The sequence below is a fragment of the Pinus tabuliformis genome, chromosome 3_2 (genome assembly GCF_031772625.1).
Source record: "Pinus tabuliformis cultivar Carrire ecotype Pingquan chromosome 3_2, CPIR1, whole genome shotgun sequence".
In the NCBI taxonomy this organism is placed as follows: domain Eukaryota; kingdom Viridiplantae; phylum Streptophyta; class Pinopsida; order Pinales; family Pinaceae; genus Pinus; species Pinus tabuliformis.
In genome coordinates this window covers 270,997,010-271,069,098 of record NC_142302.1, presented here as the reverse complement: position 1 = coordinate 271,069,098, position 72,089 = coordinate 270,997,010, and the positions used below count along the sequence as shown (strand labels likewise).

Sequence of the window (72,089 nt, the reverse complement as noted above, 5' to 3'; positions counted from 1 at the left end):
TGGCACAAACTAAGGTCTTGAAAGAGGTTTATCTAGACAAATTTGCAGATGGATTGGTCTCTCACAGTGATTGTTATGCCATGTCTTGAAGCTAGGTGTTCAAGCAAAATTTAAGATAGATCTGGAGGTTATATGTGCTACTTCTTCTTGTGACTTTCTCTAAGATGTTCTGTGATTAATTGAAGGACTTTGTGACCAATTTAAGGCTTACTTTTGGGATAATTTGAAACTCAAACAAATATTCTTAAACCCTAACCAGAGACCCAACACACTAATCAAAGACTACAGGCCAAAGTTAGGACTTTATTTGGGGTCTAATAATCATTTGGATTTTGTATTTAAGGATCATTCATCTATTGCACACACTCACCCTTCTCTGAACCTTTCAGACCTCTACATAGGGCTCGATCTAGACCTAGTAAAAGATTGCAACCAAGGCCTTGATCTAAGATGTTGGCTCACATTATTTTTCCTCAATTCATAGAGGATTTTGGAGCGAACTCCTAAGAATTTTTGTGGCTCCTATTGACAACAAAAGGCACCCATATTTGAAGTATCTTACATTGTATTTTTTGAGACAATTTGTGAAGTTATAACCCGAGAACATGCTACAAATGTGTTGAAGTGTCACTGTTCAGGACATCACATTGTGAAATTAGTTCTGCTCATGGTTTAAAGGTTTAATCACTTCTATAGTACCTTATTTGGATCTTGAATCAAAGGTTGTTCGTGAATAGGCTTAATGAGGTTTCCTATTTGAAGACAAGAAAACTGTGATGAATATTCACTGTGCTTGAGGATGGTTCATATAACATCTGTTAATCCTGGATACTTGAGATAGAAACATCAAATTCATCTTCAATGAATAAAGTCAAAGGCATCAATCATCTCCAGGTTTTTCTACAACAAGTTAAAGGAAGCATTGGTTCAGGTATTTGAGTTGTTTACAAAATTACATCATCTTGTAGAAGGTTTAAGGATATGAGGTATATATTGATCTATTTCATGGTCACATCATCTAGCAACAATGTTTGAAGAAGTTTGGGTTTATTATTCATCTGAAGTGTATAGCAACACTAAGGGTTTTATTGAAGATCATTGTAGGTGGGTCATTGTCCTTGGTACAAGGGCTCACATCTCATTCTTAATTATCATTTTCAAGGTGGTTGGGTGGTGCGAGGCAGGAGAGTGAAGTCCCCTTCATGTTGTAGCCTGAAAACACTTCAGGGTGGCAGGGTTGTGTTAGGGCAAGTTAGAACTTGCAGGGCGTTGGAGCGTCATTCTAGTTGGAGCTACTAAATTGAACACTTTTCTAGATTACTAGGGAGTTGGGATTTCCCTTTTCAGTTGGAGTTAAAGCATATTTTGTACTCGTAAAAATTATTAGAAAAGCATTCATTGGTTTTTCTCCCGGAAGGGTTTCCACCTAAAAAAATTTTGTGCATTGTTCTCTTAATGTGTTGATGTTTACTTGTTTCTAATGCTTTGAAAATTAATAAATTTACTAATTGATAAGAAATAATGATTCACCCCCTTCGAGTATCTCCAACATCATTTGCTTAATATTTATTGTAGTAAGCTATATTAATGAAGAGTATTGATATTTGGACATTTAAGCTTACTTGTGTGTTGATTGTACAAACACATGTGTCAGTGTTGGTGTTGTGTTGACCCATCACCCATAGGTCAACCAAGGTGGTGAGTTGATCTATAGGTTGATAGGTCAACTAAACACAAACACATTTGTGTGTGTATACAATCCACACATAAGTAGGTCTAAATGTCCACATAATGATAATATTCATCAATGTAGTTAATTTTAATATTTATTAACCAAATAAAATATTAAAATAAACCATAACAAAATTTTAATTTTTGAAAATCAAAATGTAAGAGAGTGACAATAAAACGACACTTGAGAGATAGAAGATAATGAAACCTTGATTAGTTTATTTTTCACCAACTATATAGAAGACGATGATTCATTTTGGTGATTATAGGTGGGAACCATACCACCAATATTCTTTTGGTCATTATTTTGTCTCTTCCCACACATTGTACCATTTTCATATGAGCGAGTGGTTAGATAAGGGATCCTCAACTTGAAGGATATGGACTTACCCACCTAATGAAATAGCTTCCCCAATATTCAATTACATATATAGCATAAGATATTTTGTATAAGGAATTAAGCCAATATAATTAATGCTACAACATATTGAAAAAGAGGAAGAGATGGAAGGTGGATGATGGATGTAGTGGTGACTAGGTGTTCAAAGTTGGTTGTGACCCTAATTGGGATCCTGATAGTTGTTTGGTGGCCAAATACTTTTTTATAAGCCACCATGAGTAGATTTTCTTGTCTTTCTTAAATACACTTGCCTAATTCATTCTAATAAACATGGTGGGATGATCATGATTATTGAATTTTTCTTGTCTTTCTTAAATACACTTGCCTAATTCATTCTAATAAACATGGTGCGATGATCATGATTATTGAATTATTTTGATTTTTTAGTAAAGAAAAATGGATTATGCATTTGGTTGATTTACCATAATGCATGCTTAAATGTTAACATATAGGAAATAGGAACGATGCATTAGCATTAGTGATTTTATTATTATTAGTATATGCATGAGATATGTCTATGTTAGTTACAAATACATATTCCACATGCATACACTAATGCAATTACTTGATATATTAATTATGAAACTAGGTTATTTACTACTTAATTAATAATCTATTAATCATGGGAATTTTATTGCATACACATAAAAATATATACTCCATCTTTCATTATTGGTTAATATGATGAATTAAATGGGTATGGAATTGGCCATATTTTTTTTTTGGGAAAAATGTCAATTTCCATTAATGAGTTAAGGAAGCCTTTGCATTATATTTGTATTATTTTATTTTAATTCAAATATTCTTGAAAACTTGAAGGGGCATTGATGGCCTATTAATGAGGATGGTTAAGAAGACTTAAGGGATTTATATGGAGTTTCGATAAATAGAGAGAAGAAAGGAGTGTTGAGGGGGCTTCGAGGTTGGAGCTTATTGATAAATTGGAGAAGTATTCAAAGAATTATTTTCTTGTTACAATATTCTTAAGAATCATATCATGTACTGTTGATCTTGGAGTCTCGGACATAGAGGGGTAGGAATCCAAAAGGTTTCGTGGACTCACGAAATTGGTTGTGCTCCTAGCTTGCAGGGAGACTTAGTTCCACTCTAGGCATCTACCAAGGCCCCACCTTGTCCTTACTTTAGTCTACTTGGAAGTTAGTTAATATGGCCATCCTCTTTAAATAAAACTCATTGGATAGTGGTGGATAATTAGTTAATGCAAAAGGTTCCACTTTAAAATTCCTACTAGGTAATTGGTACCCATTAGTGATAAGACCACAAGTAGTTGTGGCTTTCACGATTGAAAGACTATTTAAAGAGATAGGAGGATATGTTTGCCTTGCATTGTTGTGTTTGGAGCTCTTCATAATGAAATATTGCCCCACCTAAAGAGGCAAGCGAACATTATTTCCGTCTTCAAATTATATTAATAAAATGGTATATTTTACACATTTCATATTATTGCCTCTTGTATTTCACTATTGAAATTATATTATTTATATACTTGGTTGTGTTACAAGATGAAAGGTTAAGAAAAACTACAAGTGGTATTGGAGCTCTTTCCCAAGTCAACATGACTTGAATTTTTTTTTACTAGAGATGTAATTCAACATATTTAAATAACATAATATACTATCATTCAATGAGTGCAATATTGGTTGGGGAATAATACATGTAGGAAATACACACAGAATCACTTTGTTGGAAACCCATGTAGCCCATATTGGTACCCCTTCAAGTAGTATCACATCGCCTGTATACAAAGTCTCACTTCCACGTACTTTTGGGTATATTGGAAATACCATAGGTATGCCTGAAACCAAATCTAGGTCAATCTATCGATCATTTTGTTGCTATAGTATACCAAGAACAATAATCAGGGAGATCACTCTCAATTACATGAGTAACTGGTTATGTAACTAAGGGTATGATCAAACCTCTTGAGTTAGTTCCATAGGATATTTGATAGAGTACTATTATTAGACCCCACTATTATATTATAGATTTATAGTGCCTAACATTCCTCTATCTATAGGACCCTACAAGACCTAGTTAATTTTGTAATCAACTAGTGAAGTTCATATATCTTTACACCTAGATTGAATTTTGAGATGATGTCGCCACATTAATAATAATATAGGAGTAAGAATCCTAGATGAGAAATATTCAAGAAATGAAACATTCCCTACACCATGTTGATCACAAGGATGGGCCTCTTACGTAACCCTTTTCAAGTGGACCTAAGCATATAATGATTTTGGGCATGTCTAGACAATTTACTTTCAAGTCATTAATGGCAATGAGATACATTGAGAATAAAACTTCCATAAAACCTTGGGTTGCCCCATGGTTCAAACTCGCAAGGCAACCAACTTAGAGAGCTAAAAACACGCCCAACCTACTCAAGGCCGACCTCTACAAGACGAAGTTCATGAAATTGAGTCTGCACTCAACATTATGAAAAATAATAATGGAATCCTAATATGGAACCTCGAGATTGTTTTATATTCCCACTTTAATGCTGACATGCCAATTCCAAATATTGATTCAATCAAGGAATTCTTATCCCACGAAGTGTAGGGAACACACATGTTTTTTTGGATAACCCTTTCGTAGATTTTCACGATCAAAATTCATGTCATTGGTTTCCAAAATTCAACATGAATAAATTTGATGGTTATAATCCCTTGCCATGGGTTACCCAAACGGAACACTATTTCTATCTCCATTTCATTACTTGTGGCTTACAAAAACAAAAAGTCAAGATCTTATATTTGGATGTCGTAATAGTGGTGGAAATGGTATAAGAAGGTTTATAAGCATACATTGCCTAAACCTAGTTTGTGAAATCCTTTATGCTCATCTTGAACATAACACTTACCATTTAGGACTCTTGAAAAATTTATTCCAAACCAGCATAGTTATGGACTATATTACCACCTTTGAGTAATTGAAAATATATATTAAGGGCCCATTTGATTCATTAAAAAAAATCGTCAATGGTATGAAAGAAAAAAATCAAGTACACATCATGATGTCGTGCCCAATAACATTGTTTCTAACTTGTAATAGACCTAAAAAAGTTGACATGGTGATCTTTTCACAAACTGAGAGACCTTTATTCACCACTCGTCCTGGCCCCCTATGTTGAATACCCCCAACTCCTCCAATTCATATTTTCTCACATGTTTTCTATTGAAATGGGTGGTTGTGATATAGTTCTTAAGGAAGAATGATTATGATCTTTAGGAATGATCACCATGGATTTCAAGGGTTTATTCATGAGCTTCAATCAACAAGGAAACAAAAATACCCTTTAGGGGATTATATTTAGTTCCCTTGAAATTATCACCTCGCATCATATGGAGAAGTTATTAAATAAAGGCCACTAAAGTATTATTGCACTGTTTAATGCCATACAAGTAGTAGACATCCTACCTGTAAGATATTCAACCCGATTTGCAACTAGTCCTCTCTAATCAATAATAGGTATTTGAAACACCATAAGGTTTACCACCTTCATGTAGGGAGCATGAATGTGGTATTCCCCTTATTTCAAGTATCAACCACCCGATGTGAGTCCTTATTGTCTCCCTTTCTCATAGAAGAATGGAATTGAAAAGATCATTTAGGACTTGTTGGAGGTGGGAGTCTGTTATGAAACTAGCTCACAGAAAGATAGAAAAGATAGATCAACGACTTAGAAACGAGCCTCTTCAAGGGGGCAACCTCCTTTACATTACAGAAATGAACAATTCTTGGATGATACAAATGAAAAAACCTCCTTTCTATATATAGGAGTCTAAGGGGTCACACTATAACCAAAGCCGACCTAACAATAATAATATAAGGGCACAAAAATAACAATAGTGGGCTTCTATGGGGCACAATAATAATAATATGGGGATAATAGGGGCACAACAATAACAATAAGGGATACAATGACAATAGTAATGGGGGAATTACTAGTATTATAGGGACCTAACATGTCCCTCTCCTTCAAAAAACTATTGTCCTCAACGCTTGAGTAGTTCTGAATGCTTCTATATAAAATTATCACCCTCCCATGTGGAATATTCAACGGGTAAGTTCTTCCACTTGATGAGATACTCTGAAATTGATTGATTTCATAGTTGTCAAGTTCTTGTTTCTTTGACTGCTTCAGGTTCCAATATGATTTTTCCTTCCTCATTAAGTTCTGGCAATATTGTTTGAACTAGGAGCTTGTCACCTGTAACCTTCTTTAAGCATGACACATGGAAAATTGGGTGCACTTGGGAAGCTGTAGGAAGCTCCAATTTGTATGCCATAGTACCTATCTTTTGCAACACCTTGTACGAACCATAATAATTTGTTGATAATTTATTATCCTTCTTAGCTTGCTTGAGGGAAATTGTTTATATGGTTGTAGCTGTAGGAATACCCAATCACCTACATCAAAACTTCTTTCGTTGTGACATTGATCTGCTTGTTGTTTCATTCTATTCTGTGCCAAAGTGAGGTTATCCTTTAAGGGTTGGAGAACTTGTTTTTGATGCTCGATGTGATCTTCTATTGAACCTTAGAATTTTCTCTTAAATATGGTGTGATGGATGGTGGATGATATCCATAAAGTGCCATAAATGGGGTCATTTTTGTTGCAGTATGGAAGGAAGCATTATACCACCATTCAGCCAAAGGCAACCATTTGACCCATTGTGTCTATTTATCAGATACAAAGCAACGAATATATCCTTCCAAACATTTGTTTACAATCTTAGTTTTCCCATCAGATTGAGGATGATTAGGTGAGCTATGAGCTAACTAAGTACCAAGACAAGAAAATAATTCTGTCCAAAAAATTCCAGTGAAAATGGGATCTCTGTTGCTTACAATAATCTTTGGGTTTCCATGTAGCTTTTGAATTGTTTCCACAAATGCAGTAGAAATGGCACTCGCTTTAAATGGACGAGATAATACACAAAAGTTTGCATACTTGGTACGTCTGTCAACTACCACCATGATAACACTCTTTCCTTTGGACTTGGGTAAACCTATGATAAAATCCATTGAAACCTCCTCCTAATGTTGGCTTGGAATGGATAAATGTTGTAATAGACCTGGGGTCTTAATTCTTTCAACTTTATTTTGTTGGAAAACCAAACATTCCACCACAAACTTTTGAATATCCATTTTAAGGCCATCCCAAAAAAAATTCCTTCTTAACCCTGTGGTAAGTTTTTAGAAATCCAGAATGCCCTCCTAAGGGAGAGTTGTGCAATTCCCTAAGAATCTTTTGTTTTAGTTGGGAATTCTTATATAGGTATAACCGATCTTTGTACCATAACAAATCATTTTTCCAGCTAAATGTATCAGATGTACTGGGATCTTGTTGTACCTTTTGAATGAGGGCCCACACTTCTTCTTCATTCTTCCATTCATCCCTTGATTCGTTTATCCAATCTGGTTGGATAATAGAAATGGCGCAAAGAAATGCTTCCACATCCTCATCCTCTCTTAAGAGTGCATCTGCCACAACATTTTGCTTCCCTTTTTTGTAGATGATTTCAAAGTCATAACCCAACATCTTTGTGACCCATTTTTTATGCTCTTCTGAAGATAATATTTGTTCTAAAAAGTATTTAAGGCTATCATGATCTGTTTTTACCTTGAAGTGTCTTCCCATTAGGTAGGGTTTCCATTTCTTAAGTGTAGTATTGCTAACATTTCCTTCTCATAAATAGCTTTGTGTAAATACTTTCCTTTGATTGGACGACTTTCGAAAGTAATGGGTCTTTCTTCTTGCATTAAAACAACACCAATTCCATTTCCTGAGGCATCACATTCCACAATAAAGGTTTTTGTGAAGTCCGGTGTAGCTAAGACCGATGCTTGGCACATTGCCTCTTTAATATGTTCAAAGGCCTTCGTTGCTTCCGGAGTCCATGAAAATGCATCTTTCTTCAATAATGTTGTTAGAGGTGTTGCTATTCTCCCATAATTCTTAACAAACTTGCAACAATACCCTATCAACCCGAGAAATCCTCGTAGATGCTTTATGGATGTGGGGATTTTCCATTCCTTAATGGTTTTAATTTTGATAGGGTCTACCTTAACAACTTCATGAGATACAATATGATCTAGATATTCCACCTCTTGTACTCCAAGGAAACATTCGGAGCTTTTTGCATATAATTGTTTCTCCTCCAATAGTTTGAGCACCCTGCCAACATGTTGAACATGATCCTTCCAAGACTTGTTGTAGAGTAGTATGTCATCAAAAAATACTAACACAACTTTTCTAAGGAAGGGTTTGAAAATGGAATTCATCAAACCTTGAAATGTAGAAGGTGCATTGGTAAGGCCAAAAGGCATATCCAAAAATTCATAATGACCCTCATGAGTTCTAAATGTTGTTTTTGGAATGTCTTCAGTCTTCATTCTAATTTGATGATATCCTGAACAAAGATCCAACTTGGTGAAGTAAATTGATCCATGCAATTCATCCAATAATTAATCAATGACAAGAATGGGAAATGTATCTTTAATAGTGAGCTTGTTGAGTTCCCTATAATCTAGACACATGCACCATGATCCATCCTTCTTGTGAACCCATAATACTAGAGTAGAGAAAAAACTTTGACTAGGTTGAATTATACCAGCGTCTAGCATTTCTACAACCATACATTCAATTTCACTCTTTTGGGTATAGGGATATCTGTAAGGCCTGATGTTTGAAGGAACACTTCCTGGAATCAAATGAATAGCATGATCATGATCACGAATAGGTGGGAGGCCTTTGGGAGTCTCAAATACCTTGGAATGATTGTTAAAGACTTTTTGGAGATCTGGAGAAATAGATGATTTCGATGTGGGAACTTGTAGTGAACATAATTGTGTAATTATGCCCTGTTGTTCTTTCTTTAGAAGCTTTGTCATTCTGTTAGAGCTGATTATCCTTCCCAGTTTCCTTGCGATACCCCTTAATTCAACTTCCTTTCCTTTTGAAGAAAATTTCATGAAATGTTCTTAAAAATTAAAAGCTATTGTACCCAAGGATTGTAGCCATTGTACTCCTAGTACAACATCAGAACCACCCATTGGAATGGAAAGCATTGGGCTATTCAATACATATTCTCCCATAGATAGCTTGATATTATGACACTTTCCGGAGAAATTTATGGTTCCTCCACTTGCAACCATCACTTGACACTCTTGTGTTGGATATAGGAAGCAATTCAATTCCTTGGCTATCTTACAGTGAATAAAATTATGGGTACTGCCCAAATCAATCAACACTATTACCTTTTTCTTCTTGATATGCCCTTCTATCTTGATAGTTTGAGGAGTGGTAATTCCAACCAATGCATTAAAAGATATGGTCAGATTCATTTCTTCTTTCTCTAGGGTTTTTTCTTGGTGTATATCCTCTTCTTTTGACGTTTCTTATTCCTTTTCTTCCTCCTCTTCACAATCTATGTAAAATAATTTCTTCTCAGCACACTTATGACCTTTAGTGTATTTGCTATCACAACTGTAACAAATCCCTTTTGCTCCTTTTTCTTCCAATTGTTGTGGTGTCAAACTTGTAGGTTGTGGATGGCTAGGGGCAACAACACTTCCATATTTATGATTGTGAGTGGTAGGCTTCCTTGTTGCCATAATTTTGCTTTCCATTTTTCTTGCCAACCTAAACGCCTTCTCCAATGAATCAGGTTCCCAAAGGCAAACCTCATGTTGGATGTTATCCTTTACAGTCCCTATGAGCATATCAATCCTATGCTCCTCCGGAATATATTTTACCCTTATATTCAATTTTTGGAAGTCCTCAATGTGCTCCATCATTGAACCCTTTTGTTTGAGATTTATCAGTTGGCTAAAAAAAGTGTTTCTTTTTGTATCCTCATAATGTGCTATCATTTCATCTGTATAAATAACACAAGTGACAATTTGTTTACGAGACAAAAGCCATCGATACCATACAAACTGATTTGGTTCCAAATATAAAGTTGCAATGTGTACCTTTTGTGTGTTTTAGACATAATGGAGATCGAAAAATTACTCCGTAGTATCCATGTTGCGGGATCCTTGCCATCAAACTTCCTCATATCGATCTTTGGAACATGGTGGTTCTTCAATCCAACATTAGAGTCTACGAAATCTCGATTAACGTTTATTTGTTCTCATCATGAGTTTCCTTTACTACTTTTTTTCCATTAGTAAGAATTTCTTGTAGAATTTTTGTCAAATCTTCCATATTAGCTTCCACACCATTCATCTTAGATTCTACGCCATCCATCTTAGCTTCCACGTCATTCATCTTAGCTTCTATGCATTTCTTTAAACCATCCATCTTCGCTTGCACACCATACATCTTAGCTTCTACTTCTTTCTTTAAACCATCCATCTTAGCTTCTGTCACTTTTTGTGCGAGTGAAATTTGTTGCATTTTTTCTCGTAATTTTGATATATCATGTTGCATTTGTTCCTCTTCTTCATGAGTCATGCTAGATCTTTCAGGTTGCTTACTAGGTGTTTCCATTTTCTTTCTTCAGGGCATCAATTACTGATAATAATGCTTCACTATGCCCTTTGAATTCCTTCAAACTAATTTTTCAAACGAAACTTATGCAAAAATTAAAAAAACAAACTACACACCTTTTTTCACTTTGTAGGAGCTCGATACTGAACGACTGTAACTCTGTAATTTCAGATCTCCAAGGTCTGAAATTATGACCTGCAGTATCCCTGAGTGCCCTATTTCTAATGCCACCAATCTTATCAAAATTGGATTCTCCAAGAAAGAGTTATGCCCCACCTCCCAAAATGACTTGCTTATATACCTGTTCAGTAGAACGAACTTATACGAAGTGGTATGTGTTACTGTTTCGACCTTCGGACCTAAAAACAATACACATAAAGGTACAATCCATCCTCTTTCTATAGCTTCTTACAAAATTTCAATCTAATGCTTAGAGAGAAAGTTATGATGATTTTCCCAAGGTCACCTGTTTAGAATGTAATTCAGGAGACTGCAAAAATCCTAACTTACTCACCTTATATCTCTGAAACTATAGCGAGACAAGATCTAAAATTTGGACCTAAGCATCACCAAGACTTTGAATCAAGTAGGTTTTAATTTCATAGTTCGAGCCTTTGAAGAAAAAAATTATAGCGATACTTCCACGATGACCTCTTTGAGGTGAAATGCTAGAGTTTTCAAAAACCCTAACTTCCTCAGATCAACTAGTGAAGTTCATATATCTTTACACCTAGATTGAATTTGGAGATGATGTCACCACATTAATAATAATATAGGAGTAAGAATCTTAGATGAGAAATATTCAAGAAATGAAATATTCCCTGCACCATGTTGATCACATGGATGGGCCTCTTACGTAACCCTTTTCAAGTGGACCTAAGAATACAATGATTTTGGGCATGTCTAGACAATTTACTTTCAAGTCATTAATGGCAATGAGATACATTGAGAATAAAACTTCCATAAAACCTTTGGTGGCCCCATGGTTCAAACTCGCAAGGCAACCAACTTAGAGAGCTAACAACACGCCCAACCTACTCAAGGCCAACCTCTAAAAGACGAAGTTCATGAAATTGAGTCTGCACTCAACATTATGAAAAATAATAATGGAATCCTAATATGGAACCTCGGGATTGTTTTATATTCCCACTTTAATGCGGACATGCCAATTCCAAATATTGATTCAATCAAGGAATTCTTATCCCACGAAGTGTAGGGAACACACATGTTTTTTTTTGGATAATCCTTCCGTAGATTTTCACGATCAAAATTCATGTCATTGGTTTCCAAAATTCAACATGAATAAATTTGATGGTTATAATCCCTTGCCATGGGTTACCCAAATGGAACACTATTTCTATCTCCATTTCATTACTTGTGACTTACAAAAATGAGAAGTCAAGATCTTATATTTGGATGTTGTAATAGTGGTGGAAATGGTATAAGAAGGTTTATAAGCATACATTGCCTAAACCTAGTTTGTGAAATCCTTTATGCTCATATTGAACATAACACTTACCATTTAGGACTCTTGAAAAATTTATTCCAAACTAGCATAGTTATGGACCATATTACCACCTTTGAGTAATTGAAAATATATATTAAGGGCCTATTTGATTCATTAAAAAAAATCGTCAATGGTATGAAAGAAAAAAATCAAGTACACATCATGATGTTGTGCCCAATAACATTGTTTCTAACTTGTAATAGAACTAAAAAAGTTGACATGGTGATCTTTTCACAAACTGAGAGACCTTTATTCACCACTCGTCCTAGCCCCCTATGTTGAATACCCCCAACTCCTCCAATTCATATTTTCTCACATGTTTTCTATTAAAATGGGTGGTTGTGATACAGTTCTTAGGGAAGAATGATTATGCTCTTTAGGAATGATCACCATGGATTTCAAGGGTTTATTCATGAGCTTCAATCAACAAGGAAACAAAAATACCCTTTAGGGGATTATATTTAGTTCCCTTGAAATTATCACCTCGCATCATATGGAGAAGTTATTAAAGAAAGGCCACTAAAGTATTATTGCACTGTTTAACGCCATACAAGTAGTAGACATCCTACCTGTAAGATATTCAACCTGATTTGCAACTAGTCCTCTCTAATCAATAATAGGCATTTGAAACACCATAAGGTTTACCACCTTCATGTAGGGAGCATGAATGTGGTATTCCCCTCATTCTAGGTATCAACCACCCAATGTGAGTCCTTATTTTCTCCCTTTCTCATAGAAGAATGGAATTGAAAAGATCATTTAGGACTTGTTGGAGGTGGGAGTCTCTTATGAAACTAGCACACAGAAAGATAGAAAATATAGATCAACGACTTAAAAACCAGCCTCTTCAAGGGGGTAACCTCCTTTATATTACACAAATGAGCAATTCTTGGATGATACAAATGAAAAAACCTCCTTTCTATATACAGGAGTCTAAGGGATCACAATATAACCAAAGCCGACCTAACAATAATAATATAAGGGCACAAAAATAACAATAGTGGGCTTCTATGGAGCACAATAATAACAATATGGGGATAATAGGGGCACAACAATAACAATAAGGGATAAAATGACAATAGTAATGGGGGAATTACTAGTATTATAGGGACCTAACATGCCCCTCTCCTTCAAAAAACTGTTGTCCTCAATGCTTGAGTAGTTCTAGATGCTTCTATATAAAATTCTCACCCTCCCATGTGGAATCTTCAACGAGTAAATTCTTCCACTTGATGAGATACTCTAAAATTGATTGATTTCATAGCTGTCGAGTTCTTGTTTCTTTGACTGCTTCAGGTTCCAATATGATTTTTCATTATTAAGTTCTGGCAATATTGTTTGAACTAGGAGCTTGTCGCATGTAACCTTCTTTAAGCATGACACATGGAAAATTAGGTGCACTCGGGAAGCTGCAAGAAGCTCCAACTTGTATGCCATAGTTCCTATCTTTTGCAACACCTTGTATGGACCATAATAATTTGGTGATAATTTATTATCCTTCTTAGCTTACTTGAGGGACATTTGTTTATATGGTTGTAGCTGTAGGAATACCCAATCACCTACATCAAAACTTCTTTCATTGTGACATTGATCTGCTTGTTGTTTCATTCTATTCTGCACCAAGGTGAGGTTATCCTTTAAGAGTTGGAGAACTTGTTGTTGATGCTCGATGTGATCTTCCACTGCTTGAACCTTAGAATTTTTTCTTTATATGATGTGATGGATGGTGGATGATATCCATAAAGTGCCATAAATGGGGTCATTTTTGTTGCAGTATGGAAGGGAGTGTTATACCACCATTCAGCCAAAGGAAACCATTTGACCCATTGTGTCTATTTATCAGATACAAAGCAACGAAGATATCCTTCCAAACATTTTTTTACAATTTCAGTTTGCCCATCAGATTGAGGATGATCAAGTGAGCTATGAGCTAACTGACTACCAAGACAAGAAAATAATTCTGTCCAAAAAATTCCAGTGAAAATGGGATCTCTATCGCTTACAATAATATTTGGGTTTCCATGTAGCTTTTGAATTGTTTCCATAAATGCAGTAGAAATTGTACTCACTTTAAATGGATGAGATAATGCACAAAAGTGTGCATACTGGGTAAGTCTGTCAACTACCACCATGATAACACTCTTTCCTTTGGACTTGGGTAAACCTATGATAAAATCCATTGAAACCTCCTCCCAACGTTGGCTTGGAATGGATAAATGTTTTAACAGACCTGGGGTCTTAATTCTTTCAACTTTGTTTTGTTGGAAAACCAAACATTCCGCCACAAACTTTTGAATATCCGATTTAGGGCCATCCCAAAAAAATTTCCTTCTTAACCCTGTGGTAAGTTTTTAGAAATCCAGAATGCCCTCCTAAGGGAGAGTTGTGCAATTCCCTAAGAATCTTTTGTTTGAGTTGTGAATTCTTATATAGGTATAACCGATCTTTGTACCATAACGAATCATTTTTCCAACTAAATGTATCAGATGTACTAGGATCTTGTTGTACCTTTTGAATGAGGGCCCACACTTCTTCTTCATTCTTCCATTCATCCCTTGATTCATTTATCCAATCTGGTTGGATAATACAAATGGCACAAAGAAATGCTTCCACATCCTCATCCTTTCTTGAGAGTGCATCTGCCACAACATTTTGCTTCCCTTTTTTGTAGATGATTTCAAAGTCATAACCAAACATCTTTGTGACCCATTTTTTATGCTCTTCTGAAGATAATATTTGTTCTAAAAAGCATTTAAGGCTATCATGATATGTTTTTACCTTGAAGTGTCTTCCCATTAGGTAGGGTTTCCATTTCTTAAGTGCATGTAGTATTGCCAACGTTTCCTTCTCATAAATAGCTTTTTGTAAATACTTTCCTTTGATTGGACAACTTTCGAAAGTAATGGGTCTTTCCCCTTGCATTAAAACAACACCAATTCCATTTCCTGAGGCATCACATTCCACAATAAAGGTTTTTGTGAAGTCCAGTGTAGCTAAGACCGATGCTTGGCACATTTCCTCTTTAAGATGTTCAAAGGCCTTCGTTGCTTCCGGAGTCCATGAAAATGCATCTTTCTTCAATAATGTTGTTAGAGGTGTTGCTATTCTCCCATAATTCTTAACAAACTTGCAATAATACCCTATCAGCACGAGAAATCCTCGTAGATGCTTTATGGATGTGGGGATTTTCCCATTCCTTAATGGTTTTAATTTTGCTAGGGTCTACCTTAACAACTTCACGAGATAAAATATGATCCAGATATTCCACCTCTTGTACTCCAAGGAAACATTTGGAGCTTTTTGCATATAATTGTTTCTCCTCCAATACTTTGAGCACCCTATCAACATGTTGAACATGATCCTTCCAAGACTTGTTGTAGAGTAGTATGTCATCAAAAAATACTAACACAAATTTTCTAAGGAAGGGTTTGAAAATGGAATTCATCAAACCTTGAAATGTAGAAGGTGCATTGGTAAGGCCAAAAGGCATGCACAAAAATTCATAATGACCCTCAAGAGTTCTAAATGTTGTTTTTGGAATGTCTTCAGTCTTCATTCTGACTTGATGATATCCTGAACGAAGATCCAACTTGGTGAAGTAAATTGATCCATGCAAGTCATCCAATAATTTTTGCTTTTTTCTAAATTTTAATATCCTGATCCATAGTCCAATTTGTTGCAGTCGAGTGGATTTGAAACTCTAGCTCGAAAAGAGTTGGCAGCAGCATGTCCTTCGTGTTCATTTTTGTAGTTGATATGATAGGAAGGATGATTCAAGCTAAACCCTAGAAATTTTTCTTATTTTTGTCTCAACATCTCTAATACTTACAGTGCCATGAACAGTGTGATCATGCTTTTTCTCACAACTATCATCCTCCTTTTAAAGCCACTTATTTCTTAAAGCCATTTCAGATAGGATTTTATCTTTGCTCGCTAGCCATAAGAAATCATATTTTTCACGAAACTGATAAACATAACTTCTCAAACCTCTGTAAATATTTCTCCTCTAAAAATAATGATTACCTTATTTTGTTGAAGACAAGCCTTTTCTTTCTTAGATATAATTCACTTATGTTCCTTTTAAGTCAAGAAAAATATAGGATAGTTAATATACTCTAAATGCTTCTCAACAAGGTCATGCAAACACCTCTCCTTTTGAAATTGCAATTGAGCATAGTCATTTTTTATCAATTTTTTATTATAGAGACACTTCAACATATATATTATATTGTCAAGAAACTATTGGGGTTGCTCTCCCCTTGAGATACTACTTCTTTAACAAGATTAATCATTTCTCTCATGGGCAGCTCCCCCTAAGATTAGGTTGACTTCAATATGTAATTAAAGTTATAGGTTGCTTCTTTTTCTTCCACTTTCATACTTTAGTTGGTTTCCTTCTATTCTTTGCATTTCCTTTTGGCTCATTGTTTGATATGCTTGCAGTGGCCTCCATCCTCTATTCAGACTTGTTTAGGGTAAATGGAAGCTTGCAATCTTTGGCTTTGTGGCAAATATTATTACATCTATAACACTTTGTTTGATCAAGAAATGGAGGGAATGGTGTGTATTTTCTTGAGTTATTTCTACTCGTATTTACATGCATTTTACATTCAATAGATTTATGACCAAAACCATTGCACAAATAATAGTAGCCATAGAAATGATTTGTGTACCTAGTAGATGATTGTATTCTATGTTTGTTTTCTTGAGGGAACCTTCTTGTTTGTTGCATATTTTGTTGATTAGTCTTGATCTTATTTCTCTTACATTTTGCTGCTACATGTCGAGGTTTGTGGCAAGAAAAACATTTGATATTTTCTGAGGGAGAAAAACATTTCCTTTGAGGTTTTCCAAATTTTCTCAACTTATCTTAATTTTGTTGATTGCCTTTGGTTTTAATCATGTTGTTGTTGCCTTCTTGTACATGTATTATGGGAGTTTTTTTGTTTTGTCCTCTTTGATTGTTTCCTTTGAGCTACTGCTCTTCTCTTCTGAGTTCTTCATGGATACAATCTTCTCTTGTAGCCTTCTATACATGTTGTCCTTTTCATCTAGCTCACTTCTAGCTGAGACAATCTCAGCCTCTAATCTTTCACATTGTAACTCTTTCTCCTTTAGATGATAAATCATCAACTCTTATATTCTCCTTGCCTTCAATTTGTGCCCTTAAGCTAACAATTTCCTGCTTGAATTCATGTTCTCTTTCATCACATATCTGTAACATGTTTTTATAATTTTGGTTCTCATTTGCAAGTTGGTCTATCTCAAATAATGTTAATTCAAGCCTAGCTTGATGTTCATCTATCTTTTCTTCATGAGAATCAGGTACATTCACATCAGCAGAACAGGTTTCATTTAACTAGACAGTTTCTCGATGATAGGACTTTTTCTTCCTTCTCTTTTCGTCTCCTTTTCGACAGTGTTGCTACTAGTGTCTCCTTCATGCATGAACTGCAACATTTCCCAAATTTCTTTTGCAGATGTGAGATCTATCACTCTCTCAAGATCCTTATTGTGAAGTTTTTATACATTACACGTTTTTCTTAAGAATTCCATTGTTTTTATTGAGTAGAGGACGGGTCTTTACAATATCCTTCACACACTAGCTTCCATACACAAGGTCCATAAGCTATCATTTTTGTTTTTACCTTATCTCTCCATTGATAAAATTTTGTTGTACTAAGCACAAGTAAACTTTCACTACCCATGACTCAACCAAATATACGTTCCAACTATTAGGCTTACACAGAAGGAACCTTGCTCTTATACCAATTGATGGAAACTTGACTAAACTGAGGGGGGGTGAATGAGTTTAGTACATCCATGGACATTAAAATTCTAAGTAATTTTCAATGTTTAACTGAATTATTAAATGAGCAACTTAACACATAATGAACAATAGATCTAATTTATGAACATAAAGTAATAAATAAATCAAAACATCACATTAGCACATAACAACAACACATATGGACACCAGATATAAGTGGAAACCCATAAAGGGAGAAAACTACGACTTGGTTATTGTTGTGATGCAAAGGCAAACCCCTATTCCCTTATTACGTCTAATTTTCTATAGGCTCCAACCTACAGAAGGATGCTACCTCAATTTTTTGCAAGTTACAACATACAAGGAACCTCTAACTCCCATAATTTTTTTGTAAGCTACAACCCATAAGAGGCTCCTACCTTAACATGCTCCAACTTGTTATTTATCAAGGCACAAATTGAAAGGAGACTATAATCCCCCGATACATACAGAAAATAACATGTTAGTTTCCCTAGTCTATAACTATGCATACTTCCATTTTTGTCTCACCTTCTTCCTCTCCTCAAATATGTTGCACGTCTGTTCTCTATGTGTACCAGGTAATTAATGAACAATTCTACAATAAGATCTCACATTCTCTCATTCTCTATTTTTTTAGCTTTTCAAAAGTACATTATTTTACAAAGATAGTTTGTTTTCTTTTAGTATTCCACACAAGAATATGAAGTGAACAATCTTGTCTCTTTACATTACACCAATTTGCTTCACACCTTTTCATATTTTGAATATTAAAAAAAATTCTCCATCCAATAATAATTTCGACCACTTGTAATGATTAAATACACCAACATAATGCCATGACCATGTAACTTTATAGATATAACAAACGACCATGTAAATGAACATTTATACTCCACTCACCAAGCATCAACAATATTTTTGTATATCAAGCATACCAAAAAGATATCCTTTGCAATTTCTACAACTTCATACATCAGCAACCTTAACATAATATATCGACATAACACATCAATGTGTTCATCATGTATGCATGAACTTTTTCATCACCCTTTGCTGCTCCTTCGTTTTGTCACCAATAGTTATGCTTTGTTTTCAGCACCTTTGCCTTCTTTCTCCTTTTCCATCACCCTTTGCATCACAATGTCTTCATGCCTTTTCCTTAGTCTTTCATCACAATAGTGATCATGCCTTGGACTTTATTTTTCATCATATATTTGCATTGCCTTGCATCATATATTTTCCTTGCCTTTTCCTTGGATCACAACAATCTTTGCAACCATTTCTCACAAAGCCATTTACAATGCTTCAAGCCATATCAATCATCAACATCATCATTCATCTAGATCACTCTTCAAGCAACATATGCAACATAAGCATTCAATAATAATCTTTGTTTTACTTTGTTTCTCACATTATTCTATGATCATGCCTTGCATCACCTTTACATCATATCTTTGCATACAACATAACTCCTTCAATTGTGCTTCATCACAATAACACTTTGTTGTTTCTTTTTTGTTCCTTCGTCGTTGTAGTACAAGTCATCAATTTTGCAACATATCACGTACAAGCCATAAACTCTAATAACACTCTACTACTCCTTACGGTTCACAAACTTGTGGTTGCGTCTCCTTTCATACATATGGTGGCTAACAGTTGCATCTATTTTTTCAAGCATCACTGTAATGTTCCTTAATAATAAATAAATATAATATTAAAATATAAGAAAGTAAATGATAAACAATAAAGAAAAGACAATAATGATAAATAAATAATAAATAATTAAAGAAAAGATAATAATAGTAAATAAATAATAAATAATGAAGAGAATATAATAATAATAAATAAATAAAATAGTAAATAATAATATGGGAATTCTAAATAAATAAATATAAAAATAAACTATAAAAATAGTAAAAGTAAGTAAAGTTAACAAAAAGTAAAATAAAATAAGAAAGAGTTAAATTAAGATAACTATAAAATAGTAGAAATAAGTAAAGTTAACAAAAAAAGTAAAAAAGAATTAAATAAGAAAGAATTAAATTAAGAGAAATATTAAATTAAGTAAAATTTAAAATAAAGAAATAAAAGTTGCAAGTTGACACATGGAATGTGTGCATGTAGAACATTTTCCATTGTTTGGTTTATTTAATAGACGATGAGGGAAATGATAATCATCATTCCTTCATCCATTCTCTTGGGAGAAAAGTGTTATGAGACAAATGATTCCCAGACCGCAGTACATTGATTGAGGGCTCGACGGTGACCAACTATAGAAATATTATGTGCAGTTGAGCCTACGGTTGGGTGGAGAGTGGTCCCCAAAACTTTGTTGCAGCTAGCAGGATTTAAATAGTGTTCAACTCTGAAATCACAAGTAAGGAATGTTATCATCACAGGTAAGTCATCTCTACCCGTGTTTTCTCGAAAATTCTATGTTAATTAGTGGAATAGTTATGTGTTGATTATTAATCACATGATTGATCTAATTAGTTACCTAATTTAATTTTTGGGTTGTTACAGGTGGTATTAGAAAGAGGTTTCAACTCTATGTGATCTCTAGGTAAAAAAAAATACTTAAAATTTATTAATACTTTTGCTTATAATGAAGGAAAAATTTAAATAAAATAGATTTGAGAAATAAATACAATTTTATTTTCTTTATAATAATTATTGTAACAACCCCGAAATTAAAATATGCAACTAATTAGATCAATTATGAGATTTACAATCAAGCACATTTATTCAACTAATTGGCATAGAATTTTTGAGAAATAGGAGCAAAGACAATTTACCTATAGCGATGATATTCCTTACTTGTAATTTTGGATTTGAACGCTACTTGAATCCCACTAACCGCAACAAAGTTTTGGGGACGACTCTCCACCCAACCGTAGGCTCAGCTGCACATAATCTTTCTAAAGTTGGCCACCCCCGAACCCTCAATCAACATACTACTACCAGGGAATCCTTTTTCTCACCACACTTTTCTCCCCAGAGAAATGGGGAAGGAATGATCTCTCATATTCCTCATTGTCTATCAAATAGACCAAACATTGAAAAGAGAACCGCATGCACACATTCCATGTATCAACATGCAACTTTTATTTTTTATTTTAAGTTTTACTTAAGTTAAATTTCCTCTTAATTTATTTATTTCTTATTTTATTCCTTTTTATTTTTTGATAACTTTATTTATTTTACTATTTTTATAGTTCTCTTAGTTAATTTTTTCTTATTTTATTTTATTTTTTGTTAACTTTACTTAGTGTTATTATTTTATAATTTACTTTTATATATACTTATTTAAAACTCTAATTTTGTTATTTATTATTTTATTTATTTGTTATTATTATATTTCTTCATTATTTATTATCTATTTACTATTATTATATTTTCTTTATTGTTTATTAGTTATTTTCTTATATTTTAATATTATATTATATTTTTTTTATTTTTTTTATTATTATTAGGGGACATTATAATTATTATATAAATTATTAAATAATATCATTACTTTTAAGATAATAAATAAACTTTCTTTATTAGGTCGATAGGCCTTCTTTTGAATCAGTTAATTGTCTACACTTTCATTTTTTGATTGACATCTAGAATATGCTTTTTTATATATATCATGACATGACATCACTTTTTTGCCTATGATGATCATAAATCTTGACATGACATCTATTCAATTATGATGATCATAGATCTTGACATGACATCTGTCCAATTAAAGATTTTTTATATCATGATGAAATCTGTCAAATTACCCTTCCTGTTACCCTTGCCTTACTTGCGAGGGTCGATCCCTGCACTTGAAAATTTGTTAAGTGTTCTTTGGTGAACGACTTGTGTTGTTTTCCATCTAGATGCTTCCTTAATATTTGCCTATGCACTAAATTTTCCAATGTGTAAGTTCCTTCAATTGCAGAGAAAGGTCATGGCCATGGCCTGGATGACTGTAGTGGCTTTAGTCATACACTTTTTCTTGAGCTGGCTCTTTATTTTGAAGCTGGGATGGGTTTTCCCAGGAGAAGCCATAACTCTCAACCTTGCATGAGTGATAGTTGATGTAGGGAAACTGATATATATAATGTCGGGTGCCTTTCCTGGTTCATCCAATCACGGTTGGCGTTCTAGTATTTGCCTGCTTCCTTGGCTTCTATTGTGATGCTATTTATTCAATCATTTATTGTTATGCTCTCTAGTTTTACTATTTAGTTCGTTCATATATTAGCAAAAGTACTCGTTCTCATCATGTACTCTTAAATCGATAGCATGGAGTTCTGGTATTTTATGATATTGATCGTTTTAGTTGGGCGACTGAAAAATCCAGAAATTGCACGAACTCAATCTCCATTTGGTATGATAATTTGTAAAATCAATTTATGTATATAATAATCTTTATCGATACATCAATCTTAAAGAGAATAGTAATTATCTTACTGGTAACCATTATGTATTTGCAGTATGAATTTGAACAAATGAGAAATGATGATAGCCCTTCGATTCAATGATGTTGTCAGGTTTGTTAGGACGGTTGGGTGGTTCCAGTTCTTCCCTATGATAGTCTGATTGAACTGAATAAAATCATTTGAGTGGTGCCCAAAAGCTAGAGTATGACTATCTCTATCTCTGTATTCGGTGTGTTCTGCTACAGTGTGAGAGTATGGAATGAACTTGGAGCTTGGTGCCCAAAGGCGGTGGTGACCTTGAATGATGGATGACTTCACCAATATTGCAGAATGCGAGGAATATTTCAAGTTCATTCAGAATACATAGAAGTTTTGGCCAATGTGAACCTTCTAGAGCAGAAGCCTGAGATAGTGTTTGTATCTAATCGAAAGTCAATCAAGCAAGTGTAGAAATTTTGAATAATTTAACACATATTCAATGGAGATTATCTTGATCATGTACTATTGCGGAATACATACACAATACATAAGCTCCTCTACGTTGATCATCAATATAGCAGCATCAATAACAATAAAACATCAAGAGCATTCACACATTAACACAGTATGTAACCCGGGGAAAGCATCTCGTTAAAACCCCAACTATCTGTATATTAATGATTGAGACCATGTAACATTACAAAGTACAATGCTTATCACAAGCAATCCAGTACCAACTCCACCTGTTACACACAATACAGCTAAGATCTGATCTCCAAATCTATTCCACTGCTTGCTTGCCTCCACTGCTCAATACCTGCTTAAGAATGAATGAGAATGGCTTACCAAACTCGTATTTCACCTCCAAAGAATCACTCACACTGTGTTAGACGTGAGAAAAGGCTATAATACTGGGAAAATACATGAGCAAACTCATTGGCATACTCAATCCCTTGATTGTGCAAGATCTGATGCACAACTATAGTCACAACTGATAACAATCTGATTCTCTAACACCTGTCCCTACTGAACTGAACATGCACTGACATGCAACTGAGTTAACTGATGTATTCTATAGTTGTATTATGAGTTAATAATTAGTTTAACAACTCATCATTAGTCTATTTGCAGTTAGACTAACTACAACTAGTTTAACCAAGTCAAACTGAACACAACTCCATCAACTCCACAATCAACTCCACCAAACTCAACTGATTGAGTTCTAACTGAAGTCATGCATGCAAAAACTCAACTGACTCATAAGAAAAGCGTACTTCCTTCTGACAGCTGCATGGGCCACATCTGTAGCTCAAACTGAAGTGCTCCAAGAGAATAAGATCAAGTTTATAGTCTAAATATTATTATGAGACAATAATATTTGACTTTTCTATTTTGGACAACCAGTCTAAAAATAGACTTTGATCACTCCTGCTGTGATCACTCCTGCTGTGGTCACTCCTACTATGATCACTCCTGCTGTGGTCACTCCTGCTGTGATCATCCCTGCTGTGGTCACTCCTGCTGTGATCATCCCTGCAGGGATCCAAAAATAGAACTTGCACCATAATTTGCCTACGGGCCCACTTAGTGAAGGCGACTCTTTTCACTAAGCTCCATCATCTTGTTGCAATCTCAACACTCCCTCTCAACAAGATATGGATTATCAGCAACCCCTATCCTGCCTCGATGGTACTCGAATTTGCTCCTGGTGAGAGCCTTCGTCAAAATATTAGCATCCTGATCCTCCGTTGGAATGTATGAAAGCAACATGATCCTCCGCTGCACACAATCTCTGATATGATGGTAACTGATGTCAATATGCATAGATCTATCATGAAATACAGGATTAGCCGAGTTTAATGCAACTCTGGTTATCACAGTAAATCACAGTAGGATCCAAATGAGAACCGAACAAACCAACCAAGATCTTCCTCATCCATATAGCCTCTCATGCAACCAAACTTGCTGCCATATACTCGGCCTCCGCTGAACTGAGTGCCACGGATCTCTGCTTCCTGTTGTACCAAGAAACTGTTGTCATTCCAATACTGAAGACCCCTCCTGATGTGCTCTTTCTGTCCGTTGGGCTCCCTGCCCAATCTGCATCCGTGAAGCCACATAGCTTCACCTCATCCTCCTGTCTGTACCACAAACCATATCTCGATGTGCCTCTCAAGTAGCGCAATACATGCTTGCCTGCCTTCCAGAAGAGCTTGGTAGGCTTAACCATAGCTTGTGAAAGCTGGTTAACTGCATAGCATATATCGGGTCGTGTATTGACCAAATACATCAGCGACCCCACCAACTGTCGATAAACAGTGGCATCCACTTCTTCTCCCTAAGTGGCATCCTCCTTCCTCCAACCTCCAAGAAGAGGAGTATCAACAGGCTTGCAGCCATGCATGTTGAACTTCTCCAGTATCTCCCGAGCATACTTGCCCTGAGAAACAAACAGTCCACCACTGCGCTGCCATATTTCCAATCCTAGGAAATAGTGAAGGAGGCCCAAATCCTTCATCTCAAACTTTGTAGCAAGATCCTTCTTGCATGACAGTATCAACAGCTCACCACCCGTTAGAATCAAATCATCAACATATAGTACAATGATAAGCCACTTACCCTCCACCACAATCTGGTATAGGTTAGGATCCGCCTCGCTCTTGGAGAATCCAAGTCCTGTGAAATAGATATCTATCCGTGTGTACCAAGCACGTGGTGCTTGCTTCAACCCATACAAAACTCTCTTGAGCCTGCACACATGCGACTCACTGCTGAAGACCTCAAAGCCTTCGGGTTGCTCAATGTACACCTCCTCCTCAATGACTCTGTTGAGGAACGTAGTCTTCACATCCATCTGATGAATGTGCCATCCCATTTGCGCTGAGAGAGCAAGAATCGTCTGTATGGAAGAATACCTTGCGATAGGTGCAAAGGTCTCCTCATAATCGATCCCCTCTATCTGTGAAAAGCCTCGGGCAACAAATCTTGCCTTGTACTTCTCTACACTCCCGTCAGCTGCCTACTTAACTTTGTAGATCCATCTCGAACCCACCACTGATTTCCCTTCTGGTCTAGGAACAATCTCCCATGCACTGTTTCTGACAATAGAATCATACTCTTACACCATGGCGTCTACCCATGCGGGATCCTCCACTACTTCCTCGAAAGAGGATGGCTCAGTCACAACACACTTGCTCATAAGAGCCATGTATCCAGTGTACCGATCAGGTGACTATCTCTGCCTGCGTTGGGCTGTAGGTGGTCCTACAACTTTCTCTGCATCTTGAGCCAGTCGCTTAGCTTTTGTCAAGCGCTTTCGCCCTCTGATGGTTGGCGCTGCATGAGTGGTCTCTTCCACTCCATGAACCTCGTCCTGTGGCTGATCCACGTCCTGAAGCTCATCCTTAGGAACTAATAGCTCCTCATCTGCATGCAAGTGTAGCTCCCTCTCAAGCGAACACTTCATGACTTTCTCCTCCTGAAATTTTATATCCCGTCGCACAACAGTTTTACCACTGTCTGGTAAATACACATGATAGTTGTGGGGCGTATCAGTGTACCCCACAAATATCCCAACCTCTGCGGTCGGCTCCAACTTCTTCCTGGCATCCTTCGTCACGTGCATGTAAACGTTAGCACCAAAAATCCTCAGATGAGAAAGATCAGGCTTCTTACCAGAATAAGCCTCCTCGGGTGTTCTCATGCCAAGTATCCTATGAGGACAACGGTTCTACACATAAACTGTTGTATTGCATGCTTCCGCCCACAAGTGAAGGGGTAGGCCCTGATCATGCATCATTGCCCGTTCAAGACCCACAATCGTTCTGTTCTTCCGCTCAGCTACCCCGTTCTGTTGTGGGTTATGGGGAGCTATGAGCTCTCTACGAATCCCTTCTGCCTTGCAGAAATCCTTGAACTTGTTCGAGATGTATTCACCACCATTATCGCTCCTAAGACCCTTCACCTTCTTCCCCGACTCCTTCTCGACCAGTGCTTTGAATTCATAGAACTTTGAATATGTCTCGCTCTTCTTCTGCATGAAGAAGATCCAGCACTTACGAGAGAAATCATCAACAAAAATCACATAATACCTGTGTTTTTCTGTCGAAGCAACTGAGAAAGGTCCACACACGTCTGTGTGAATTCTCTCAAGGATCGTCGTGGCGCGACTATCCTTCTCGTGAAAGGTGGCTTTCACAAACTTCCCCAAAGTACGCCCCTTGCACTGATCTGACTGCGCAAGTGTGCCTTTAGGAAGCCCTGTAGTGATTTGTTGCAGTATCTTCAAGGCTCCATGGTGAAGGTGACCCAATCTCCTGTGCCACAACTCGCCATCATCCCGGCTCACCAATCCTTCTGCCTTGCCTGCCATTGTTGCGCATCCATATACATGCAACTGATAAAGGTTCCTCACTCGAACCCCTATCTTCCGGGTCTCACCAGTTGTCTTGCTGTGCAGGAAAGCCTTTCCCTCACTGAAAACAACATCATACCCCTTGTCTTCTAACATCGCCACTGAGATAAGATTCTTCTTCAATCCTGGAACATGCATGACTTCCTTCAATACGAAGGGTTTACCAGACTCCCTCTCAAAGGAAATGGTACTGATACCGGTCGCACTGTATCTACCATCATCGCCCATCTCGATGTGCACTCCAAGATCTTTTTCCTCCAGATCAGAGAACAAATCTCTATCTCCCATCATGTGAAAAGACGCACCACTGTCCAAGAACCACACTGATCCCATCACACTTGAAACCAAGCATGTGATCAATGAAAAATCAAGCTCAAACTGTGAGGCTAGAGCCTCTCCTACTGTTGATCCAGCAGCCTGCTTGTTCTTCTTCTTCTGCGGACAATTAGTGGCATAGTGTTCATGCTGGTGACAATAAAAACACTTCACCTTGGACATATCCTGCTTCTTGCCTTTCGCACCAGACTGAGAAGCTTTCTTGCTCTTCCCTTTCTTTTCTTTGGCAGCCAAAGCGCAATTCTCTTCATCAGCTCCCTTTGATGAAGATCCATTCTCACCTTTATTGTTTCTAAGTTTTTCCTTGAGCGCCAGGTCGCTCTTGCTTTGGAATAACATTTGCAATCCATTGAAAGACATTTCAACAACACTGCTGCAAATTTGATTTCCACCGGCTCCAACTCAATCGCCTCGGATCTAAGATTCGTGAGAACACAATATTTCTCGTATAGAGATTGACTGTATGGGCATTCACCAGATATCTCACCTTCCAAAAGAAGGATGAATCCAGAGGCTACCTAGCCCAATTACAGACTCTTCCTGAAGAAATAGAATGTAAACACTTCCTGAATAGTAGATCTAATGATCAACAGCTCCGATGCCATGTAGAAATTTTGAATAATTTAACACATATTCAATGGAGATTATCCTGATCATGTACTATTGGGGAATACATACACAATACATAAGCTCCTCTACGTTGATCATCAAAATAGCAGCATCAATAACAATAAAACATCAAGAGCATTCACACATTAACACAGTATGTAACCCGAGGAAAGAATCTCGCTAAAAACCCCAACTATCTGTATGTTAATGATTGAGACCATGTAACATTACAAAGTACAATGCTTATCACAAGCAATCCAGTACCAGCTCCACCTGTTACACACAATACAGCTAAGATCTGATCTCCAAATCTATTCCACTGCTTGCCTGCCTCCACTGCTCAATACCTGCTCAAGAATGAATGAGAATGGTTTACCAAACTCGTATTTCACCTCCAAAGAATCACTCACACTGTATTAGGCGTGAGAAGAGGCTATAATACTGGGCAAATACATGAGCAAACTCATTTGCATACTCAATCCCTTGATTGTGCAAGATCTGATGCACAACTATAGTCACAACTGATAGCAATCTGATTCTCTAACACCTGTCCCTACTGAACTGAACATGCACTGACATGCAACTGAGTTAAATGATGTATTCTATAGTTGTATTATGAGTTAATAATTAGTTTAACAGCTCATCATTATTCTATTTGCAGCTAGACTAACTACAACTAGTTTAACCAAGTCAAACTGAACACAACTCCATCAACTCTGTTATCACTAGGAACTATAGTTCATGTATATAAGATTGTCCATAAGTTTTTATAAAGTATTGAGGTCTTGTAAATAGGTTTGTTAGTTGATGTCAATTTCAAATTTGAAATTCAAGAGTTGTGGATGAGAATTCATGTAAAGGCAAGATCATTAGACACCCTCCATCATTGTTAGTTATGTCATGTCATGTCATTGGTACTTTGCGCAGTTTCGCAGCGCGGGTATGATGTCTTTGGTACTTGCGCAGTTTCGCAGCGCGGGTGTGATTGGTCAGTTTTGCTGCGAAATAATGTTTGCGTGTTTTCGTAGCGCTCTGTTTGTCAGCGATTTCGTAGCGCATCCTCTTAAATTTGAACTGCCCGCGCTACGAAATCGGAGTTTCAGGGTTTTTTGCAGCGTTTTTCTCTGAATGTCTAATCCGAGAGTAGTGAGTCACAAATCCGGTCATGATTGTCTTTTCACACCCTTTCTATGTCATGATTAGCCATTATTTTGCCATAAGGTCCGAAGTCATATAGTTGTGTGTCAGTTTGGAGGACGTTATAGGGGGTGGTCATTCCATAATGAGTTCTTCATATCATATGAATGTTTTTGCTCTATGAAAAGCCTGAGCTTTGTTTTAAACGGACTACTGCAAGTGAGCATGCTCTCTACAGCTAAAGATTGTTTTCGTGCTGCAAACCACCGTCATTCCCTTGTGTAAAAATACTCAAAGAAGCATGGAAAGAAAGGAACACCGTTCGGGTAAATGTGTGAGAACAGAGCCGGAGGGGTTAGATGTAACTCTCAGAGATGAGGAGGTAGCAAAGGCATTTCGAAGTGCTGGTTGTTGGCGATTTTGTGAAAAATTAAAGGGTGGACATGTAGAAGTGACCAAGGCATTTGCATTGAACTTCACTGGACTGAATTCGAAGGTGGCCATGTTGGAGTTTCCGGTGTCCCCTGACGTCATTTCTACTGTCACAGAAATCCCGAGGGGTGGCCAAGAGTGGTTCAAGAATTTCAAGTTTGACATGGGTCCGTGTAAGGAGTTCTTGAAGGCACCTTATGTAGATGAAGATCTCACTAAAGCTGTCCCAAGGAGCTATCTAAAGGAGAATTATGCTATGCTATTGACATGTATCCAGAAGTACCTGACATGTGAGGGTAGGTACAACAAAGTCTACTCATACCACTTCAAGCTGCTGTTACACTTCACTGGTAAGAGTTCAATAGACATACCTTTTTACTTGTTCAGGAGTATTAGCAAGATGTGTGATAAGATTCAGTTAAAGAAAGATGCTTATGAAACATCTCTTTTTCATCATGGTCTGGTTAAATTGCTGGTGTTGGATAGCCTACATAAAATTGGTAAAGACTGGGATTCATTTGTGTTTATGGCCGGTTTCCCAAGTAAAACGGGCCTCACTCCATTACCTGTAAGAGAAAGAGAAGAAAGGAGTGAGGAAACTACTTTGGCTGAAATTAGGAGAGAAATAACAGACCATAAGAAGCCCAAAGCTAAAACAAAGAAATCAGAGAGGTCTGTAACAGTTAAAGAAACACCTGAAGCATCAGTAGATAAAACTTCAAAATCATCTAGAGTATTTGAAAAGGAAACCTCTAAGTCATCTCCTAAGGAAACACCTCAGTCATCAAAACAGAAGACTCACAAAAGAAAAGATGAAACTAAATCCAGTGAAGTTGAAAGGGTTTCAAGGGTGAGAACTAGAGGCCAGCTAAGCAAAGAAAAAGGAAAGTCAGCCCCTGTGGAAGAAAGTCCTATTTCAAAGGGTAGTTTAAATGACTTACTTGAAGCCATTGAATTAGAGCAAGATCATCCAATCCAAATTGAACCACTTGAACTTGAGCAAGATCAATTGGTATCACCAATGCATATTGATCTAACACAATCCTCACCTGAAAGTTCTAAGAAGTCAAAGGCTTCTAAAAGGTTAAAGTTTGAAGAACCAAGTGAAGAGTATGCCTTTAAACCACACAGACCAATGACTAGAAGGCAAATGAAAGAAGTGGAAAAAGCTCAGAAAGAGAAAGCACCTTCAGAGATGCCTAGGACAGAGGCACTTGAAATCTTCTCTGAAATAGTCCAAGCAGCTAAAAACAAGAACAAGGATAATAAGGTTGTTATCAGTCAAAGTGGAGATGTGATTGCCATTAAGAAACAAGCTGGAGCAAGTAAGGAAATACCTCAGGTTCAAAATGTTTTTAAAGAAAAGGCAGTAAGATATACAAGCTATAAGAAAGTTGTAATGAAAGGTAAAACAAGTTTGATCAATCAAGCTAGCTCAGTATCTGATGCCTATGTATGGACAGTGCCAGCTCTGAAGCAGGCAAAGATTATGAAACAAATGAATGCAAGTCTAAGAGCAGAGAACAAGAAGTTGAAGGAAGAAGTCATCAGCCTGAAAGAAAAGCTAGACAAACTAGCTAAATGATTCAAGGAGGAATGTGTTTTCCAAATTTTGATATATTTTGGCCATCGTCTTGTTAAAGCTTTTTGAGACTTTTTGATGTCCTTACACCTGTATAGAATGACTGAAGAAATCACAGACTTGAGTTATTGTTGCTTTAAGGTTCATGTATTTAATTTTGATGACCTACAGCAGTTTCGTAGCGCGCTACGAAACTGCTGTAGATGACTGGTTATGTTGAAAACTTGAGTTTGAATGCTGAGGTCAGCAAATATTTAAAGAGATGACTTAATGCCAGCATGGAGGTTATAGAAGGTCAGTCATATATTTAAAAAAGGATGCCAGGTGTAAATATTCGAAGAAAAGGTGAAGTTTTGTCTTTTGTTGAAAGTTTCACTTTATGTCCGAGTTTTTAGGGTTATGATAGAGCTGCTGAGGTGTTAAGTGGTACACCTGTCTAGTTATGGGATGGCCAGATCATTAGTTTTCTTCAGTCACACGGGACTATCCAAGGATTAAATGGCTTGAAACTTGATCATTAATACATGAACATTGATGGGAGGCAGCAACCGTGAATATAGGCTTCATATTCTTATTGGTTGATGAATCATCTTTGCATCAGGCATCCGAAGCTGTTCATACATTGAATCTGCTTTCAGTTTGGTTTGGTTATTATTGTAATGCTACAGGTGGCAAGCTCCAAGAACGCAGCAAAGTATACGAGGAGATAGACTTAAAGTGCCAATGTGATGGAGTCCTCTGTTTTCGTAGCACCATATCTCTTGTAATCAATTAGTTTGTTTATGTTATAGTTAAGGTCATTAATGACAAAATTCCGAGCTCCCTTCATGCTTGTTGAGGAGTCTCATGCAGTAGTGTTTTGATTGGCTATATATAGGAATAACTTTTATGTAAAAAAGGTTGGATACTTTATAGAAAAACAGTGTTGTTTTGGGCCATTGTAAGACCTTTTTTGACAGTAATAGTAAAACAGAGTTATTCTCTTCTCAAGATTCTCGAAGGATTGTCATGTTCAAATGTAGTGATGTTGTTTTATACTTTATGTTCTTTTATAGTCTTGTTGTAATGCAATCACTCAGAATTCATAATTATATGCTCTGACTTCCTGTGTATTCAGCAAGCTATGTTTTGGTGGAGTATGTTTGACATGTAATGCTAAGAGCCTTGATTTCCATGAGATCACTGTGTTTTCCTTGTTTACTTAATATAATAGACTCCATAGCCCAATGAGAACCAGTTTGATGTGTTTCCAACCAGCTTTGCTTTCATGATTAAATAAAGAGTTAGCCATCTATTGTTTGAAGGATTTTATTAGGAGTTTGTGAGAGAGCCCTCTCTGATCAAAGAGGCTAATCTTTGGTCTAAAGATTGGTTGAAATAGTTACATGAAATCTCGCTTGGTTGCAGCCCTCAGTAGTGATTTTGTGATAACAAACTCCACAATCAACTCCACCAAACTCAACTGATTGAGTTCTAACTGAAGTCATGCATGCAACAACTCAACTGACTCATAAGAAAAGTGTACTTCCTTCTGACAGCTGCATGGGCCACATCTGTAGCTCAAACTAAAGTGCTCCAAGAGAATAAGATCAAGTTTATAGTCCAAATATTATTATGAGACAATAATATTTGACTTTTCTATTTTCGACAGCCAGTCTAAAAATAGACTTTGATCACTCCTGCTGTGATCACTCCTGCTGTGATCACTCCTGCTGTGGTCACTCCTACTGTGATCACTCCTATTGTGGTCACTCCTGCTGTGATCATCCCTGCTGTGGTCACTCCTGCTGTGATCATCCTTGCTGGGATCCAAAAATAGAACTTGCGCCATAATTTGCCTGCGGGCCCACTTAGTGAAGGTGACTTTTTTCACTAAGCTCCATCATCTTGTTGAAATCTCAACAGCAAGCAAATGATATTATGGAAGACGGAAATGTTGACGGCAAAATTTACAAAAACTTAATGAGATTTCTGGTAGATCATATAAAGTCCTCAAAATGTGTGGATATATTGTCTGCAACATCACAATATCAAAGAGTCTGCAACATCACAATATCAAAGAGGTTTGAATTTTTTGTGTAAACTACAACCTGGCGTTATATTAGACATGGAGAAGCATTTTATATGCGCCATAAAATTGTTGTGGAAGCTAACAGCGGTGTCATTGGTCAATATAATCATTAAGTTGTCTCCTAGGTGTGAGACAAATGCATTAAAAGCATACTCTGAGGCATGTGAAGTGATGAATTTGTTTGAAGAAGATGACCCAGAAATGAACAAATTTCTTAGTAAATTAGCGGATCATCTATTCAAGACATTACAGCGACAGACTACAGAGAATGCTACCGGTAAAAGTTCTCAACGTAGAAAGTATGGAAGAGGCAGCTAAAGAAATCTACAATCTAATCATTGGTAACAGTTTCATCATGTTGAGTAGATACGAGAACAACAAACTCTTAATGGGACCATTGCCCTCCCTTATTTTTATACTCAAAAATAACTTGGGTCTTTCCATGTGGTCTCAACCAAGGGCGGGTTCCATTATTTCTTACTTTAGTCAGTCGTGCTCCCAACTTTGTTGCTAGCACATGATTGAGAGGAATCAACTCTGGGGTCTCATCAGTAGCATACCCAAACATGTGGCCCTGATATCCTGCACCAATCTCTTTAGGATTCTTAGTAAGATGGCCATGGACACCCTATGCAATGTAAGGGCTTTGTTATTCAATTTTTAACAAGACCTTGCAATTATCTGCATCCAAGCCAACATCCGTTGACACGAATTCAATTCCTCTACAGGTGTCCCTCATTATCTTCTCATAGTCTATATTAGCTTTAGTTGTGATTTCTCCACATATCATAACCATATTTTTCTTTGTGCAGGTCTCACATGCAACCTTTCTTTCAGGATCTTGCTCCAAGCAAGCATCCAAGATGGCTTCAGAAACTTGATCACAAAGCTTTTCAGGGTGCCCCTCATTGACAGACTTTGATGTGAATAGAAAGGCATCCATATAAAAAATACAAGCACATAAAAATATCAGTAGGAAAGAAAAAATATGACAAAACACTTAGCATAACATGCAAGAATCACCATTTAATATAATTAAACAACACATAGTTAGCCAGCAGAAAACCAAAAATTGACCGTGGAATGAGAACAGCTAGTATCACATAAGTGCAAAAGTGTATATGCAAAATATTTTATACAATATGTTGATTATGGATATCCTTCTTATTACTAGAAAATATTACCAGGGACAGAAATTCCTTTGGAGAAGTTGTTGCAGCCCAAATGGTTGGAGGATACTGCGATTACCTACAATTCTAAATGAAACTTATTGAAAAACATGTTGATTCTTTGGGTAAATATTTGGCCAAAGCCCAACTAGTCCAACATCATTTCAATGCAGCTTGATTCTTTAGATATTGTCTATGATAAGCGTGCAAGAATAGAATATGTTCTTATAAAAGGGGTTTTGACTTGGATCATTTTCCTCGGAGATAAGAAACTAGGTTTAAATAGGGTTGTAAAGTAATTAAATGGCTTCAAGAACTTGTCCATAGCAAGCAAGGTGAAAGTAGTTAATTAAGAGTTAATTGGCATAGACATACACTGCTAAGCATGTGAGTAAACCTCCAAAGGTTATAATAGAGTCATCTAGCTTATAAGATGCTTCCTAGATGCTTTCTTTGGACAAAGCAAGATGGATACAAATGACCCCTCCGCAGAACTAAGGAAAGTATGTAGGAAATGATTTTTTTCAAACGTGAGAATAGTTAGCTAAAAGTGTTGTCATCCAATTCTAGACTTGACTGTGGAGAAAAAATACATATTATTTTATTTTATTTACAAAAGTTACCCCATTTCTACCCCAACAAGTTGTATACTCCAAAGACATGTAGGTTTAAGTATTCTCAGAGTCCATAGAGCAAAACGATGAGAATGTATACCTAGCTAGATGTGGTAAACCTGGACATATTTACAGATCTAGATCAAATTAATGTAGAAAAAACAAGAACTAACTTGCAAACTTTTCGAATAAATAGAAACAATCAAGAAAACCTAAAGAAAAACATATTCTCAACATGAGGGAAAAGTGAAAAAATAAAATTATTTGTGATGTATTGGACAGAGAAGAATCTGTTTTAGCAAGTTGGAAACGGTTGAAACATCATATGTTTTATATGATGTCCCTGAAATCGTTCACCAAAATGAGCTCAAATGTTTAAAAATATTAAGTATTCATGTGATTAGTTCGTGTCCGGAAAAATGGAAAATATATATATATATACACACACAAACACCTAAAGGAGATTATTTTTCCCCGAAGTAACCACAAAATGATGCAAGGGATAATCAGCAAGGGAATTGTGCTTAGGTTAAATATACAAATCATTTTTTTACCAAGGTGCCCCACGGAGTTAGTTTTGCACTCTCTCCTTTTAGATAACTAATTAAAAAGAGCCTTATTTACAATTTAATAGAGGTATGTTTCATCATCTAAGAAGGTTCGATTCTCTCTACATTTTAAGATTTTCGGGCGAGCCGGTTAGGGTGGATTTTGATAGTTGTACTATAATGGTTTACAGGTTTGGTTTGATTTGATTCAGTTGGGTGGAAAAATCTTAAAGCGTACATTTCCAAATCTCATATTAATGTAATTTTCAATTTTATATTTATCATGTATTAAGAAGTATAAGATAATTGTTGTCCGCGTTATATGAATATCAATTTTAATTTTAAATAAAGACAATGTTTTTGTTGGACACCTAATCCTAAAGGGTTAGTGTGGAATTCGAATGGACAAAAGCAGTCCAAGAGACCTTGGGATCTGAATCCCAAGAGTCACATATGTGTACTATAAATGTATATCTATTGTTAATAAAAATGCACTCACTGATTTATCTTTCACATTGTGTGCTGTCCATGTGTGTTTAACATGGTATCAGAGCCACTTGTGTTTCTGTGGCCTGTTATGTGCATGGCAGTCCTGGCCCTTTGTCTGCATAAACGCATCTGTCCACAATATTCTCTGCGCATATGCCTGACATAGCGCTGCCACTGCTGAGTCTATCGCCCTCTGTCCTGAGCAGCGATTCCCTGACTGCAATACGTTTCTGATTTTTATTGAATGTCCTGCGCTCTCTGACTGCCAGAGACTGCGCATTATAAACGTTTGCCCCTCTCTGCGCATACCTGAATGTATCGGTTATGGAATACGCTGTTGAATCTGACATTGTGCAGTGAGCGTGGAATACGCTGTTGAATCTGACATTGTGCAGTGACTGTTGAATGTGAAACTCTTGAATGTGAGCTTCGGTTTCTTGCACTGTTATGACAAATAATTTTTTTTCTCTCGCCACTCTGAATGAGGGTTCCTTCCTGGAGAATTAGGTTCACGCCTCTTATTCCTTCTTTGTTTTCTGATTGCATAACTGTTTGAAGACCCCTTTTGCACCATTGATAAGCTCATCTGCAAGGCACTCAGCTATCGTTTTTATATTTTGGAAAGCACTGTCTTGCGCACCAGTGGTGAGCAGATTGCTTGATTTACACGTCTCAAAGGAGATATATAAACTGCTTGACGTCGAACAACACCAGAGCTTTGATAGAGAAGCCACTGCCATTCTTGCAGAAGAGACCGCAAGGAGAACGCAAGCGAAAATATATACGCTGCTCCAGCACCGGTCCCCTCCGCTTGATGCACGAGACCACAGACAATTTTAATACGCTGCTCCAGCACCGGTCCTCTCCGCTTGATGCACGAGACCACAGTCAATTCTAATACGCTGCTCCAGCACCGGTCCTCTCCGCTTGATGCACGAGACCACAACCACTGCCTTGGCTTACGGCATTTACAAGACTGATCTGCCTGAAAATGATCCGTTGAACGTCATGTTTGTTGATATCGGCTATGCTAGTATGCAGGTGTGTGTCGCTGCATTTAAAAAGAGCCAGGTTCACTGGTTTTCTGAATTGGAATGGACAAGGCTTTATGTAAGTGGTGCCTGACGATGTTTTGAGGCTTGTTTCTTTGAATAACACGTTTTGTAATGTGCAAGCTGTCATCAGCGGAACAAGTTATTTTTTTGCTGAGCATTTCCTATTCTTGCCGCCAAACATACCCATCCATCCTGGATTCCTGGCTACCAAAGGCACATGAGCCTGTCATATTTGTTTCTACGCTTACCTGACAGTTCATAACGGTTTTTTACAGTGCTCACAAAGTAAAATAATGTTTGGTATCGACCTCCCTTTTGATAACAATTGGTAATCGATCTCCTTAGAAGCATCAAAGAGCCCTGCATCTTGCAATGATGCACAAACAGAGATTTCTTCACTCAAATGGACCCTAGTCTCATCGACATCAGATGAGAGAACAGATTTTTGTTCCTCCTCGGCATCTTTTGTAGACGCAGGTTCATTGACAGGGGCTGGCTTCTCTGCAGCAGCCGCATCATTGGTGGACTGCTCTTTCAAATTTCCAGCTTCTATACTTTTCTCCTCGTTTATCAATACCTCGAGAATCTTCACGTCCTCTACAGGAGCCACTTCTTCTGGCTTCTCCACATTTTCAACAATTTCAGGCTCGGGCTTTGGTGGCGGGGTCTTGTTAGCACTCTTAGGAGTTTTGTTTGGTGTTTTCACGCCGGCCTTTTTGGGAGCTGGTGTTCCCGCCGACTTTTTCACTGCTCGGGGCGGCATGTCTGCTATAAAATGCCGAAACCCTTCAAAGATAGTAGAAATGGGAATATCAATCTACAGTGCACTTATCTGACGTGCTGGGGAGAAAGAATCACAGCATGTTTAAAGATAGAGGATGTATCCTAAGCTACAATGCGTTGCCATTGCAACTGAATATTACAAGGGGGGCAAAAATACTAATAACTCAAGTCTGCAGTGACTGAAATGCCTCAATAAAAGCTGAGGAATCGTTGAGTGTCTTTCTTGCACGCCAATAAACTGAACTAGCTGCATTGGATCTTCCAGCCTTTAACTCTTCTGCGCAATAATCCAGCCATAATTCTATGTTCTGATCATAAAGCTTCAAGGCAGAATCATATAGTTTGCACATATTTTGAGCAGCCTTCTCACAACCAACTGCTGCAAGTTGTAACTCAAATGTAATACAGTGTTTGTAAAAGTCAAGACTTGGACCTGGCAATGCTAGGAGACGATTGTACATTTCTCTAGCACACTGAACCCCTCGATTTGAAGACTTGACTGAGCGTATGCTGCATTATCTCATTCTTTGTGTGCCTGTTGCCTGAGCTTGGTGTTCTCTCAAGTCAGACCCTTGTATTGTGTATTGATTCATGTGTTGGTGTTAATAGCTCAGTGCGTTGAATGACTGGTTCATTACCACGGTTTGTGACTGCGGTGAATGGTGTGAATACAATGTTAAATGGTCCTTCTGCAATAGTTATATGTTGAAAACTGTACATGGTTGAAAACTGTACATGGTTGCACACTAATCATTTGCTGCATATTTATAAAGAATATTGCTAGTTGTGATCAATTTTTAAGGTGTAAATAAGACATTGAAGAAAAAATGGCCAGAACCAGTGAAGTATTACAGTTCCTTAAAACTTTAATATTATCTACTGTTGATGACACATTACAAATCAGCAAAGGATCTCTCTCAGAAATTCAGACATGTCTACAGAATGCACAGGAAAAGATCGATTTTTTACAGCTTGAATCACAGCTACAGCAAGAAGAGCTACATCAAAATAGACACCATTCTGAACCTGTTTTTGTTCAGAACATTGATACAACCACCCATCAGCAGCAAGTCATTAATGTTACTGTTCATTCCAATAAAGCAGCAGTTGTACATGCAGATGCAGAAACTCAATCTGCACTTCCCAAGCCCATCATCAGACCTTGGGAACAACTTGTCCACAACAAGCACAAAACTGGTCTTGGTTATGACAAGGACTTGTCCTTTCATATTCCAGACTATGCCAAGCCCATTCAGTTTCAGAGTGCTGGATTCATTTATGACAGTTCACCTGCTCCTTATGACAGTTCAGTTTCAGCTATTCCAGATTCTACTCCTCTTCCACCGCAGCAGCAACAACAACAAATTGTAAAATGCCAACACTGTGACCGAGTTGGCCATTTGAAAGATCACTGTTTTGATCTTCATCCATGTAAGCACTATCATAAAACCAACCATTCTTCACACAGATGCTTCAGAAACAAACGTCCTGCAAGAACAAAGATTCATCTTGGATGGATCGCTTCTTGGCAATGGGCATCAACAGCCAAGAAGATATTCCAAACACATGTCAGAACTTGTTCCAGAATATTGAACAGTCTTGCAGTTGAGTTTTCTCCATCTTCTCACCTTGTACCTGACAGGGGGAGAAATGATGGTCATCTACAAGCTTCAAAGTCACATCAAGCGAGCCTGAGCCACAACCTGCCACACCAATTTCAGAGTTGTAGCCAAAGACAAGATGCCTGAACATGCCTTCAGTTGGCAATCTGGGACTTCCTCTAGTAGAAGACTCCAGCTTCTTGCCAGTTTTGGAAGAGTTCCAGCAGAGTTGTTGGTCATCCTTAAACCATCACAGATTGAGAACACTTCCTCTAGCAGAAAACTTCAGTTTCTTGCCAGTTTTGGAAGAGTTCCGGGAACTGCACTAAGCGTTCCAGTGTTGGTGGTCATCCTTAAACCACCGCCCTTTTTTACCAACATTTCATAGAGCACATTCAGCCTAGTGCTGCCATGCATTTTTTCACATTTTGTATTACAACTCTCTTCTTGGACTCATACATAACCCTTCGGATTAAGGGGGGGAATGTTGGACACCTAATCCTAAAGGGTTAGTGTGGAATTCGAATGGACAAAAGCAGTCCAAGAGACCTTGGGATCTGAATCCCAAGAGTCACATATGTGTACTATAAATGTATATCTATTGTTAATAAACATGCACTCACTGATTTATCTTTCACATTGTGTGCTGTCCATGTGTGTTTAACAGTTTTATTTAAAGAATTTAGACCTTCTGAAAGATTGATCAATTCATAAATAAGATATATTAGCAAGGTCTGTAGCATTGGAAAAAGTCCCTGTCGAGAAGGGAGAAGGCCATTTACAAAATTGGATTTCTAAACCAGTAAGCCAACCTATTTATTGAGATCAATTTCGTTGAAAAAGAACTTAAGATATCACATGCTAGAGAACTTAGGGCATATACTTGAAATTCAAAGTCAAGTAATAATGAGCCCTAATTAAATATTTCTCTAGTAATTTGCACAACGATGAATAGAAACAAACATGGGGACTGGGTTTTGTTAAATGTACAACTTTCATACCCAAAATATTTACTTGCAATGTTGTAATGAAACGCATTGCAACTTAAGCTACCCTATTGGCATTTAAACTGGCATAAAACTATCCTAACAATTTGAGCATCCACCATGCATCAATTCCACCACCAGCGCCTGTAACAACGAAGAAGAAATCATTAGGAGCCATATGACAAAGCCCCATGAACAAAACGGTATCTCGAACACAAATACAGACTTCAACCTATTACCTCTTGGCGTATAGACTTTAACCTATTAGCTGTTGGCGTAGACACATACCCTCATGCATGCAACCCTTGGTTTTGTGTTTTCTATTTTTTAATCACTTAATTTTTATATTTATATATATTTTTATATATATTTGTATTTATTATTTATTTCAATAAAATAATAAAGAACTATTTTTAAACAAAAAAAATAATAGAAATGAAAAATAAATAAACATTTGGGGTTACATGTGGGCAACCCACGTGCCTCTTTGCTTAGAATTTGTTGCTACGGACAGCGTTACAAAGGCTATAATATGTCTAGACTCTCATTTTATCTCCCATAGGGAGTTGCAGCCGGTATCTCTGGAGAGAACATAAGTTATATGTCTCAACAATATATACATAATTGCTAGGTTTGTAGAGGAAGATGTCGATTCAACCATTTGGGTGGATCCTTGCGGTGGATTTGAGGAGCTTTGTATTGGTGGGTTATAGGGTTTACATGGTTTGGCTGCTATTGTTGCTTGAAATGGATGAGGGGATATTTGCGTTAATGGATGCTACCTTATTGTTTTGTTGAAATGGATGAGGGGAGATTTGCATTAATGGATGCTAGCAATGGAAATTCTTCAAGACTTTTCAAAGGTAATCAAAACCCTATTCCCTAATTGAATTGAGTTATTTGGTTTTCTTTGACCATCTGCTTTGTGCTTCCAGGTATTATGCTCAATGCTGCTAACATTATCATTCTTAGCGTAAATTTTAGCGTATCTTTTTTTCTTGCCTTCATACGGTCACCCTGAAGGCTTTAGTGTATCAGGGAGTCAAACTTCCCTTTTCAACTATCGACTACAGAAATTACCTCTCCATACGTTTCATTCAAGGATATCTAAACATGTGTTGCAGTTTCCTTTGCTTTGTGTGCTAGGGTTTCTATTTCCATACATGAACTTGAAGGTCAAGATTCATCTTTTTCCCTATTTTTTTGAATTGTGTTTGAAATAAATTTAATGGAATTTTTGAATAAACAATTGTTTCCTTCAAGGCATTAGTAATATGTTTGCTACCAAATGAGCTCATTGCTTACATCTAACTACTGCTTGAATTGTTCTTTGTATGTGAGTAAAGTTTTTTATGTGAATTTGCAAGCTTTCAGTTTACCTTTTTTGTTTGTCTTCTTTCATTTCCTAAGTCTGCAATTTGTTTGTCTTCTTTGTCCTAAGTCTGCAGTTCCTTAGATAAGGGGCCTCTTTATTATAGATACAATCAAGGCGTGGGCAACCTAACTCACTTTCTCTTTCAGAGAGAACAAATCTTCGAAGTTCTTATCTTGGACAAGAGGGAAAACACCGTGAGGGAAAACATTGCGTAAGTATAGTTGATTCTATTACCTTTATTATTACATCTATTACCTATATAAGTAAAATAATATGACCTGTGCAAGTATAATTTTATAGGAGAAAAATAAATGCAAGAATTGGTTCAATTCCATAAAACCACATGACAATGGAAATTCTATTACCTCTATTATTACATCTATTACCTGTATAAGTAAAATAATATGACCCGTGCAAGTATAATTTTATAGAAGAAAAATGAATGCAAGAATTTATTCAATTCCATAAAACCACATGACAATGGCAATGGATGTTATAGTCTATTTTTTATTGTTCGGGCATGTAGCAGGGACATTTAACTGGAATTAAAATCATTGTGCTATTTTGTAGTTAATATGATGAAGATGCACAAACTAAATAAATGCATATGATACTTGGACGATGAAGATTGTCTATTATGCAGATATGAAAATGACCAGATGATAAGAATATGTTATCTAAATATGCTATGGAGATGACCAAACGATAAGAAGATCTTGAGGTGGTGAAGTTGTGTAGCCCACCAAATGCCACTTAGTCAAAATGCCACTTGGTCAAAATGCTAGTGCAAAATGCCAGTTAGTCAAAGTGCCACTTATTTGAAAGTAAATAATAAAAAAAGAGTGAGCATGTTGTAGACTTTAAACTGAAACATATCTCAAACATTTAATGTTCTAGATTTAGTGCTAACACTCACAGTAGCATTACTTTAAGTTATGATTCAAAAAAGTTTGGATATGATTTATCAAAAGTTTTTAGTTCCTTTTAAACTTCCGATAAGAAAATTTTTGGATGCATAATGTTGTTTTGAACCATGTGAAGTTTGAAATAAGAGGTCTAAATTAAAACTTTGGTTAAAATTTTTGTGAACCTAAATTGCCACTTGAAACTTTTGTTAAATTTTGATTAAGCCAATTTTTTTTTGGTCAAAGAGCCAATTAATGCCCAGTCAACACTCTAGCGATCGCTAGAGTCCCTGCAATGCCAAAGGAAACACTCTAGTGATTGCTAGAGTCCCTGAAATGCCAAAGACAGAGACTAATAATGATTCTTATTTTGTAGATATGTTTATCGTGTTAATTTTTTTGTTTATTTTTATTTTTTAATAACAATAACAATAATTTATTTTTAAATTCATTGTTATATAAAACATTAAAATAGTGTGTGAATTTTTTTATTAATATTAATAATGAAATATTTTATAGATAAAATTAATGAAAAAATTATATATATAAAATGGAATTTAGAAATACATAATGGAACCTAGAAATATTTTATTTATAATAGACATTGATTTTTTTTTAGTTATTAATATCTTTGAAATATTATATGTCAATTTCTTGCTAAGCATGAAAGGGGTTTACAAATTTCATATCCACACTAGATATTAAAAGAAAGATAAGAATTATTTAGGAAGCATTGTAATGTCCCCTAATAATAATAAAAATAATAAATAATAAATAATGAAGAAAATATAATAATAATATATAAATAAAATAGTAAATAACAATATTAGAGTTCTAAATAAATATAAATAAAGTATAGAAATAGTAAAAATAAATAAAGTTATCAAAAAGTAAAAAAGAATAAAATAAGAAAGAATTATATTAAGAGAATTACTAAATTAATTTAAACTTAAAATAAAGAAATAAAAGTTGTATGTTGACACATGGAATGTGTGCATGAGGTTCCCCTTCCAATATTTACTCTATTTAATAGACGGTGAGGAAGATGAGAGATCATTCCATGATTCCATCATCCATTCTCTTGAGAGAAAAGTGTTGTGAGACAAAGGATTCTTTGACAGTAGTACGTTGATTGAAGGCTCGGGGGTGGCGAGTTGTAGAAAGATTATATGCAACTGAGCCTACGGTTGGGTGGAGAGTTGTCCCAAAAAATTTGTTGCGGTTAACATGATTCAAATAGCGTTCAACTCCGAAATCACAAGTAAGAAATATCATCACCACGGGTAAGTTGTTTCTGCTCACATTTCTGAAATTCGATGTTAAATCGTTGATAAATAGTGTGTTGATTTTAAATCGCATAATTGATCTAATTAATTGCATGTTTTAATTTCGGGGTTGTTACATATGGTACCATAGCAAGTTTCGACTCTAGGTGACCTCTAAGTATAAGTTAAAAAAAAAAAAAACACAAAAAAAAAACAAAAAACTTAAACATGAGACAGGGATGAATTTAGTCAAAACGAAGTAAGAAAAAAATACAAATTTTAAACTTTTTGTGTTAGAGGCATTCAAGATAATGTATATATATGTAATTTTAAAATAAACGGTGATTGTATAAATTATTAATTAGATATCATTTCTTTGTTTTAAGAAAGTAGAAAAACTTTTTAGTTGAACTATTAAATAAAGAAAAGACACTTTTACTTTGCATGTATACACACTCTACAATATATTAACTTGTATACACGCTCTACAATATCTGCATAAAATATAGAGTACGAATAACATGTACTTCAAGGTAAGGGAATGATGGAACTACTCAAATTTTAGCTCTATGGGTTAAGATATCCTATAAATGGTGAAGATACATTAAGATGAACCGTTTGTTTATTTTTCTCTTCAAAGAAACCTTAAAAGGAAAGGAAAGGAAAGGAAGGTGCCTTAGCTCAAAAGTATTGATATTTCATATCGAAACATGTAATTTTTATTATGGGTATTTTACATTATAAATTATAACTTTTCAACCGTGAGAATTGGTTAGATAATGTAATCAAAAAATCGTTTTCAACGGTGAGAATTGGGTAGATAATGTAATGTAAATATCCTTATCAGCAAGTATTAGCATTAGCATTAGCATTTTCAACAAATTTTTTAAATTCTTAAAAGCAAGGACTTAAAGATGACACATTCATCGTATGAACGAATGACTCAGAAAAATCTTGCGTGGCTGCATGAGGAAAAGAGAAAACTAAAAACAACAAATATTTTACTTCGATTGCGACGTGAAAACGGAAGAGGTCGCCCACAAGGACATCGACCACGGCAGAAAGCTAATTAATTTATACTAGCATTTGCACCAAATGTTGCAAAGGAAACGCCGTAAGGCATAAATTGAGGAACAATCAGGACATGGAATGGGAAAATCTAAATGAAATGTAGAGATGTAGTAGAAATGAAATTGATTTAGGGTGCCTTACACTATTTTTTATTAATTATTGAATTAATATTGCATATAAATTGTTGTTCATAACTATGAAGCTACCAAGTTGCTCAATGGGAAAGTTATAGCCAAAGGAGAGGAGAGGTAGGAAGAACACTATAAATTGTACATGTGAGTTAATTTGAATTTACTTTAAAATCATAGTAATTTAGTTTCAATTTGAATTTATTTATTTCTAAAGTCACCTTTTATTCATAAAAATTAATTAATGGTTGTGAAAGACATGAGCATCCTATTGACTGGTTGTATATCACTGAGAAAATAACTTGTAATCAGATATGCCAATCAAGAACAAAGAACTGGATGAAGGTTGAACACTTTCTCTGAGTGTGGACAACCGAAGAAGAACCTCGTGAGTAAGCCCCAACTGAATCATGGAATTCGAAAAGGATGAATAAAAAATAGCTGCCAGTTTTCCTCTTCTACCAAATCCCCCATTCTTATTATAGATGTCTCCGCAACTCCAATTTCTGACAGGACTTTGCGATTCCTTGAACTTACAACAAGTCTCGAGTTGGAGTGGTGGGTTAGCAGCAACAAACCAAATTTCTTCCATCAACTGGGAACCATCTCTCCAAAATTCATCCAGAAATAAAGCAAACCTCTGAGTTTGCAATCTCTGACTCAACCACATCTTTGCATATTCATCACCATCATTTCTATCTAATTCTATCTTTGTAAGCGTGGCTATTTGCATACACAGTTCATTTCTAAGATTGTAGAAGATGGATTATTGGAAACAATGAGCCAAAGCAATAAGTCATCTCTGAAGAGATTTCTCACCTTTGGACTTTGGAAGACTGATATGTTTGCTGAGGGTTCTTGTGGAAGAGTATATCAGTTTTCATCACATGCATCGAATCAAAGGATCCATGAATTGTGTAAGAACAAATCTAAATGCCATAGTTTAACTAGCTGAGGAATTGTCTGGATTGTTATGGAAATTTAGGTTATATTTAGAAAATATGTGGTAAAGATTTTTGTAAATCCAAGTTATAGTTGTTAAATTTCAAAATTTTAAGTGTCCTAGATGTTTTTGATGGTGTTGAATCTATTTCTACTGATGGTGCTGAATCTATTTCTACTATCAAAAATAAAATTCAAACACTGCATCTACAAGATTTTTTGAAATTATTTTTCCCAGATTCCGACCACTTTTGGCCATCCAAACAATTCCTCCGTATCCAATTCAAATGGACAAAGGCAAAGCAAGGTTATTTAAACAAAAGGATCAACAATTCTCGGAACAATGTAATAAAATCAGTTTTTCTTCAAAGCAATTTACATGCTTTTTCTTTGATCGTAGATTATCAGGAGGACAATCTTATTTTCTCTATATTATAAACTTTGTGACTGGTTTTTATATGTTCAACAGAACTGATAAATTATATATCTTTCATACACACAACTATGAACCTTTATAAGAGTTCTTATACCATATTATTATTTTGACATATCTCAGCTGGTACTACGGCCATATATACAACATAAACATGTTTTTAAGGTGGTAGGGTACTAATAACTGGGCAAAAGTTATTGCATCTCGGGTTTTTTATACTTGTTTCAGTGGCTCAACATCAAAGATATTCAGGTATTTGGGGATTTAAAAAGTTGCATTGATGGGATAAAAAGGCTCAATTGCTTTCGGCCTCCAGTGATGTCATACGGGATGAAACTGTGTTAGTTAAAGGTTGTTGCGAGATTCTCACAAATCTTATATTCTCAGGATAAAGAGTGAATATTTTATGACCATAGAAACCCAACCTATGTAAGTAGGTGATATAAGTTTGAGAATATAGATACTTTGGAGATGAGTTGTTAGTCTAGTATGATGCTAGAGCCACATAAAAGATTTGATCATGGACAGATTTGTGATCCAGTGAATTAGTTTCCCTAATAAATCAAATGTCTTTTCTTCAATTCACTTACAACTTCATTCGTTGTTTGTATTTCATTCGGTTGTTGTTTTTCAATTCACTTATAACTTCATTCGTTGCCTGTTTTTCATTGTGTTGGATTTTTATTCCCAGCATGGCCAACTCCGCCAGTTTCCACACTGTGCTCATATTGACCTATTTTACCACTTATTCATCCCAAAAGATTTCAATATTTACTAACAAAATCATTTATCTCCCCGAGAGATAAAATTCAAAATCCAAAACACCATTACATTTCTAGTTCTCCAATATCTTCATACCCACAAATATGAATATATTTACATGAAAAAAGCTTACATACGAGAGGATATGACTATTTTTCCTCAGCTCAGAGACATTTGTATCCACCAGTTCTCTCCCAGATATTATAGATACTCTAATTCATGGCTTGCATTCAATGGAATGTCGAGTCTTGTTTTTGAGTCGGTCACTTCTGTAAAACATTTGGTCCTGCTCAATAACAAGATTGTTAGTTAAAACGAGTGGACATATAGTGACTCAACCACATCTTTGCATATTCATCATCATCATTTCTATCTAATTCTATCTTTGTAAGCGTGGCTATTTGCATACACAGTTCATTTCTAAGATTGTAGAAGATGGATTATTGGAAACAATGAGCCAAAGCAATAAGTCATCTCTGAAGAGATTTCTCACCTTTGGACTTTGGAAGACTGATATGTTTGCTGAGGGTTCTTGTGGAAGAGTATATCAGTTTTCATCACATGCATAGAATCAAAGGATCCATGAACTGTGTAAGAACAAATCTAAATGCCATAGTTTAACTAGCTAAGGAATTGTCTGGATTGTTATGGAAATTTAGGTTATATTTAGAAAATATGTGGTAAAGATTTTTGTAAATCCAAGTTATAGTTGTTAAATTTCAAAATTTTAAGGGTCCTAGACGTTTTTGATGGTGCTGAATCTATTTCTACTAATGGTGCTGAATCTATTTCTACTATCAAAAATAAAATTCAAACACTGCATCTACAAGATTTTTTGAAATTATTTTGCCCAGATTCCTACCACTTTTCGCCATCCAAACAATTCCTCTGTATCCAATTCAAATGGACAAAGGCAAAGCAAGGCTATTTAAACAAAAGGATCAACAATTCTCGGAACAATGTAATAAAATAAGTTTTTCTTCAAAGAATGTAATAAAGTCAGTTTTTCTTCAAAGCAATTTACATGCTTTTTCTTTGATTGCAGATTATCGGGAGGACAATCTTATTTTCTCTATATTATAAAATTTGTGACTGGTTTTTATCCACCAGTTCTCTCCCAGATATTATAGATACTCTAATTCATGGCTTGCATTCAATGGAATGTCGAGTCTTGTTTTTGAGTCGGTCACTTCTATAAAACATTTGGTCCTGTTCAATAACAAGATTGTTAGTTAAAACGAGTGGACATATAGTGACTCAACCACATCTTTGCATATTCATCATCATCATTTCTATCTAATTCTATCTTTGTAAGCGTGGCTATTTGCATACACAGTTCATTTCTAAGATTGTAGAAGATGGATTATTGGAAACAATGAGCCAAAGCAATAAGTCATCTCTGAAGAGATTTCTCACCTTTGGACTTTGGAAGACTGATATGTTTGCTGGGGGTTCTTGTGAAAGAGTATACCAGTTTTCATCACATGCATAGAATCAAAGGATCCATGAACTGTGTAAGAACAAATCTAAATGCCATAGTTTAACTAGCTAAGGAATTGTTTGGATTGTTATGGAAATTTAGGTTATATTTAGAAAATATGTGGTAAAGATTTTTGTAAATCCAAATTATAGTTGTTAAATTTCAAAATTTTAAGGGTCCTAGACGTTTTTGATGGTGCTGAATCTATTTCTACTGATGGTGCTGAATCTATTTCTACTATCAAAAATAAAATTCAAACACTGCATCTACAAGATTTTTTGAAATTATTTTGCCCAGATTCCTACCACTTTTGGCCATCCAAACAATTCCTCCGTATCCAATTCAAATGGACAAAGGCAAAGCAAGGCTATTTAAACAAAAGGATCAACAATTCTCGGAACAATGTAATAAAATAAGTTTTTCTTCAAAGAATGTAATAAAGTCAGTTTTTCTTCAAAGCAATTTACATGCTTTTTCTTTGATTGCAGATTATCACGAGGACAATCTTATTTTCTCTATATTATAAACTTTGTGACTGGTTTTTATATGTTCAACAGAACTGATAAATTATATATCTTTCATACACACAACTATGAACCTTTATAAGAGTTCTTATGCCATATTATTATTTTGACATATCTCAGCTGGTACTACGGCCATATATACAACATAAACATGTTTTTAAGGTGGTAGGGTACTAATAACTGGGCAAAAATTATTGCATCTCGGGTTTTTTATACTTGTTTCAGTGGCTCAACATCAAAGATATTCAGGTATTTGGGGATTTAAAAAGTTGCATTGATGGGATAAAAAGGCTCAATTGCTTTCGGCCTCCAGTGATGTCATACGGGATGAAACTGTGTTAGTTAAAGGTTGTTGCGAGATTCTCACAAATCTTATATTCTCAGGATAAAGAGTGAATATTTTATGACCATAGAAACCCAACCTATGTAAGTAGGTGATATAAGTTTGAGAATATAGATACTTTGGAGATGAGTTGTTAGTCTAGTATGATGCTAGAGCCACATAAAAGATTTGATCATGGACAGATTTGTGATCCAGTGAATTAGTTTCCCTAATAAATCAAATGTCTTTTCTTCAATTCACTTACAACTTCATTCGTTGTTTGTATTTCATTCGGTTGTTGTTTTTCAATTCACTTATAACTTCATTCGTTGCCTGTTTTTCATTGTGTTGGATATTTATTCCCAGCATGGCCAATTCCGCCAGTTTCCACACTATGCTCATATTGACCTATTTTACCACTTATTCATCCCAAAAGATTTCAATATTTACTAACAAAATCATTTATCTCCCCGAGAGATAAAATTCAAAATCCAAAACACCATTACATTTCTAGTTCTCCAATATCTTCATACCCACAAATATGAATATATTTACATGAAAAAAGCTTACATACGAGAGGATATCACTATTTTTCCTCAGCTCAGAGATATTTGTATCCACCAGTTCTCTCCCAGGTATTATAGATACTCTAATTCATGGCTTGCATTCAATGGAATGTCGAGTCTTGTTTTTGAGTCGGTCACTTCTATAAAACATTTGGTCCTGTTCAATAACAAGATTGTTAGTTAAAACGAGTGGACATATAGTGATTTAGAAATTGTTTTTTCCTATCAAACACAAGGTTGGACATAATAGAGCATCACAGGGAAGTTTACCATGGACATATAATGGTAAATCAATATTTATAATTCTCCTTCACCGCAATATGCCACAAACGACACACGAATTTATGGTGGAATTTCGAACGCAAAGAAACTTATATTATACCTTGTTTTTCCCACGTGTCACTGTTTTGTTTTCACACATTTCTCCAAAACTGCCCAAAGAGAGATCAGACCATTTAATTTTTATGACAAAAATTTTTTTGACATTTTATTTTTAATGACAATTTTTTGTTTTTTATATATGAAAACATGAGACCTTAATCAATCAAGCAATTATATATACCTCTCAAGCAATAATATATGCCTCTGTTGAGGGTTCCTGCTCTCCTAGTTTCGATGTTTTTGACAGTACTTAGATGGCATAGAGACATGCATGGCGTAGACGCTCAAATCCTCCTCTGCCAATTTGGGTTACGAAGCCACCGGTTATTTTCTCGATCTCAACTAAATTTTATGCATTGGGATGATGCTAAGTCATGCACAATTTTTCAGCTCAATCAAATGAATTTTAGATACGGGAATATTGTAAGATGTCGTTACAAAAGTTTCAAAATCACTTACAAAGTATTTTTGACTGAGACACAGACCAAAGGAAAGCATGGTTCAGCCCCTCACTACTTCGTGGCAAAACTTAGGGCTCGATTCCAACAATCTGAGGGTGAGCAACGAGGCAACGGCTCCTCCTAAAGAATGGCCCGTCAATACAATTTTGTTCCCTTGTATTAACTGGCGCCTAAGATACTTCAATGGGATGCTCTTGGCTCTGTCAAGAAACCCCGCATGAGCAGCTCCCGCTCCCAGGCTCAAGGACCTCTGCATTATGTTGAGATCCGTTAGCACATCCATAAACCCCATGGTGCCTCTGCAGGCGATGATCATGTGATATTTGGCCAGGCTTTTAACGACCAGAAGAACCTGCTTTCGGCCGATCTCGAAGCCTTCTTTTCGCAGCTTGTCTTCTTCCAGAAATTCATAGATCGCCGTTTCCGGCAAGCCGAATGTGGTATTCAGTGTTTCAAGTTCCTGCCGAGGATTGTCGCTGTATGCAACGGCTGAAAGAATCAGCGCATCGGCAAGCCAGACGGGATGACGGTCTTGCTTGATTATTTGGCTGAGCGTGGCCATCGATTTTGTGGTTCTGCGAATACTAATGTCTCTCCCTCCACACCACCACGATGTCTCGCCTCCCCAGGCGCCTCACCTTCTCGTCTGTGCTCACCGCAACGTATCTTGTTGAAAGACGGTTGACGGTTCGTATGGAGCGTCGCGCCTGGCATTGCGCAATTCAAATCAACGGTTAAGGATTACTCGATCGTCTAACAACCAAATCGAATGGCACATATTTTGACACGACAGTAGTTTGGAGAGTTTATTTCAGAGGGAAACGCCTTACGACGTAACAAAGCAATTTACATGCTTTTTCTTTGATCGCAGATTATCAGGAGGACAATCTTATTTTCTCTATATTATAAACTTTGTGACTGTTTTTTATATGTTCAACAGAACTGATAAATTATATATCTTTTATACACACAACTATGAACCTTTATAAGAGTTCTTATACCATATTATTATTTTGACATATCTCAGCTGGTACTACGGCCATATATACAACATAAACAAGTTTTTAAGGTGGTAGGGTACTAATAACTGGGCAAAAGTTATTGCATCTCGGGTTTTTTATACTTGTTTCAATGGCTCAACATCAAAGATATTCAGGTATTTGGGGATTTAAAAAGTTGCATTGATGGGATAAAAAGGCTCAATTGCTTTCGGCCTCCAGTGATGTCATACGGGATGAAACTGTGTTAGTTAAAGGTTGTTGCGAGATTCTCACAAATCTTATATTCTCAGGATAAAGAGTGAATATTTTATGACCATAGAAACCCAACCTATGTAAGTAGGTGATATAAGTTTGAGAATATAGATACTTTGGAGATGAGTTGTTAGTCTAGTATGATGCTAGAGCCACATAAAAGATTTGATCATGGACAGATTTGTGATCCAGTGAATTAGTTTCCCTAATAAATCAAATGTCTTTTCTTCAATTCACTTACAACTTCATTCGTTGTTTGTATTTCATTCGGTTGTTGTTTTTCAATTCACTTATAACTTCATGCGTTGCCTGTTTTTCATTGTGTTGGATTTTTATTCCCAGCATGGCCAACTCCGCCAGTTTCCACACTGTGCTCATATTGACATATTTTACCACTTATTCATCCCAAAAGATTTCAATATTTACTAACAAAATCATTTATCTCCCCGAGAGATAAAATTCAAAATCCAAAACACCATTACATTTCTAGTTCTCCAATATCTTCATACCCACAAATATGAATATATTTACATGAAAAAAGCTTACATACGAGAGGATATGACTATTTTTCCTTAGCTCAGAGACATTTGTATCCACCAGTTCTCTCCCAGATATTATAGATACTCTAATTCATGGCTTGCATTCAATGGAATGTCGAGTCTTGTTTTTGAGTCGGTCACTTCTATAAAACATTTGGTCCTGTTCAATAACAAGATTGTTAGTTAAAACGAGTGGACATATAGTGATTTAGAAATTGTTTTTTCCTATCATGGACATATACCATGGACATATAATGGTAAATCAATATTTAAAATTCTCCTTCACCGCAATATGCCACAAACGACACACGAATTTATGGTGGAATTTCGAACGCAAAGAAACTTATATTATACCTTGTTTTTCCCACGTGTCACTATTTTGTTTTCACAGATTTCTCCAAAACTGCGCAAAGAGAGATCAGACCATTTAATTTTTATGACAAAATTTTTTTTGACATTTTATTTTTAATGACAATTTTTTGTTTTTTATATATGAAAACATGAGACCTTAATCAATCAAGCAATTATATATACCTCTCAAGCAATAATATATGCCTCTGTTGAGGGTTCCTGCTCTCCTAGTTTCGATGTTTTTGACAGTACTTAGATGGCATAGAGACAGGCATGGCGTAGACGCTCAAATCCTCCTCTGCCAATTTGCGTTACGAAGCCACCGGTTATTTTCTCGATCTCAACTAAATTTTATGCATTGGGATGATGCTAAGTCATGCGCAATTTTCAGCTCAATCAAATGAATTTTAGCTACGGGAATATTGTAAGATGTCGTTACAAAAGTTTCAAAATCACTTACAAAGTATTTTTGACTGAGACACAGACCAAAGGAAAGCACGGTTCAGCCCCTCACTACTTCGTGGCAAAACTTAGGGCTCGATTCCAACAATCTGAGGGTGAGCAACGAGGCAACGGCTCCTCCTAAAGAATGGCCCGTCAATACAATTTTGTTCCCTTGTATTAACTGGCGCCTAAGATACTTCAATGGGATGCTCTTGGCTCTGTCAAGAAACCCCGCATGAGCAGCTCCCGCTCCCAGGCTCAAGGACCTCTGCATTATGTTGAGATCCGTTAGCGCATCCATAAACCCCGTGGTGCCTCTGCAGGCGATGATCATGGGATATTTGGCCAGACTTTTATCGACCAGAAGAACCTGCTTTCGGCCGATCTCGAAGCCTTCTTTTCGTAGCTTGTCTTCTTCCAGAAATTCATAGATCGTCGTTTCCGGCAAGCCGAATGTGGTATTCAGTGTTTCAAGTTCCTGCCGAGGATTGTCGCTGTATGCAACGGCTGAAAGAATCAGCGCATCGGCAAGCCAGACGGGATGACGGTCTTGCTTGATTATTTGGCTGAGCGTGGCCATCGATTTTGTGGTTCTGCGAATACTAATGTCTCTCCCTCCACACCGCCACGATGTCTCGCCTCCCCAGGCGCCTCACTTTCTCGTCTGTGCTCACCGCAACGTATCTTGTTGAAAGACGGTCGACGGTTCGTATGGAGCGTCGCGCCTGGCATTGCGCAATTCAAATCAACGGTTAAGGATTACTCGATCGTCTAACAACCAAATCGAATGGCACATATTTTGACACGACAGCAGTTTGGAGAGTTTATTTCAGAGGGAAACGCCTTACGGCGTAAAAATACAAATACAACACGATGGAAGACAACATTGTCCTTTCTGTTTTTTTACTGGATATGCCCAGGCTTTGGATCTCAAATACTACGTAAAAGTGAAGAAATTATATTATATTTGGTTGGACTAATTACATTTCGGGACAATGTTGTCATCTCCTCTCAAGCTTACTAACCTCAGCCATGATATATTTTAAAGAATATCTTTGCAAATAAATATATGCTATATCTTATCTCTATATTCATCTTAAAAAACCTATTGAAATAGACTGTCCATTCATGCAATGCCTTTTTCGACAAATCCAAGTGTTCTTTCTATTTCAATAAACTGTACAGTAAATTCAATGTATGTGAAGGTACCTTATCTCTTACATTTGCCCGAAAATCTATTTCAATAAGCTGTCCATGAATTCAATGCACTACAAATGTATTGTGAATCGTTGCCATCATTGTTTCTTGATCATGTCAGCATACAGAATATTGAATGTAAACATTTTCTAGATCTTGTCATCTGATAAGCATCAAGAATATTGAATGTAAACATCGTTTTTTCGTAATTGAGAAGATAGTGGCGGCTGGCTGGCATCCTTTTCTGCATAATAAAGTAAATAAAGTATTCATATGTTTAATGGCATTGGTAAACAACAAGGACGAAATACGGCAATAGGTCGAATCCCACTATTTGCATATTGCTTTCTGTGACAATATATTTTTTCCGTTAAAGGAGTTTACGTAAGTTAGCAAAACAATTAAATAGTCACGGAACGCACCTGTGAATAATCTAAGCTTGACTTGACTCTTTCCATGCCTAGAAGACTCGCATTTCGTCATTCACTGCGTAAGTCACGAATCCCTCAGCCTTAAATGCAGCCTGCCACAATTCCTTCATTGGCATGGCAAGTAACGAGCTTTTTGATCAAATTCCATTTCCCTGCAACTCCTGAGACACCTTCCACGGCTAAATCCATTTTTTTTAAATTGCAGTCACATGGATTCGTCCCATTCATGGTACAACGAAGATATTCTGGTGGAGGTGTTGAGGCATCTGGATGCAAAGTCCCTGGCCATGGCGGGCTGTGTGAACAGGCAGCGGAAACGTGCTGTGGAGACGGAGAGCCTCTGGGAGGGGGTTTGCAGAAGGCAGTGGACTGCAGGTGATCAGCGGGAAAACATGAGATCCGTGGTGATAGCTCTGGGAGGATACCGTCGCTTCTTCTTTCTTTGTTTGCGCCCACTTCTTTATCGTCCCGTCTCGTCTATTGTTCCCACCAGCAGCTTGAAGCAACCAGAATTTGGCTGAGCGTGGCCATCGATCTTGTGGTTCTGCGAATACTAATGTCTCTCCCTCCACACCACCACGATGTCTCGCCTCCCCAGGCGCCTCACCTTCTCGTCTGTGCTCACCGCAACGTATCTTGTTGAAAGACGGTTGACGGTTCGTATGCGTCGCGCCTGGCATTGCGCAATTCAAATCAACGGTTAAGAATTACTCGGTCGTCTAACAACCAAATCGAATGGCACATATTTTAACACGATAGCAGTTTGGAGAGTTTATTTCAGAGGGAAACGCCTTATTACGGCGTAATTAAATTTAATTATTAAAATAAAAGGAGCTATGTAAATATAAATCTATTAATTAGCTCGAGATATTAATACACTGACTTCGGAGGAAACACTAAAATATATGTAACTTAAGATACGAAGACATTAATGGATCAATCTCAAGAATATCACTTACATGATCCTCATCAATTGAGTTAACAAACTATTCAACATTCAATATTAGTTTATAAATGATGAATACAGGATTAAAGATTGCATCATTACGATGTATTAACGAATTTCCTTGAAGGTTTAACTATTTTAAAACAACCTGCATAATTTAATTTCATTGCATTTAGGTGTTAGGAATATTGATTACATGATTGTATATTTAGATGTTTGCATTTATAAATTAAAATAATTTAGATAATAAGTGGTGATTAAAATTTTTGATTAAATAAATATTTATGTAACTAATGGATTTTCCAATTGTTGTGTCATTTTTTTTTTTGAATATAATAATGATGTTTTTATTTTTATAATTTCTACATCATTTTAAAATTAAAATTTTATAATTATATATAAAAGTCCAGTTATCTAAACTAGTTTCCATGCATTGATGCAAGCCTGTATTAAAAAGGTTTGATGATCTTGGAGTTTAGTCCAAGTTTTTATAATATAAATAAATTTATTTATTTAAGGGTTTATTGTCTTTTATATATTTATATGCATGTGGTTTATGTATGAGGAAAATTGATGAAAAATATTTTCATCTGCATGATATGATTGTATAAAAATAAATAAAAAATTACTGAGTAAATTTAATTTTATTATATGGGAAAATTATAAAAGTTTAAATGATATATTAACTTGATAGTATGATATTTGATTATTATGTCATTATTGAATTGGATAGGTGGTTGAGGTTAGTGCACACCTATTGTAAAACATAGGGACATACTGATATGTCCAAAACAAAAGAAGAAGAACAAAATGACACCTTAATATATGCTCCAATAGCATGATGATTTTCGTAAAAGTGATAATGAAATTATGGTGGTAGCGGAGTAGTAACAACATTTCCAAGTGTAACAATTTTATGCATTTAAGATAGGAGGAAAAGAAACCATAATAATATTCCCATCTTTGAAGCTAGTAGAAATGGGATATTAGGAAACTAAGACTATTGGAGAAAATAAAAATATCTATGAATATTTGGTATGAGGAAGTGAAGGAGTGATTATATCAAGAAAAAAGTTATCTTAAGGATACAGATGAGTGGATTTATCAACATGATTGGTAACGATCAAAGTGATGAGCTATATAATTTAGAAGTGTCAAGGTATGAACTTGTGAGCACTTTTATTTAGTGACAAATGACAAGTGATAAAATAGGAAATATTTCAAGGATAATGATTTTTTAACTGTTGGAAAAAGAAATACGGTATGTAGACTAATGAGAAAACACCAAGCATGAAGCCGAGGAAGAAATACAGTTGGAAATCCTATAACGATGCTTTGAGAAGGATTGCACATCAATTGAAAAAAGAAGTGAGAATCAACTAATAAAGGGTGTACTTGAATAAATGTCACTTCGAGTGGAATGATGATCTATTGTTACTTCATATAAAATAACTTATTAGTGTGACATTAGTATTGGAAGAAGTTATTTCCAAACACAGTAGGCATACCAAATCTTTCATGGATGAAAATGGTGGTAGTGGTTCTAATCATTTCAAATTCTAAACTAAAGATTTAACAAGTGATAACTAAAGTGGAAGAATCCCTAGTCAACTTGAATATGCGTGAATCTATGATAAAAGAGATCAAGAGGGAACTTGATGAGATAAGAAAATATTTTAGAATGAACAATGACAATTATGTGAGTGATGGCTAGATAACCAAGGGACAACAAACTATCATGCAGGTGGATTAAGCATGACATGAGGCTTAAATAAGGATGATCTATGTTATGTGTCCCATTTGGATAAGAAAACTATGTATAGTGTTCATGGAATTTTAACTTAATATTAATGATTTAAATGCTTGTACAAATAGTAATATCTTAACAATGAATTTCACGAAAGTTTCCTTAGGGAAGGAAGAATATTTGACGAGAGAATAAGGCTCAAGATGATGAGGCTCATTCGAAATTTAACAATGTACTTAGATGAGTATGCCTATGGTGTAAATGGTCAACTTCCTAATAGAAAGCACAAGAAATGATTATTGAAAAGTAATTGGTATCTTGATGAAAACATGACACTAATAGTACTAATGAGATAACATATATCCTAGATGGATGTTGAATAATCTTATTTCATAGTTGGTATTCAATGTTTATACAAGAAAATGAAATTGATTTTCTGATGAATCATGATAAGAATGTTTATAGTGTATTATTCTATATTTGATAAAGTATTGAGATTATTCTCATATTAATGATGTTTCATGATATAATGGTATGAGAATAATGATGCACATGTGGTTCTTATTCATTTAGTTTGATATGATAATGATGTTGTATGTTCATGATGGATATAATGTGGCATAGGGATTGTGATGTTGTGATATGAGGTATATTGACATGTGGTTCATTTATTTGATGTCATGATATGTCTTTGATGTTCATATGTTGATGTTATAACTTATGAGGATATTATGATGTGAAGCATGTTGTAATTGCATGCATATTTTATAACATGCATAAGCATGTAATTATTTATTATTCAAAAATGGTGATTTACAATGATGTGATGTTATCATGATGGCATGCAAGAGTTGGCATCTTGTTTATTTTCTATGATGTTATGATTATAACTAATGCATTGGATGTATGTTGAGATGTGGTGATTGACAGGAAATCCACAAATGAGCCAAGAGGGCTGGTTTATTTGATGATTTCGTAGGAGCCCATACCTGCGAGGGAGAATATGTAACACCATATGGGCTAGGGACATACTCAACCAACACTACATATGCCAGTGGTTCATTTATCTTGTATAGCTCTTGATGGATAGCTCTTGAGGGGCTATGGGACCATCTTGAGGAGGCCAAGTGCCTGATATTGTAGGCTAAGTGACTAGTATTGGATTGGGATGCCGAAGTCTGGTGGGGGTGTAAGGACTTCGATGCCTGGGGTTGTGCATCTTAGTAGTTGTGGAGGGAGTGGGCCAACCATGCGAGATGCCCAGAGTCATTGAGTACCTTATCGGATGCTTGCCTTGGGGCAGATGAGGTCTGAGTCAGGCGCGAGCCTTGGACTAGGATACAGACTGGGGAGGCTTATGCCTGGTTTCGAAAGTGGGAAAAAGAGGGATTCCTTGAGATTTTTCGGGTGTTGTGAAAACTTTCGATGCCTGCTGGTTATACTAGTTCAGCAGAGGGTGTAGGGCAAACATGAAGTAATAAATAACTAACTAAATAAAAGGTTAAATAATTCAACTTAACTTCGGGACGAAGCTCCTTAAAGAGGGGGAGTATGTAATGTCCCCTAATAATAATAAAAATAATAAATAATATAATATAATATTAAAATGTAAGGAAATAAATGATAAGCAATAAAGAAAAGATAATAATAGTAAATAAATAATAAATAAGGAAGAAAATATAATAATAATATATAAATAAAATAGTAAATAACAATACTAGAGTTCTAAATAAATATAAATATAAATAAACTATAAAAATAGTAAAAATAAGTAAAGTTAACAAAAAGTACAATAAAATAAGAAAGAGTTAAATTAAGAGAACTATAAAAATAGTAAAAATAAGTAAAGTTATCAAAAAGTAAAAAGGAATAAAATAAGAAAGAATTATATTAAGAAAATTACTAAATTAAGTTAAACTTAAAATAAAGAAATAAAAGTTGCATGTTGACACATGGAGTGTGTGCATGTGGTTCCCCTTCTAATGTTTGTTCTTTTTAATAGACGGTGAGGAAGATGAGAGATCATTCCATGATTCCGTCATCCATTCTCTTGGGAGAAAAGTGTTGTGAGACAAAGGATTCCCTGACAGTAGTACGTTGATTGAGGGCTCGGGGGTGGCCAGTTGTAGAAATATTATATGCAATTGAGCCTACGGTTGGGTGGAGAGTCGTCCCCAAAACTTTGTTGCGGTTAATAGGATTCAAATAGCGTTCAACTCTGAAATAACAAGTAAGGAATATCATCACCACAGGTAAGTTGTTTCTGCTCATATTTCTGAAATTCGATGTTAAATCGTTGATGAATTTTGTGTTGATTATAAATCACATAATTGATCTAAATAGTTGCATGTTTTAATTTCGGGGTTGTTACAAGCATGGCATCTACACGAGAGATATTTACTTAGTCATTATGGCATTATTAAGGATGTATCACTCTCTGTAGTTGCAAGCTTGAAACGTGGCACCATTGGCAAGGGTACATCTTCAACATCTAAGTCCAAGTCTTTCAAGGATGCCCTCAAGCCAGTATCTGGCCCTTCGACACATAAAAAAAATCTTAGGGTGTACTTTCATTGTGGATGAGTTAGATGAAACCCTAAACTTTTTTCTAGAGTAGGTTCAATGGGTTTTGGCCTTTGACAAATGTGCTTCAGAATTGAGTACATCAGACCTAGACACCAGATGCAGAGGTGTTGCTTTACTCAAAAGGTTTCTTTCTGGTGAAATTTAAGAATATCCAGGATTACAAGAGGGTTTTCGATGAAAGGCCCTGATTTTTAGGGAGATTTGGGATTTTCCTCATGCCCCTTCACATTCTTCGTCGATATATGTTAGCTAAAGTGGGAAATCCATCGGTTTGTTCATTAAAGTGTATATAAAAAGGCTACAAAAGGGAATACATACTTTCCTTGTATATGTGTTGAAGTAGATTTTACCAAGATGTTCCTAGATAAAGTTTATCTCCACTGGAATGGATTAACTTTTACGGAGCTATTTGATTATGAAAATATGACTTTTTGTGTAAATTGTGCCAACCACTTGGGAACGTGTAGAATGTATGCCTTTTCTCCTAGGGGCACCCTTCTTCTCTAGCTTTCAAGAATAAATGACGACACAATACATATGGCCTACACATCTACAAATGCCTTTCTCATACACCTTTTCCAAACATAGGATCTAGCGCACGACATTTCATCTTCAAAAGTTGACCTTGATACTTTTGAAAATGCATAACGTATGGCATACACGTCTACAATTTCCTTTCTCATACAACTTTTCCAAGTTAACAAACCTATTGGCCTCTTTTTGTACCTTTTAGGGCAATTGCTAGTTTAATCATTAAATATAAACATTGCCCACTCCTTACATACATGTAATGGCATGTATGCTTAATTTTTGTCGCTTCTTGTTTTCATATGTGAAATTTTGAATATGCTTTTGTAATTTTAGAAAAATTATATTAAAAATAAATTTTACACACCCTTGTTTACATTTAGGATAAGTGGATATAGGCATATTTTAAATATATTATAATTATTTTTATGTAAGAAAAGTAAAGGATTATAATTCTTGTTTGGCCTTTTTAAAACATATTCCACATATAAAATTAAAAGGAATCCCTTCCAAATTGATCAAGAAATTAGAAAAAAAAAAAAAATTATATAAAAAGTTGGAAAGTGATAAGTTATTTGAAAGTATTTTTTTATTATTAATAATAAAAAACAATATCATCTTATATGAAGTGTGGTATTACGATTTTTTTTGAATAATACTTTGACTTATATGAAAATCATGCTGACATGTCGTTGGAAGAACTTACAATTATTATGTAATTTTTAAATAGAAAGTAAAATTAAACTTTCCTCATATAATTAATTGCATGGATAGCGAAGTCGCATGTAAATAAGGCATGTTTAGTTATAATTTAAATTATTGGGGCGGCGTACCATTTCATATATAAATAGGTATAAATAACAATATACTATATAAATTTAATAATATATAATAAAAGTAAATATAAAGTATAATTGAGTGTCGATTTAGTAATATAGAAAGAAAGAAAGAAATTATTTTAACGTTTACAAGGCTAAAGATAGTCTATGGGACAGATTGCTTCTTCATTTTCTTGATGTATTTGGCCTTTCTCTATGAAGCTTCACAATAAATGCTCTCAGCTTCTCGACAAACCCCTTCCTAAATAGATTATCCCAAGAGCTAGCTGCCAACAGATCTACATAACTTTCCCTGTTGTCTTTGAAGGCTTCACATTCTAAAATGAAATGATTTTATGTTTCCACTTTTCCGGAAGAACAAAAAATGCACACCCTTTCCTCCCACACTTCTTTTGGGCTTTTCCAGCGCCTTGTTTCACAACGGAGCTTATGAGAATTAGTCATTAACTAAGCAATATGAATTTTGGCTCTCCAAGAGATATTGTCTTCTATGTATGCTTTTGGTTGATGATTATGAATGAGATTAAACACTTCAATATATTACTTTTTCTTTCTTCTTAACTCCTTATCCTAAATATGCTTGTGGAACTTATCCATAACAAAAGCATTTATCTCTTTGTTGTTTATAAGACACGTGTTCAAGCATATTAACAAATTAGATAGCATATTAATTTTTTTAAGAAATTAACTCCATATAACTTTTAGATTTGATATTTTTATGAATTAAAATATAATGATATAATCACTAGTTGATAAGCAAGATTGTGTAAATATAATAATTTATTAAATATCTAAATGATTAATAAACATGAATTTTTAGAAAATACACTATATGTAATATAATGTTAATAGTTATTAATAAAATGTGGATATAATATTATATAAATTGAAATTCTATGGTATTTGTCAGTGTAATAAATGGAGATTATAATATTATCTATAGATTAAGATAAATTAAAAAACTCAATTTTATATTTGGCTTATTAATTTAAATTCCCTGGAAATATACTTCTTTGAGATTTTTATATGATTTTTTTGTTTTTGTTATCCATTAGTATTATATGATATAGAAAACATCTGGTTGGTGATTCCTATTTCTTTGATGGCATTAAATCCTTAAACCCAACTCCTTATGTTGTTGATCTTAAATGATGGGGCTAGCCGCCAAAGTTGTCGCCTAAGTGAATTAATGGGCAGTTTTTCGTCCTTATTTGTTTGAAACATGATGGGCCTTCTACTTTCTATCACAAAATTTTATACGTTAAAATCCACACGTCACAATTATTATGGTGCAAACTTTAGAATATGATAAAAATAAACTACTATGCTTAATTTCTATAGGGAAATAATCTATAATATATATATATATATATATATATATATATATATATTGGAATTCTAACGATTGGGTTCGTATTTATTTCTATGTAATTTAAATTAAATTTTAAATTTTTTATTTAATTATTTTCCATATTGCACTTTGAAATATATAAATTATACACAAATTTAAAAAATTGAGTACATACGATATGCACACAGAGGAAAGAGGAGCGATGGAGGTTCACGGGCTTAGGGTTTCAGGAAGGCCGATTTGCGTCGCCACGGCCTCAAAAGATTTTCACTGCTTTGGATCGGCTAGAAGCCAGACTGCTGGGTTCTCAGAGCGTGTTACTTCCCTCTGGTCTTGGACTGGATCCGTTGAAGGAAAGGACTGTTATGGCTCAAACTACAGCAAACAGAGTTCGGTGCACTTCTCCTCTTTCTGGGAGCAGGTCGATTACCACAGGGCGACACTTGATCGTCCAGAGATTTATCCAAAACAATCGGTCCTTACCCAGTCTCGTCCTGATGCGCTCTCCTGCGCGAACGCTTTGCACAGGCCTGACAGATCTGTCAGCGATTATGGAAGAAAGAGGCGTATGACAGTTCCCATGACCCATTTTGGTACGACGTGGATCCAATCTGCCGATCTAGGGCCGATTTTAAAAGGCATGGTCGAAGATCAAGTATGGGCAGGGAGTATGGACCTGGCTTCCCAGAGTTTTGAGATTTATCTGCCCACTGTAGAGCAGATCAGGGCCAAGCATTGTAGATTCGGGGTGGAGCTACCAGATCTGGCCAGATCTAGGCAGAAGCAAAATGAAATTTCGCCAGATCCAGAATACAAATCCGAAAAACGGGATTTGATCAAGGCAGACATAGCAGATTTGAAACAAATCTTCATCAGATCAACAGAAGGCAGACACGTTTGTGTGCAGATCTGGGAACGGATGAGTGTTTTGGAGCTAAAAAAAGAGATCCAGGACAAACTGGGAATTCCAGTTGCATTTCAAATCCTAATATTTTCTGGGATATGCTTGCAGGATCAACACACACTCCAGCATTACAGGGTTGCAAAGGACTCAACAATTATCCTCAATCACCGATTGCGAGGTGGATCTAAGGGATCTACCTCAAAACCTACAGGCACCTATCGCGATGCAGCCAAAGGGAAAGAACCTCCAAAGGGGAAAGAACCCACAGCTGTTAATATACCTCCAGGGCAGTATATCGTGGATCAAGTGCCAGAGAGTCCCTCCATCTCGCTGGATATTCCAGAGGTAAAGTGCATATTCTCAGATCTACAAAAAAATGCTGTTATTTGTAGATTTAACGGTTTCTGGCCTAGAACGGATGCTTTGTACCAATGGATTCACACGGTCTGGACAAAAAACTGCCAGATCCATCTATGCTCGAAGGGTTTCTTCATAGTAATCTTCCTCGTAGAAGGAGAAAGGGAAAAAATTCTCAATGAAGGACCATGGTTCTGGGGTAGTGCGGGATTGTTTGTTACCCCATGGTTCCCGGAGTTTGATGCCAATACTATGGTGGTATCAAGGATGCTAGTATGGGTAAGGTTGCATAATCTTCCGATACATTTTTGGCACTACAAGACCTTACCAGTTATAGGGAATACCCTTGGAAGAATGTTAAAGATTGATTCAGAGAGACACATAAAAGGAATCTTTACTTTTGCTAGGATATGTGTCGAGGTAGATCTTAGCCAAGGATTACCTGAAAGCATCATTCTGAACTTCAACAATACTCAGTGGAAACAACCTTTGGACTATGAGAATACAGCATTCAGATGCAGGGGATGTCAACAAATAGGTCATCTGTTCAATGCATGCAAAAGCCTCAACAAGAGCAAGCCACAACAAAGGAAGCCCAAAGGATGGCAGAACATAGATGATGTCATAAAGAAGAGAACTGCGGAAAAGAAAGCCCCTTCGGTAACAGAAGACGAAGAAACAAAAGCAAAAGAGGATGATACCACCATAGAGGAAGTTGAAATAGAGAACCAGAAGGAAAATATAGCAGACAACAAGGCTTCACAGTCCCACTCAAATCAGGCAGAGACTCAGCAAAATCAGGCAGAGATGACAAGCGGGGATCAAAGCATGGGAGGCATCAAACGGCATCATCACTCAGATACTTCAGATTCAGACAAAGAAACAGGGCATCCGAATGCAACAACACAGTTAGTCATTGCTTCGATCGAGCCCACTCAAGGAGAGTGGCGCAAGGTCGAAAAGAAAAAGGGGAGAAAAACTTGAAGCGTGAGTTTTACTCACAGCCGGATTTCAGGTTTTTACCCTTTTTCTTTCTCTTTTCTCTTCTCTCTTCTTATTCTTTGTGCACGTTAGTCTTCTAAAGTTGCGTGGGGTGCGAAAGCACTCGTGCCCATGTGGCAACTTACTGAATGCTTCATTGCATCTGCTAGTGTAACTTTTCATTAATTCTTTAATAAAAGGTTACTGTTTTTTTTCCTTGGAAAAAAAATTGAGTACATACGTAAACAAAGTATCCTGGCACGTATACACATTTTTGAGATATGCTTGCAATGGCCTATTGCCATATTGTAAAATCAATGTTGGTCTTCCATATTGTTTCTTCCTTGGGTAATGTAAGGCCTCCGAGAGATGAACGACGGGCGCAAGGCAGGCGCGGAGTAAACGACGAAGGCATGTGTGAGAATGCGCGCGGTTGTAGACTGCGCTCGCCCACTTATAAGGCGGATAGGCAGCGCGCCTTATGCACGAGTCGACGAAGGTATGCATAGAGCGTTGGGGTAAGCCGACGGAGTTTTGCATGATCGTTGGGCGTTATAACTATGGAAACGAAGGTCGGCCGCGTGGAGGGACGACACACCAAGTGAACGTATAAAAGCTTGAGGCGCAGGTTCATTTGGAACAACAAGGAACATTCGCTCATACACTCTCGCATAAGGACAAGGGGAAAAGGTGCGTAGTCTTGGAAGGATATGCGCATATCTCATGCGCATAAGAATTAAGGACTTCGCAAGTTTGTCTTATGTGAACGGTTGGCAAGTGTGCCACGGTTTGAGGAGGTTCTGGTGTGCAATTTTATGCAGGATTTGGTAGGAAGGTTGAGTGGCTCGGGTGAGCACTCCTTCTTATGCAAAGGTGCATAAAATGTTGTAAAAGGCTGCTCTATGCCTTATTGTAAAATTATTCTAAGTATTGGCTTGGAGTTTGCCAAGCATTACTTGTGTTGTAATATTGAAGGAGCTGTTATAATATTTTGTTGGGCAGACTTTCTTGGAGTTGCCCCTCCCTTTGTACTTGCTTATTGCTGATGTTCTCGGTTTATTTTTCATGGTTAATAATTGAGAATGGTCTTCACTAAAGTATAAAGGATAATGCTTTATTCAGTTGCAAAAACATAAGCTAAGTATGTTCATGTTGAAGTAGGCGTAGTCCACGGGTGTTAGTATTGTTAAAAAGAAAGCGCTCGGTGGTGCCGCACCTCGCTACAAGCGGTTGGAAGATCACCGCAGGTGTAGGGGCGTGACAGTTGGTATCAGAGCTCGGTTGGAGCCGGTGAGCAGGGTTGCTCGTGACGAAGGTAAAATGGTGAAGCCTGATAGAGCTGGGTTGCTCATGGCGGGTGAAGCCGATGCAGATAAGGTTATGGAGAAATCATGGATGAACAGTCTGGGTTTCATCGACTTGATGGTTCATGGCAAGACCATTCAAGCTCTCGTAGACACAGGTGCTACACATAAATTTATGACGACACGATTAGCAAAAGAGGCTGGACTGATGATCTCCCCATCAGATATGGAGGTCAAAGCAGTAAACCCTAGAGCTAAGGTGGCAGGTTTGGTACATGATATACCTGTGCAGATGAAAGGTTGGAAGGGTCAGTTGGACTTCACAGTGATGGAGATGAACGACTTCGATGTGATACTTGGACAAGATTTCTTGAAGGGCAACAAGGCTATTGTTGTCCCCTTCTGTGATGAAGATGTTGCAGGCATGACTATGATGGAGGATGAACTTGAGGCTGATCAAGTTGAACCAGGATTGTGCAGTTTGTCAACATGGATGGATGAGGTCACTCACATGGAGGAGCCTCGTGATGATGAAGTAAGTAATGATACTTGTGTTTCATTTGGGCATTTGGGAGATGGATCGTGTGCAGTGAAGGGCAAAGCCAATTTGCCAAGGCAAGAGGACATCTTACCATGGATGACTATGATGGAACCTTGTATGGAGAAGTAAGGATTGACAGTTGTTGCAAGGCTTGTTGGGGTTACTTGTGACCTTATGATGAAAGGTGCAAGGACCCGTGACAAGGGTGGAACTTGATGATCGTTGTGGAAGATTGAGTCATGCTTTAGCCACATGGAGAATTGGCTAAGTGCCCGGCATGACTCATGGACAGATTGAGGAGGGCACACATTTGATGATGTTTTGGGTGGACTTGTCATGGCCGAGACCAAGAGTAAGTCTTGGTGGACACTTGGTTGGAGGAGCTCTGATGAAGGGACTCATGACATGATGATGAGATGGTTGGGTGACCGAGTTCACTAAACCGAAGATTGAAGACTTGGATGAGATGGCCAGATGTTGTGATGTGTCTACTTGGTTGGACTACATGGGCAGCTTAGTCATGGACATCAGGTTGGAGACTTGAAGACATGAAGCATGGCAGACCTATGCAAGGACATTTTGTGGAAGCACTTGTAGAGATGTCAAGGGACATCCAAAGAGGAGTGCTAAGGCAGGAATGTTATGCAGGAGGACTTGCTAGTGTGACATGGGAACTTGAGGATGGCACATTGCAGATGATGAAGAGGACTTCATGGACCTGAATGGGGCACATCGAGAGTTGGTAAGATTGAAGACTTGGATGGACTTGTGAGCAGCTATAGAGCATTCCTACTACATGGGGAGCTGAGGCATCTCGTATGATTGCTGAGGTGTTGATTGGGGATGGTTTATGGAGCTCATGATGACATGAGATTGTTGTGACTTTTAGGGACTTCATGTACAATGGACTTAGAAGATCTGATGCATTGAGGAACTGAGGTCAGGAGACTTTGATGCAGTATGGGATGCATACTTTCAAAGTACATGTATGGGCATGGCTTGGAAGAGTGACTTGATGTAGAGGATCGGTATGAGGCACTTTGGAGTGATGGAGTTACAACGATGATGATGATGATGCTTTGGTGATACACTTGAGCATGGGTTGAGCCGAGACTCAACTACTTTCTACACATGGGAGCTGATTAGATCAAGGATCATGGGCAACACATGGATAGATGAGACAAGTGCATACTTGTTTCTATGAAGACTTGAGGATGGCACATTGCAGATGATGAAGAGAGCTTCATGGACCTGAATGGGGCACATCAAGAGTCGGTTTGAGGAGATGTTCTCTTCACTTGGAGGAGACACACATATGGGCAACATGTTGCAGATGAGATGGATGGAGTTTCCATGGACCTGAGCATGGATTATGGAGATACATACTTTGGTATGGTGAGCTTGGTGGCAGCGGTCACTAGGCCGGGACATAGTGGAGAAAGAGTCTCTACATATGTTGCAAGGATGTTTGCCTTGTGTAGAAAGGTCGACATCGTGGATGAATGATGATCTTGGTGGAGAGCTACCAGGATGATATGTTGTCGAGGACGACAACGATTTCAGGTGGAGGAGAATGTAAGGCCTCCGAGAGATGAACGACGGGCGCAAGGCGGGCGCGGAGTAAACGACGAAGGCATGTGTGAGAATGCGCGCGGTTGTGGAGTGCGCTCGCCCACTTATAAGGCGGACAGGCAGCTCGCCTTATGAACGAGCCGACGAAGGTATGCACAGAGCGTTGGGGTAAGCCGACGGAGTTTTGCATGATCGTTGGGCGTTATAACTATGGAAACGAAGGTCGGCCGCGTGGAGGGACGACACACCAAGTGAACGTATAAAAGCTTGAGGCGCAGGTTCATTTGGAACAACAACGAACATTCGCTCATACACTCTCGCATAAGGACAAGGGGAAAAGGTGCGTAGTCTTGGAAGGATATGCACATATCTCATGCGCATAAGAATTAAGGACTTCACAAGTTTGTCTTATGTGAACGGTTGGCAAGTGTGCCACGGTTTGAGGAGGTTCTGGTGTGCAATTTTATGCAGGATTTGGTAGGAAGGTTGAGTGGCTCGGGTGAGCACTCCTTCTTATGCAAAGGTGCAGAAAATGTTGTAAAAGGCTGTTCTATGCCTTGTTGTAAAATTATTCTAAGTATTGGCTTGGAGTTTGCCAAGCATTACTTGTGTTGTAATATTGAAGGAGCTATTATAATATATTGTTGGGCAGACTTTCTGGGAGTTGCCCCTCCCTTTGTACTTGCTTATTGTTGATGTTCTCGGTTTATTGTTCATGGTTAATAATTGAGAATGGTCTTCAATAAAGTATAAAGGATAATGCTTTATTCAGTTGCAAAAACATAAGCTAAGTATGTTCATGTTGAAGTAGGCGTAGTCCACGGGTGTTAGTATTGTTAAAAAGAAAGTGCTCGATGGTGCCGCACCTCGCTACAAGCGGTTGGAAGATCACCGCAGGTATAGGAGCGTGACAGGTAATATCCTTTGGAGCAAATAATCCTTATAATAATAGCCCTTTTTCAATAATAATCCTTATTATTTACAAGTCCTTTTTCAATAATATGGAACGAATGGATGGTAAACCCATCTAAAGAAAGTAGAGGGAATAACTCTTAATTCAACCTCAACCAATTTTTTGTTTGATTCGATGGTTTCTAATTTTTTTATCTCATATATATATGGTTGCTCAGAAGTTGAGAGAACACAATTACAAACAAACAATCATCTACGTGACGGTTGAAGGATATTTCTTTGGAAAATTTATCTTTTATGTCGACGAGGTAAAAAAACCCATGTCACACTTTGGAACCCAATGTCATAGATCTATTGTTTGTGTCAAATATGTGTTCCAACACTATACTCCACTGATGTTAATCCAAACCTCTTAAGTTATTTTCGGAAAAACCTTGATTTGGAAGGAGTTAACATACATTTACTTGAAAATAAATTAAAATTAAAATTTTAATTTATGTGAGATGGTTGTTGATTAGGTAATTAAAATCTGTATTATTCACGGATTATGTACATTATCATAAAAAAAAAACTTTGATCGAGATCTTAAATTTAGAACTATAATGTAATAAGAAATGGTTTAATTAAAAAAACTCACTATACATCTAAATAGATTTTTAGTGTCCATGCTCATAGAATTACATGCGGGTGTTAAGATCTTAATTAATTTAATTATTAACTTAAAAATATATTTAAATTATTAATTAAGATCTTAATTAATTTATTTATTAACTTAAAAATATATTTAAATTATTAAGTTTTTTTTTAAAGGGCATGCATATTTGTGTATTGAAATTTATAATTACATATTACCAAAATAGAAAGAAATAATTTTACTATAAATATAATTTTGAGAGAAAAACAATGAAAAAATTGCAAACTTTGCACTATGGTTATTTCAGATATTCAAATTTTCATATAAATTATTGGGGAATATGCATAGAAGAAGTTCACTATGCTAGAAAAGAATTTTAGCTTATGGCACATTTTGGTGCAAATTATGTGCAGGATTATCTTTTGAAATTTTTATTTTCTTTTAGTATTATTTTGAGCAGGGTAATTTGGAATTTTGTTTTTTTTTGTTTTTTAATAGAGGTGATTTTAAAGTTAAAATTAGAAAATTGCAAATTTGATTTGAAAATCACAGTGTTATATTTCAATAACCAATTTGATATGATTTTGGACTTCCAATTTTTTCAACTCCAATACGATTTAGTACATATTAAATTCAATATGTCGACGATTTAAATTCATACCCAAATTTGCTAATTTCAATATGATTTTGGGTAGAGTTAATTTCCCAATTTCAAGAAAATTTCAAAAAAAAATCTCAACCTTATGTACATATTTTGTAGCATAAAATTGTTTGAAATAACACAAATCCATATTCCAAACCAAGATCACACTTTCTCATACATCTTTGGAGCTAAGACAAATCCACAAAAGAGTAATTCCTAACCATGGTTTTATCCTTGCAATATATTAGTTTCCTTAACCATTGCTCATATTTCTTGCCGGCATGCCAACTATTCGCAAATGTAATTGGTAAGTAGAGTAAACAATAAACCTTTATTTAATTTGGTAGGTAAACAAAGTAAGATATATTTTTCCAAATTATGTCAGTGTAATGAAAAAAAAAAATTCATGGTGAAATAGTAATATTATTATTATTCTTTCTAACTTTTAAAAAATATTTGTAAATTTAGAAGCATGATATTCAAAACTCAATATTATTATTATTATTATTATTTATACAATATATAAATTTTATTGATACATTATAGTACTATATATTAAGATTATGATTTCGGTTATTTGTTATGGAAATGTTGAAGTATAACGTTACAATGATATTATAATATAAGGTTATATTGACATTTGGTTCCATTTACTATGTGATGTCATGATATAGATTTGATACAAATATGTTGATGTTATAACTTATGTTGGTATTTTACATGCATATTTTATGACATGCATGAGCATGCAATTTTTACTATTTAGAATATTGTGATAATAATGATGTTATGTTCTCATTATGGCATGCAACCATTGACATGTGGATTATTTTCTATGATATTATGATGTTATAACTAACGCATTGGTTACATGTTGAGATGTGGTGATTGAAAGGAAATCCACAAAAGGGCCACAAGGGTCGGTTTATTTGATGATCTCGCAGGAGCCCATACTCACGAGGGAGAATATGTAACACCACATGGGTTGGGGACAAACTCAATCAACACTACATATGTGGTTGGTTCCTTTGTCTTGTATAGCTCTTGATGGATAGTGCTTGAGGGGCTATGGGATCATCATGAGGAGGCCAAGTGCTTGATATTGTAGGTCAAGTGCCTGATATTGGATTGGGATGCTGAAGTCTAGTGGAGGTGTAAGGACTTCGATGTTTGGGACTGTGCACCTTAGTGAGGGTGGAGGGAGTGGGCAAGCCTTGCGAGATGCCCAGAGTCATTGA

General features: G+C 36.3%; 1 pseudogene; it reads left to right on the top strand.

The window, feature by feature from the left end:
* The first annotated feature begins 55,215 nt into the window (after nt 1-55,215).
* Nucleotides 55,216-55,527, top strand: LOC149180697 (F-box protein GID2 pseudogene; annotated as a pseudogene).
* Nucleotides 55,528-72,089: the final 16,562 nt, after the last annotated feature.